Genomic DNA, 72089 nt, shown 5'->3' on the forward strand with positions numbered 1-72089 from the left:
TAATTACTTAGAACTCGGGATCGGCCGCTTAGCGAACTTCACGGCCTTTTCTCAAAATAACCCTACGCTAGTCGCTTTAGGCGCGTATTTAATAATGTTATCTCCTTAAACTCGGGTGCACATTTATGTGACCCAAATCCAAATCTCAACGAAATCGAAATGTGTCTCTAATCACGGGTACATTGATTGTGACGTGGTCTGAGATGTATTTCCATGACATTGCAAATTCTTTTTAATAATGAATGAGACGAGCCTCGACAAACAAAAAATGCACAAGCTGCGGGGCCCTCTAAATGTATATATTAAAATACTTAGAATTCGAGGACAGGCCGTTTAGCGAATTTTACGGCCTTCCCCAAAATAACAAGACGCTAGTTGCTTTAGGCGCGCCTTTAATAATTTATTTTCCTTAACTCGGGTGCACATTTATGTGACCCAAATCCAAATCTCAACCGAGTCGAGATATGCCAAACAACTACGGGTGCATTGATGTAACGTGGTTCGAGATATGTTTCCACGACGTTGCAATTCTCGTAAAATAATAACAATAAGTAAGAAAGCGGTAAAAAGATAAAATTTTGCACATAAGTTCATATTTGTATAAAATCAGATAATCAAGCCGAATATAACAGTTGAGCGACCGTGCTAGAACCACGGAACTCGGGAATGCCTAACACCTTCTCCCGGGTTAACAGAATTCCTTATCCGGATTTCTAGTGCGCAGACTGTAATATGGAGTCATTCTTTTCCTCGATTCGGGATTAAAATTGGTGACTTGGGACACCCTGAATCTCCCAAGTGGCGACTCTGAAATAAATAAACGAATCCCGTTTCGATTGTCCTTTAATTGGAAAAAACTCCCTTGTACCCTCGCGGGTATGTAAAAAGGAGGTGTGACAATAATAATTTAAGTATTTTTTATAATTTAATTTTAGAAAAAATAAAAGAAGAAAAGAGAGCGAAAATATAAAGAAAATCGGAATTGGGCCTCTTCTTCAATTTCAAACCAACACACATAATAATTAAGGATAACTTGGTGCTATCGAGCCTCAAAGTTCGAGCCTGAAACCCATAGATAATTACTCAGTCCAATTTTAAAAATAATTATTTAATTTATTAAACTAACAAAATTCTAAAAATGTTGAAATTGACATACATAATAATTAAGGATAACTTGGTGCTACCGGGTTGTTAGCTCAGCTGCCCGATTATTGCTCAGTCGACCGACTGCTTTGGAGCACCTCCGTCCTGATGATCTTCTTCGATATGGTTGAGTATCATGCCACAAAGCGTGTGCTTCGCCAGTTTCACCGTCCCTATCCTATACCAGGGGAGCCTGCATGGGTGCATACACACTATCAGCGGGATGACCGTACCAGGGTGGACGATAGATTTATGGGATGGCTAGAGCAGCAAGTCCATATTTGGGAGCAGCGAGGTGACCGTATTCCGCCACCACCTTCATTTACCCAGGAGGCCACTATTCAGCTCTATACGTCATGGTACCGCCGTCACACCCGACTGATGATCGGGAACCCCATTCATGTACTTGGCGAGCGCTACAGACCATACGCCGGGAGGCACGAGGCACTGGTATATTTTTGTGGCTTATTAATATCTTATATTTGTGATATAGCGTTATTTAATTAATATCTTAAGTGTTTCACAGGCTATTGGGCATCACCTGGTCTACCAGTTGGGACAGGAGATGCAGCAGCATGCCGACAGTGCTGCACTCATTGAGTATGGCCAGCGGGTGGCAGATCTAGCTCGTCGGACCCTGTTTCAAGCGAGAGATGGTGCGAGGTTGGATCACGAGGCTCAGTATGCGGCGCCAGAGGACTACCATCGGGGTAGGGCTGTCCCACGAGGCAGGGGTAGGGCACAAGGAAGGGGTGCCTTACGAGGCAGGGGTGCCCCACGGGGTCGCGGGGGACGGAGAGGAGGTGGTCCCCAGCAAGGGGGCGTTGAGGCACCTGTCGACCCACCTGTTGAGGGACATGATGAGGATTTTGGAGATGAGGATCTTGGAGATGATCAGCCGGGTTATATACCTCAGGTAGATGAGCCTTCTAGCAGCATGCCGTCGCACAGCCTTCAGCTATCTCTGCCAGCATCGCAGGTCACCCCATCAAGAGCATTGTTGATCATGGGTACATTCGACGGGGATGTAGACCAGTACTTTGTAGTCCCATCTACTGCAGCTGAGGCTAGGCCGACCCGGGATATGGATAGCGGGCGCAGGTTGAGTTATGCCTCATCCCCGGCGGTTGATGCGGATCTACCACAGGTGCAGGTATGTTTGTATTACTGTAAAATTTCAATTTGTTTTCTTTTCCTTACTGAGCTGCCATTAATTAATTTTTAACTTTCTTATGAAGGCTTCGTCCCAGCCCATCTTTGGGGCCACTACATGCTTTGAGGAGGACACCACGGATGCATATACTCAGGAGGCTGACGAGAACACGGTGAGAAAATGTTTTTTGACTTAACACGTACAATACTATTATACTTTTTCACATGCTAAGCTTAGTACTTATTTTGTAGGTTGCTGATGGCCCGGCGACCTCTTCTACCGATCCTGCCAGTTGTGGTGTCGATGCTACTGCACATCCTCACATAAAGAGGCGGCTTGATGATGATGATGATCCAGGTAGTGTACCCGGGCGACATGGGATGCGACTCAGGCCAGCAGCAGCACTGAAGCACACATGCTGCGGGACACATTGATTTACTTATGTTTTTACTTTGTGTAAATAGTACATTATGTAAATAATGGTAACAATTATGTTTTAGAAACAATTTTATTTTAACTGCGTTTGAACAACAATTTCACTTTAACAGTACAACACAAACACAAACCTTGCAAACCTAACACAAAAACAAACAGTAGAACTAATGAAAACACTTGACAAAGGAAACATAAAGATACACTACACCGCTCAACACGTACATGCCATTGTTTAGTCACTACCGCATAATATTCTCTACTCCAACCACTTGAGCTGGTCTTCCAGCTTTTTTTTCTATTCTTTCACCTCCTTGAGTTTCGCCTTCAACTTCGCAATTTCTTGCTTGGATTGACGCTCTCTGTCCCACTGCCCCGTACACACATTATGAAGATGATACAACTTGTCTTTGTAGTATTCCTGCTCACATGGTTCATCAATCCACACCTTAAAATTGCATGTAGGTACGTCGGGTTGCCTATAAAACTTGTTGATACACGCCCAGTAGCGGCGTCCAGCTTCTTCCCAACAATCGTACATCATGCTTTTGGTTCCGCAGTCGCACCTTGGGCAATAAAGGGGTTGTTGAGACATTTCTTAAAGAGAAACTTTGGTTTTATGGAAATATTTGCTATAGGTTGTTGTTAAGCACAGAAAATAACTAGAATGCGCTCGTTATTTATAGGCAAGATTTCACATAAAATGTAGTGTTATACCACGCTTTACATACACATAAAATGTAGTATTATACCACGCTTTATATATTAAATTTTTCTGCAAGAATAGAGTTTTTTCACATGATTTTCAGCTTTTTCAGAATGATAAGACAACTCAAAAAAATGTAGTATTATACCGCGCTTTACATATAATATTTTTTAATTTTTAGATTGGTCTTCCTTAGTAACACCATTAAGTTGAATATTTGAACAATTCAATGAAGAAAATACTATATTATGTAAATAATGGCAACAATTCTATTTTAACAATATTTTTATTGTAACAGAACTTGAACAACAATTTTATTTTAACATGACAACACAAACACAACAAACCTAAAGATACACATAACAAAAAACAAACAGTACAACTAATGAAAATACTTGACAAGGGAAACATAAAGATATACTACTACGCTCAACACGTACAAGCCACTGTTTAGTCACGAACGGCTACTACCTCTACTCCAACCAGTTGAGTTGGTCTTCTAGCTTTTTTTTTCTTTTTCCACCTCCTAGAGTTTCGCCTTCAACTCCTCAATTTCTTGGTTGGTTCTGCACTCTCTTTCCCATTGCCTCGTACACAAATTATGAAAATCATAAATTCTCTCTTTGTAGTATTTCTGCTCACATGGTTCATCCATCCATACCTCAAAATCACATGTAGGCTCGTCGGGTTGCCTATTAAACTTTTTCATACACGCCCAGTAGCGGCGTCCACCTTCTTTCCACCAATTGTACAAACTGTATTTTTCTCCACAATAGCACCTTGGGACATAAAGGGGTTGTTGAGACATTTCTTAAAGAGAAACTTTAGTTTTATAGAAATATTTGCTATTGGTTATTGTTAAGCACAAAAAATAATTAGAATGCGCCTGTTATTTATAGGCAAGATTTCACATAAAACGTAGTATTATACCACGCTTTACATATTAAATTTCTCTGAAACGAAACTACTTTTTCACATGGTTTTCAGCTTTTTCAGAACGACAAGACAACTCAATAAAACGTAGTATTATACCGCGCTTTACATATTAAATTTTTCTGCAACAACACTATATTGCCTATCAATATAGTTGGTTGCCCCAAAACCAACTTGTTGAAAGCACTTCAATGCATGTGCGCACGACATGTGGTAGATGGTCCATTTCCCACATGAACATAACCTTTTGGCTTCATTCACCGTCTGTAGATTATTCCCACGGTGTCCGCGGATAGCGGTCTTAACTTCAAAAATACCCCGGTCATGATCGTATTGTAGAAATGAATGCCAATGTGCTAGCCTCCTGTACCTTTCAAATCTTCTCATGGGTATTGCCATAAATTGAACACCCCTATCCATCAATGCCGATGCAGCTCCATGCCTTTCAACTAACCTCTCCACACTCTGTTCGAATGTCATGCAGACCATGGCAGTGACAGGCAATCCACGGGAAGACTTCAACAAGCTGTTGAATGACTCCGACACATTTGTAGTTAGGGCTCCCCATCTTCTGCCGCCATCAGCATTGAATGTCCACATGTGAAGCTCATGTCCCATCAGTCAAGTATAGGCTCATGGATCTAGCTGCCGGATCGCTTCCATGCGCCTCATAAATTTGCACTGCTGGTGCTCAGTTGCAGCCATCTATATTAAGTCATGCAAGGCTTTGTCAGGATATTTCTTCTGAAAATTGGCCTTCAGGTGCCTCACACAGTAACGGTGGTACGCATAGGGTTCCTACCATTTAGGCAAGTGTCGTACAGAACTTAAAATACCACCATGTCGATCAGATATTAGACAAATACCTGAACGCTGTTTGACAACGTGCTGCTTCAAGTGGTTCAAGAAAAGCGTCCACGTCTCTTCGCTTTCATTGGCACAAATGGCAAAAGCTAGTGGAAATATTTGTCCGTTGGCATCTACTGCAACTGCAATCAAAAGCTTAATATCATACTTTCCATAGACATGAGTATCGTCTATGGAAATTACAGAACGACAATTCACAAAACCATCAATTGCTGGTTTAAATGACCAGAACACATAGTTGAAAATATATTCCGGTAAATCCGGACTCCGCTTAAGCCACCATTCAACAACAGTCCCGGGGTTAAAGTGTTGCAGTGCGGCCATGTACCTGGGCAGCGATGAAAAAAGACTTATCCCAGTCGCCATAAATAAGTTCAAAGGCACGTTTGCGACCGATATATGCCTTTCTTTTGGTTATAGTACAATCATACTCCTGGTGGACGACTGTAATACACTCTTTAATCTTGAACTTAATGGACACTTCCAAATATGGAATAAAGACAAGAGAAATCAAGTCTACATCCAGGTTGAAATGATTCTCATTGAATGTGTCCATTTCACATCTGTGGGTGCTAATAAATTTACCCACTTTCCACAAACCTGATTTCTTCTTACTGGCACGCAACATCCAGTGACAACCCATAAAGTCTCTACGACATACAGCCTTGTATACCTCCGTAGTTGACTCCCTTACCGTCATCTCACAGCATTCTCTTACACTGTAGATTTTTACAGCCTTAATTAGGCGAGCTTTATCGGGGAAATACATGCCCTTTGTCAGAACCGCTGGTCTAGACTCATCCCATATTGCTGACCGAATTTCATCATCATCCCTTGTGAGGGCATCCACGTTCAGCATACTTGGAAAATTATCAAGGTAGGGAATATTCCGCTCATGAAATGGCACGTGGGACTTGTACACTCTTTGTCTAGCGGGAGGTGGAAGAACATGCTCTCTCGTTAGCTCAGGTTCAAAATTCACTTCCTCCTCCTCATCACCCTCATCAGGGAAGGGTGTGTCATCTCCAGACTCATCTGCATTGTTGTCATAATCACTATCATCTTCCTGACTCTGCGCATCTTCCAAATCACGAGTCAATACGTCGTCTATGGGCAACTGTGTGAGGTCAGGAACATCAAGAAGCTCGTTTTCACTGCACAAAAAGAACAAAATGATAAGTTACCCAACTAGATAAATACTTTACATATAGCTATATCACTTTATTTACAAGTCGTACTGTCTTGACGTTTCATGATGGATATTTTCTTGTTGGTGAAGACTCCCGGATGGACCACCGTGGTCCAATAAGCCAGAACTACGCATATTCCAACTAGGGGCGGGGTCATAACTTGTAAAATTCATATCCGAACGGTACCCCCTATGAAAAATATGAGTGTTAATACAAATCCAACTAAAACATAAAATAAGCAATGCTAAAGCGTAGAAAAATTGAAGTTTATCAGTCGTCTTGTGGATTATATAAAGTCGAAAAATTATTTGTGGCTGCTCATTCGCCGGTGGTGAAAAGTTTAAATCAAGGCAAGCTCTTTCATCAACAATCTGTCCGACAAAAACTACTCCAGATTAACCACCTGATGACTGGGGGTTATCCCTACTATGCACGCCCTCATTATTGGGAATGTCTTCAATCTTGACATATATTTCTAACAATTTTATTACAATAAATTCCTTGTATTCATCCAGAATCCGCAAAAAATCTCTAAGAGTTTCATCATCTTCGATGTTAAACTCAGAATAATAAGCAAACCCCTGCGGAGTCACTGAACACGAAAATCTACCGGTTACTTTAAGGTTAACTGAACGCTTCCTCACACTCATTTTTTTACGTAACAATGATACCGATTTATCGTACTCCATTGTAAGCGGCAATTTAACATGACACTCTGGAGGTGAGCTATACCTCATAGAGTTATTCTCCAGCACAACCTCACCCTCCCAATATAATGAAATCCTTATTTTTGGCTCTTCAGACATTATAAAAAAATGATTGATAAAAAGAAGAGAGAAGTATGAACGGAAGTTTGAAGAAAGTATTGAATGGATTTTCATAAAATTGAAACGCCTTTTAAAAAAGGCAAGTCCGAGCCTGGGGTGCAGATTTTTTTTATGTAAATCGTAGTACAATACCACGTTTTATGTATTTGAGTTATTGTTATATCAGTTATCCGTAGAACACTTATTGGTGAGCCCAAAAATCAGAGTAAAATGCAGTATAATACTGCATTTTACACTAAAAATTAATTCTTTGCAGTCCTGTAGAAGTGGGCCCAAATATTATAGGAAAATGCAGTACAATATTGCGTTTAAGTTAAACGCAGTATTGTACAGCGTTTTCCTAAAAAAATAATTTTTTAATAAAATGCAGTATAGTACTGCGTTTAACTTTAACGGCTAACTTTCTGTTAAAGTAAAACGCAGTATTATACTGCATTTTATGTATTTATGTAACTTTTTTTTAACAGTAGAAACGTATTTTGTGCCAATTTTGGCACTATTTAAGTTTCGGACCCGAGATCTTTGTCCATTAGCCATGATGCCCTATGAAGTGGTTCTCCCATTTCACAAGGTACTAGCTAGTAGCTACCTTTCTTCTTACGCGTTTGTATTTTGGATGGCTAGCAATGATGGCCACCATCCTCCACCCATCGGATGCCCCTCCTTGCTCTTGGACTGAATCTTCCCATGACTCAACCAAGTCTAGCCGCTTCTCAAGCATCAAGTCTATGCTTCCACTCCCTATTTTGCTGCCCTCCGTGGTCCAACCTTACTGGCAAACTTGAACCCTCTGCTTGGTCCATCGTCTGAGTCCGATAGCATGCCATCACTTTGTAACTTACTATCCTCTTCAACTATGTCCGTCCAACTTTTCTTGCTGCCACCATGCTCCATTTGCATGGTGCTAAGATAGGCTTTGGAATCCCCTACTTTCGGCTTAGATTCCAAGCGCATCCCTCCAATACAGGCAGTCCTCCTGTGTTATCCTTATGTGCTTGAGCAAAGTTCCCTGTCATTGTTGCAAGCTTCCCCAGCTCTGAGCATTCACTTGCCCGATATGATCCTTCACAGAAGTAGCACCCTCCCTTAGGCACGTACTCCCTACAATTTTCCGACCCCTTATCATTTCTCTTGGATCTCTGTCCGCTATGGGATGGCCCCTTGCCATTACCCTTGTATACCTCGGCTATGCATTTCCCGTTGTCCACATCATGATCTCCGTTATCCCTCTCGGCGTTGCCTTTTTTGGACTTGGCAGGCTCTATCTTGAAGTCAACAAATGACTAGGCTACTCCGATGGCCCCGTTCACGTTGGCTATTTGATGTCTTCTTAACTTATGCTTTGCCCAATTTTGCAACCCATCCATGAAGTAGAAGAGAAAATCTTCCTCGGACAATGACGAGATTAGCAGCATTAAGGTAGTGAACTCGCGTACATACTCCCGAATTGTGGCCTCTGTCGGAGCTCCCTTAGCTTCCGCCAGTCTACCACCTCGCGTGCAGCCCATGCACCACCATACTGCTTTCCTTTAGGGACGTTCGCGTTGATACCTTCTGCAAGTACCAAGCCCTTGGTAATTCCGGCCATGGTTCCTACAAAATTTTCTTCTAGCAATCTCTTGTATTCTTTCTAATATTCCTTAGTCATAACCTGGCTTTGATACCACATTGTCACGTCCTTAGTTGTTAACTAAGTACATGTGCAGCACTTGACAACTCGCTTACGATCTTGCACAACTTTATCACGATCTTGCTATGTCAAGTCAGTCTTACTACACTCAAGATCGCTAAGAGAATGGAAGAAAGAACACAAGATAATTGTTAAAGGAAGTTTTGTATTAGAGAGAACTTGAATTGTTTGCTTGGTTAATGAATTACAAATTAATGTCCCCTATTTATACTAATCACCTAGGGGCTAGTATGTAAATAATAATTTTTCTACAAGTCCTTCCATATTTACAACTAAGTCCCTTCTCTAGAATATTCTACACATCTAGATTATTCTAAGAACTTTCCTAACAATTCTATAGAGTTCTAGGGTCTTCCAAAGGAAACCTCTATATTTCTCTAGAACCTTCCTACAAATGCATAAATATCTAGAACATTTCCAAGGAAATTCTCCATAGTTCTAGAATATTCCACCAAGTTCTAGTCCCTAACTTATGTAACCATTCCATATAGCAAAAATATATGCCAACACTACTGGAAAATAGGCCTATGGCAACAGCAGGTAAACCGTTGCAATTGATAGGTCAACCCTTGCCATAGATATATTGGAACGATTCAACGACCGTGACATCCGCTCGCGTGCCAATACAACAACGGTTTTGGCAACAGTTGACCATACCATTGCTATAGATCCAGCTATCACAACGGTTTTCCTTCTGTCTGAAGCAACGAGTGTTCATTTCAACTGCAATAGTTGAAAACCATTACCATATAGTTTATGCAACGGTTGAAAACCGTTACCATATAGTTTATGCAATGGTTGGAAACTGTTACAATATAGTTTATTGCAATGGTTATGTATGTTATTGCAACGCTTATTTACAACTATTGTAACGGTTTCATTACGCTATCGTAACGGTTTTGTTTCTATTGCATCGGTTTCAATTGCCAATTGCATCAGTTTGTCACATTTTTTGGAACGGTTTGCAAGACATATCGGAACGATTTAGAATGTCTATGGCAACGACATTTGTGCTTATTGCAACGGTTCTATTAGGCTATTTTAAACGTTTTATTGACATTACTACCTGGAAATATTTATAATTATAACCTAGAAATTATATAATAAAAAGATAAAACACTTCATAATCTTTCATGTCCAATAATTTAAGAATAACGATAATAACAAAATGTTTTAACCCAATTACATAAGTTTTACAGTTCAACACTTCAAAAGTTAAAGTTTCAAATGTTATAACAAAAGACTCCAAGAATATCGACAACAACTCAAAGTTCTTCTTAAGTAAGGTCTAGATCTTCACCTTCTCCATCTTCCCTTTCTTCAGTTGCTCACCTTCTCCATCTTTCCTTTCTTCAGTTGCTCCACCTACAAAAGAGAATAAATAAAGTCATTAAATAAGAATGGGTATAGTAGAATTTTCTCTAATTGTAACTTTGTAAGTAGAGAATGGATTGGTTGCATCTCCCCTTTCATTCTTCTAATTGTAACTTTGTAAGTTGAGAAAATTCTAACATTTCAGCACTTAAAACAGGCAGTTTTGAAGTATACTAGACACAACATGTCATATCTCTTAAAGAATATAATTTGTTGTAATATAAAATAGCCAAGAGGTTATGTTTCCAACTCTTTTTAGGATCACCTCTGCTTCGATATTCTCACACTGTACCGTAAAAAAAGCCCATGCACACGCCTATATTTCTCCCACAAAACAGTCCTAATAAGCCTTTCAGGTAAAGCAACAGAGTTTGGCATGCATGTAAAAAGAGAGATCAATTGCAAAATCAATTAAACTGAGCACTGATCATCTTTCTACTACATATATAGAAGTTGAGCATTCAAATACTATGTTGAGTTTTTGAAATATTAGCATCTTGTTGGGATGACAAGAACAATGGTAGACGTGGAATCGGAAGCTTTTTAACATATCCATGTGAACATGACATAACTCTATTTTAAATAACATAATTCCAAATTTGATGCTAGTGATGCCAACCAAGTACGACGAGGACAGATAAGCACTGCAAGGCAAGTGTTCAAATTGCAGCTCACAGTCAATGACCAAGGACAATTAATTTGACTCTCAAACATGAAGCCTAAATTGCAACTAATGAATTCTATATCAAACAAATACTGAGATAGCACATACCAAAAACACAATTAATATAATAATAACTTATAAATGAAGACAAGGAGGGGAACTTTAAGCAGGAGACTTTTATTTTATTTTTGATTGGAGCACCAATCAGAAGCATATAAAATTGCGCTCTACTTTCACGTGAGCACACCAATTTGCGCTCTACTACTTATCAAAAATATTTCCAGCTCTACTACCAAAATATTTCCCATCAAACAGTCACTATGCCTTATCAGAGAGAGCAGTGGCAGCAAAAAAGAAACAGAAGGAGAAGAAGAAGAAGAAGAAGAAGGAGGAGGAGGAGGAGGAGGCGAAGAGTACGTACTAACCTCGATTATTACTCCCAGTAGATAGACAATTGATTAGTTGCACAACAGCTTATTGTGCAGGAAAAACATCACCAGGTGAACGAGCATTGAAAACTAGTATGTTGGGATCAACCTGTAAATCTGGATTCAGACGCTTAAGCTGTGAAATGATGTTAACTGCAACTTGTAGTTCCATGGCATCTTTTTGTGCATTAAACTTTTCCCACATTCTTTGTTGCATCCTTTCTTCCATTTCCACCATTTTTTGTTGCAGCATCTCATCAATAGAACTTAAAGAGGTTCCAATATCTCCCACTTTTGTTTTTAAGGAAGTCTTGGTAACCCCACGTCCGTACAATATTAGGCGTCCTGGATGCTCAGGTCCCATGATGGACGCAAACGCATCAACTGATTGACTGTCATCTTCAGTTTCTTGTGTTGATTGTATTCTATCCATTTCAGCCTACAAGATCAAATTGAGTCAATTTTAGATTAGTAAGTATATAAAATTGAGCCAATAACTAATAACAGACAAATGATATCAACAAACTTTAAATTAGTAACTCGTACAATTTTATTAAGAGTATCCGCATATGAGGCCTTGTATACTTGATCGGGCTTTCTTTTTCTTGTAGCCACAAATATGTCCTTACTTGATAGAGATTCAGAAGTTTCTTTCTTTTTTTCCTGCTTACATAAAAAAGTGGTATAAAATAGTTTAGATTATGGCTAGCAAGTTCATATTTAAAAGAATAATAAGAAAAAAAAATACAAGCCTTGCATATTCTAGCAAAACCTTTTTTGCCAGCAGTGTGTGGATATCTCAACTTTTTGCGATTCTCAGTGTTGGTTTCTTTTATTTTCTGTAAAGTCAAGTGTAAACGAACATTTCTTTCTCTCGTCATAAATGAATAAGCACAACCTAATGGAATGAATAGTTTGCAATATTTTATCCTCTTAATGGAATTTTTACCAGATCAACCAAGGATTTAGCACTTTGGTTGTACTTTTTTTGTTGGTAAATAAACAGTATAGAGACCTGCAGAGGGGAAGCCAAAGTACACTTGGGCTAAAAGATCAAATTGAGCCTCTTTGCTTCTTAGTGCTTACTCTCCCCCTAGTTCCATTAATTTATCTTCCTCAAAAAGATCATTTGCTTGTCATTCCCATTAAAGCAGCAGTTGATAACATGTTCTATATTTGAACAACCACCATACTGACTCTTTGTATGTCAGTCTTAGAGAATTAAAAAATGGTACATCTGGTTCTTAATTAAAGCGCAAATTACAATCTAGAGATAAATAAACTGTATTACTAGTCAAGTGCTACTTATATGCAAGTTACTTTAGACAACTGTCTATAGAAATAACATTTTAAAATGATAACAAGTAGAGAAAGCGAAAGTTGAAATTCTGAACACCAAGTTATAACTTCCCTTTCTGAACACAGAAACATCTACAACATGTAAATGTATAATGAATTGCAAACTATTCATTCCATTTCTTTCTCGCCTAAGAACATGATTTCTAAATAAACAAAAATTAGACATTTTAAGCAAATCATAGGACAATATTCAGTTTTACCTTGTAGGTATCAGAGTTCCAATATCTAAGAAGTTCCCTAAATTGAGAATCCGGAACATCAATCGGCCTATTCTCCATTCGAAGCTCGTCATTCTCATAGTGTTCAAAATGGTCTTTATATAACTGTTTTTTGTACTTTCTCCAAGCATTTGAAATTGATTAAAAAACCGACTTTTTTGCACCTTCATGAATGTCATATTTTCCCTACAAATTTAGAGCAGTTAGGTTGGTGTAAATAATATGAAATATCCACACACACCTATTGAATATTGCGAATTTCAAACCATGACATAACATATCTTCTTTTGTCTCAAGTTTCCTCTAATCAAATACATTAAGAGGACAAAAGGTCGCATTCCTTGCCAATGTACCAAGGAAGCTACCCAACTCATTTACATCATCATCAGTAGGATCTATGGGTTGATTGTTCTCATTTAGCACAATTTTCTTGCGCTCTTTCCTACCATGAACACTTTGCATCTGAGTTTTTCCTCTTTTTCATTTTTCGGCAGAAGGACCTACATAAATATGAAGTAAGAATAATCATCGAAAGTCATTACGTTATTGAATTTGACGATTGAAATCTATATGTTCTTGCCTTGTTCCTCAGATTGCTCGTTTGTTTCATGATTGGAAGAATCCTCAACTTGTTCTTGTACCGTTTGTGAAGTACCAGGGGTGGAATCCAGTGGTAGTTGTTGCAATTGTTTACGTACTGCTTGTGATGCAAGAGAGGTAGAGTTCAACGGAATTTGTTGCACTTGCTCATGTACTGTTTGTGCTGGTGCAAAAGTAGAATGCTGCAATTGTTCATGCACTGCTTGTGATGCTGAAGGTGTAGAGTTCAGTGGCATTTGTTGCACTTGCTCATGTACTGTTTATGCTGGTGTAGAAGTAGAATGCAGAGACAGTGACCTTGGAGCTTTAATAACTCTGTTTGTTTTCAATGACGAAACTTTTAGGTTTCGCAAAGATGCAAGTGATCCAGCTACTATGCATTTTGTTAATTTTTTATTTTTACTTGAGCGCCCTTCCTGATTCATGATCTGCTTTCCTCTGTTCAAAATTAGATACACATGAGAGCCAAGAAGTACTTGAACACAAACAATAGAATCAATTGAGTAACTTCATACTGCTAAGATACAAACGAAAGTATATGAAATTAAAGCAGAAGTATAAAAGAAGGCTGTTTGTTCACTTTGTGTTTCAAAGTAGTGACCCTACCATGTGTAGATCTACAGTTTCAGCAATAAGGACTCCGGCTTAGTGTGGCTAAAGTGAAAAGAGTCAGTTGTATGAAAGTGATAGGTTGATGGCAGTAAAACCAGAGAGCATTAATGAGAAGCACTGACCATCTATAAAACTGAGCTTTTGGAATGATGCTTGAATATGATTTTCCAGACTAAGTGATACAAATTGATGAAAAGGGTTAATCAAAAAAGAAGAACAATGCAAGAAAAAGCCGCGGGCAGGGTTGAGACAGGGGACTCTTAGGCGGGTGAATTCGGGACTAGTGATTATACAACTCCATTTTTTGGAGATGCATTTGCATCGGATGAGTGATTTAACTGCTCATATCTGGCATCCAAGGTTCCAGATTGAGGCTTGTCCGTGGCTGAAATATGATCATTAGTAGTAATAATTTCTCGTTTTGTATGGACCAGCTAGGAACACAACTAGAAGTGTGAAGAAGGGCATAACAAACAGCAATCAAAAAGTGTTGGTAAGATTTGTACTAATGATGGTGATATTTGGATGCAAATGGAATCTGCTATGATTCTCAACTCATCGGCATATGATCTGACTAGAAGGTGTAAAGAGAAAAACTACACATAAAAAGACAGTAATGCTATGAACATCACCCATATTACAACTAGGGAAACCACTGAAATTACAAGAGCTTGTTTTCCCTGGAGTGAAGGGAATGGTGCATGCAACAACACTATGGGAGTGAAGCGCAATACTAACATGAACTAGTGCTGTTTAATTAAGTCTTAGATAAATCTTTGTAATGGAATAAACTGTATGATTTCCTAGGAAACTAAAGTTTTAGCAGTTTGACACTGACATATCATAAGCAGACTGATCCTATACACAACAACACAATATTCTTTAAATCAAGAAAAAGCCAAAGCAGAACATCAAGAGAAAATGAAGCACCTACTTTAACACAGACAACACTATATATAGGAAGCAAAAACAGAAGCAGCAAATTCAAATCCATTTCTAAATACACAAATTTAATTACCAAAAATTTAAATTAAGAAAACTTACTAGCAGCGGGTGTTCCCTAAATTACTAGCAATGATTTCTCCTCAGCTACCAGAAATAAATTTTCTCTCAGCTAATAATATCTATACCACCAAAGAAGGTTCTATAGTTCAACAAGGAGGAGCATGCAAAACAAAAACAAAAAAATGACATCAGAGAGGGATTACTTAGAGAGCATTCGAGCAAAGAGAACAAGAAATAATTTTGCCTTAGATACAAAAACAAACTAATTATACTCAAAGGAGTTTATGCTGATAAAGATGTTGAAATAGTCATGTCAACAATTTATGGAACTTATGTACTATTGGAAGCTATCAGAATCCAAGTAATAGCAGAAGGCAATGTTATAAAAATCAAGATAATGCTTTTAATCTATAGATGAGTGTTCTACCAATGGCCAAAAGTTACTTTCCACTTTGTGTAAGAGAGGGTTCTATGTTAATCATATTTGCAAGGAGTTGACCATTATATTACCATTTCTTCATTAAACCAATCATTAAAGGAACATACAAGCTAGATTAAAACTATTGGTTAGCATTTCCTTGTGATGTTTGTAATCACCAAAGGAACATAACTGGAAGGGAAAAAAACAGTTTGAGCCTCCTTAAAAGCTCTTCTTTTTTCCAACCCAATATGCATAGTGCAAGAAAGAAATAAAGAAAGTCATTGTTTGTAGACCACTAGAAGAGATTACAGAGAATTCCACTATGAATAAAATAAGTACAGTACTCCTAGTAGTGAAAGATTTTATCTTGGTTATAAGATATTCTTGCTGTGTGGGAAATCTTATACACCTTTATGCCAATTATCTTTCTACACAAGGAAATCAAAAAATACTTGTACAGCTGACAAGGTATGTAATCTTAACTGAATTGGTGTAAAAAGAGGACAGAATCTGAGGAAAACTATAAATATTAAGCCCTTTTTTCTTATATTTACTTAGCAACAGGCCAAGGAAAAAAGTGAAGAAAAAAACAAGAGATTCTTTGTTAGTTATATAAAGAGGGGGTTCTTCAACTGTGGTGAGAGCTTCTTTTCTTGAATGACATATTGGTATGTGTAAATGCATGGACAAGAAAGTGGGGGTATTATGAGAAATTAGCCAATGAGTTGTCTGAATATAAAGGAAATTGGCAGCATAGTTTCTGTTTCCCAAATGGATTCTTGAAACCAACTATTTGACATTTCTCAAAGATTTTGTCATTTCCTTCCTCAGCAATTATTTTTTCTAGTACATAAGTCTCCAATCAAGAGGACCACCACTTTCATCTGATTTTTGATAATGGAGTTCAAGTTGGTACTTTTATATTCATCTTTATGAAAAAATTCAACTTTTTCAGCAGCAGTTTTGACCTGAAAGTTTCTTCATAGGTCCATATTATCAATACAAGTGTCAATTAATGTTCAAAAAAGTTGGATGATTTTCTTGGATGGCAAGTTCATTTGCAGCTATAGGAGAAGGAATTGGAGGGGCAGTAGTCCTCTTGGGAGTAATTTTATTTTTATGCTTTTGCGCATTTCGCAACAGGAATAATGCAAATAAGAATTCAGACAGTGCTTCTTCAGATCCATCTACAGTAGGTAATGTAGAAAAAAATATCATCACTAGTTTACAATAGCAATGGAAATGAACTAAAAATTTGCCCTGCTAACTCTACTTTCTGCTAAATGTACTGACCAAAATAGTTACAATGGAGCTGAAAAGGGAGGACCAAGCCCATCTTTTAAGCAGTTCAGTATGGAAGAGTTGGAGAAAGCCACAAGGAATTTTGATGAGAGCAATAATGCAGTATTACAGACACATTATGTTAACAGTTACCTGATAACATAAACTTAATATTTCTACTCAAGCAAGCAAGAACAATGGAGTGGGAATCAAATTTAAAATTAAACATCGACAAAATAACAGCAGACAATAAATTCAGGAAATCACAATAATCAGTACTTAATCCTAAATTCTGATATTCAAAATCAATTTAACCATTCCTACTCAACCACATTATTACCAATTGAAAAGACTCACAGTCCTAAAACTTTTAAAATTAAAGAAGTTCTTGACAATTCTTGAATCCTAAATGGTCAGCAATAACGAGCTTCAATGTCTGTAAGTTGAGTTGATTTAACAAAAAAAAAAAGCAAGAAAAAATTCAGATTCACAGCCCTAGAGCAATCCTACAGCAATCAATATAAATATAAATACACCAGCCCTAGAGCAACTCGACAACCTCCATGGATAGATTGAAGAGTTAAAAAAAGGCATCAAAATAACTTACATGGCTAAAATCACTGGTGTTGGATTTAGGGATTTGGGAGAGCACCTATTTTACAATAAAAGCGTTCCAGTAGATAATTTTATTGGGACGGTTTATATAACCGTTGCGCAAGATTAATCTATGGCACGGTTGTTTTACAATTGCAACGGTTGTATAGCTTAAGTGTGCTGATATCACCTAAATGCTATTGTAACGGTTGTAACCGTTACCATAGATGTTCTATGGCAACGGTTGTTTAACCGCTGCTAAAATAACTATTGCCATAGGCCCTTTTTCTGATAGTGCAAGTGGCACCTATGTGGCATGATGGTGTGGCGCGTCATGATAATAGTTCCTAATTTTTAAGTATACCTTGGACGAATTCATAATATTAAAAAAAATTATTTTCTAATAATTGTACCCGGGTATGTCATCTAAGAAACTTAAATAAAAAGTCTCCTATAAATTTTCCCTTTTTTCACACATACGTGTGGAGAACGTGCTGGATTGGAAATGGATTTTATTAGTAGAATCAAATTAATTAACAAATAAGACGGCTTTGAGGTTCAATCATTCATTTATCTCATTGGAAACGTGACTAAACTTATAATAAGTGAGGAAGAATGAAAAGTCAGCAATTTGGCCCAGTCAACTACTGTTGGCTTAGAAGACACATTCTTTCTTATGGCCTTTGACCTTTCTAATAATAGTGGTTAATTAGTAGTACTAATTTACTATATTATCCTTCTAATTTGACCCAACTGGAAAAGTTGACTTTTGCTCTGGTGGACTCCTGGTCAATTCTGCACATTCAGTATTTTCTTGCTTTATTTGATGAGATTGTTTTCCATTTAATATTTGTTTATCCGCTAATATTCATGAGTTATTTGAATATAAGTCCAAACAAGTAAGATGTTTGAATGAGCTTCGAATCGAAATGTCATGTTTCTTCAACTTTTTCCTTTTTCAAAAGTTTGCTTAATTTACGCCTAGTGTTTGTTAGTATAACTTTTTTAGTTTTACCACAAACATATATGTCAGTGTAAGGATAAATGTAAATTAGATAAGTGTACTAATTGTCAGCCTAACTTATAATCACAAGAATAAATATTCAAGGGAAAATCAGGGGCAACCTGGACTTAATGCTTAGTTATGACTCTTTATCTCCTGCCCTCCCAACCTCATCTTCTTGCTAATGGTGACAAAATTTTATATTAGCTCCTACTCATGTAAGTGTGTCAAAATCTAAATTTTCAATGCAGTGGATAATCAACATATATGATACTAATATTATTAATGATAAAAACACTCCCTTTGACATAGATCTGACAGAAAATAGGCACAGAACTGGTAATACAATGGCACTAAATTAAAGCAAAGTTGCAAGATCCACAAAGTTTGCTCATTGATCTTTTTATTCAGCAACAAGCATAACTATTTATGGGTTATATGAGAAATAGAGTCTAAATTGCCATCTTCCAGACTCATCTTGCTTACTCGGTTCAGAAAAGGGTAGCTTCCGTCGGCTTGAACAAGCTCACTATTATCTGGTGCAGCCATTTCTTCTCTCAACTGAGTTAGTACACGTTCAATCGTATACTTTCTCTCCCAATTTGCCAGCATCTCAAATTTTTCTGCTTCAACCTATCATCAATATCTTTCAGGTGAATTTTCATTCCCTTGTTCCCTTGTACAAAGTGTTGGGATATACTGTTAACCATGCAGTTTAGATATAGTATTATATTTATTAATTCTTTATGGAACAATTATTTATTTATTTATTCAATTCAATAAAATACTATTTTAAATAATCATTTGTTACATGTGTGTCCTTTTAATTATGTAATAGACAATTAGTGTATGGAGTCTTAGCTCATACACATAAGATTAAATTGTTGGTTCTCATAATTAATAAACTACAATCAAAGATATTGTTGGACAAAATATCTTGATGATTGTAGCACAAGATTATCGTATAATTTGTCTTGATTATGAGAGTAGTTTTGCCCCAACTTCTTGTGCTAGTATACTCAGTGTATATTGAACAAACCAAGTAGAGAAAAGATGTTTTGTACTGAATATATAAAGCATTTTCTCTAATTTTTTAAATAAGCATATACTCCTAATCTTGATATAATTATTATGATCAATGTAATTTGTTTATTGTTTTGATTTATCAAAAGGTACGACTCGATTTAGAGTTAGTGTATGTCTAATGGATTGGACAATAACGAATAATATTTGTGAATAATAATTAGTTGATAGAATTCATGACTCGGTTTTGAGTTTGATGATACCCCTTTATGTAAGCTTATAAGTTTTCATGTGAAAACTTGGCCGGTGGATTTTGTATCCGTCACATGAAATAGTTTAAGCGAAATTGTAAAGGATTTAATTATTGATTAAATTAGATTTTCAGTGATTTAATTTAATAACTGGTATTTGTGATCTTAATATGGGGAGTTAAAATAAGTGTTATTGAATTTTTGAAATTCATATTGAGGAGTTCAATTGTAGTTTTTTTAGTGGAATAAATTACAATTAATTATAGTAAGAATTAATTCATGATAATTTCGAATTAATGTTATAATTGGTAGCCTCTTATTATTTGTGTGGTCCCTGCTATACCTAGTAAAAACCTAGACAAGACTTGGATAAAAAGTGACCTTGGAGAAAAGTCATCTAATAGAGTTGAAGTAAGATTCTACTTGTAGAAGGAGAATCCTACACGTTTTTGGAGCACAATTTCGGCCAAAAATAATCTATTAAAACAAGGCTAATTTCACCCAATAACTGACTTTTTAGAGTTGCATTGTTCTTGCCCACCCAAAAGCAAAAATCATCCAAGGTTTTACTAGGCAAATAACAGAAGACTGCAACCCTAGATTCTTGCTGTTTGGAAGATCTATGCAACTATTTCAAGAGGTTAGTGCTTCTAATCTCGTTATTATTGCGTTGTCTAGTTTACATGTATTTGATGCCTGGATTGTATGCTTGCTTCCGCTGTGCATGTTCTAATAATTGGTATCAGACGCCGTCTTACATCTAACTAGATAATGTAATACAACATGAATAGAGTAATAATAAAAGGTGTTGTTTATTGATACATGTTTGGTATGATTATTCTATGTCAAAAACCTGATTGTATTTGTTAGTATCTTAATTCTGTAACTCTAAAATTATGAATTAATATACACATATATAAACAGTGGTGTTATATGACAATCTGTTTAATTACATTTTTTTATCAAGAACAATATGTTTTTTTAATAAAAATGTGACTGTTTTTGATTGCTATTAATTTTGTAATTATGGGTTATTATACATATGCACAAGCAGTAAATTAATTTTCATTAATTTGTTTTAGTTGCGTTTTGTACATAATCATAGTATTATATTAATAAAAACTTGACTGTTTTATATGACATTAGTTATGTAATTTTGGATTAATATACAAAATTATGAAAGTGGCAGCTTTGACTAGTGAAAAACATATTGTTTTTATAATTCTTTCTAAACATGTTTTTATTAAATAAAAATAAAAATATTATTTTGAGTTTTGAAATCATGTGTTAACATACATCAGTATATTATGTGATTTGAACAAGTCAAAATTGTAACGACCCGGCCGGTCGTTTCATGAGTTACCGCTCCAGTTCCCCTATTTCTACTGCTTATTGCTTTGTTAATCGGTTCTATGTGAGATCGGAATGGTTGGTTCGAGTTCGGAGAGGTTTTGGTAAGGTTTAAGACACTTAGTCTCTTTTGAGGAAGCTTAAGTTGGAAAAGTCAACCGGATGTTGACTTATGTGTTAAAGGGCTCAGATGTGAGTTCTGATGGTTCGGATAGCTTCGGGAGGTGATTTGGGACTTAGGAGCGTGATCGGAATGTATTTTGGAGGTCCAGAGTAGATTTAGGCTTGAATTGACGAAATTGAAATTTTGGCGTTTTCCGGCTGATAGGTGAGATTTTGATATAGGGGTCAGAATGAAATTCCGGAAGTTGTAGTAGGTCCGTTGTGTCATTTGGGATATGTTTGCAAAATTTCAGGTCATTCGAACGTGGTTTGATAGACCTTTTGATCGAAAGCGGAATTTGGAAGATTTTGGAATTCTTAGGCTTGAATCTGATGCAAATTTGGTGTTTTGATGTTGTTTTGAGCGTTCCGAATGTTGGAACAAGTTTGAATGATGTTATGGGATATGATGGCATGTTTGGTTGAGGTCCCGGGGGCCTTGGGTGAGTTTCGAGTGGTTAAACGGACCATTTCATATTGTGAAAATTGCAGAAAAACTGTTGTGTATGCTTGCAGACAATTGGCCTTCGCGTTCGCGAGTAGGCCCCCGCGTTCGCGAAGGGTTAGCAGGTGAGTCTGAAGAGTTGGCCTTCGTGTTTGCGAGGGAGGTCCCACGTTCGCGAAGGGCTGGACCATTGATCTATGCATTCGCGAGAAGGGAAGCCATGTTCGTGAAGGTTGGAGTCAGGAAGCATCGCGTTCGCGAGAGGTCAGACGCATTCGCGAAGGAGGAAAATGTGGACAACGTCAGTTTGTGCTTCGCTAACGCGAGGCTTTGACCGCGTTCGCGAAGAAGGATTTGAATGCCTGGGCAGAATGTTTAAATAGCCATTGTCCGCGATTTTAAGGCTAACTTTCACCATTTTTGAGCGATTTTGGAGCTCTTTAAAGAGGATTGAAGAGGGAACCAAGGGGGAACAATTGGAGGTAAGATTTATGGACTTAATACTTGATCCTAATGTGAATTCTACCTAATTAATCATGGAATTTAAGCCTAATAATGAAGAACTAGGGCTTGTAATTGGAGACCTAGAATTTGGGATTTGAGGGGTCGTTTGTGGTTGGATTTTGATGCATTTGATATGAATGAACTCTGGGAGTGATAAGGAGTCTATTGATGTAATTTTTATCGGAATCCAAGACGTGGGCCCGGGGGTCGAGTTTGGCCAATTTCGGGATTTGTATTGTAATTTGATTTTTTTCGAGTGGGCTTTGTTCCCTTAGCATAATTTGATGGGTTTGCACTGATTTTGGTTAGATTTGGAGCATCCAGAGGCTGATTTGAGAGGCAAAGGCATCGCAGGTTAGATATTGGACTGGATAGAGGTGAGTAATAATTTTAAATGTTGTCCTGAAGGTATGAAACCCCAGATTACAAATCATTGTTGTCACGACCCGGAATTTCCACCCTCGGAAGTCGTTATGGTGCCTACTGATGAGAGCTAGGCAAGCCAACCCTTAACTACCTTTTTCATTAAGCAATTTACTTCTTTTAACCCTTATCAGTAATAACATGAAAATAATGGAATTAATTAAATAAGCGAAAGACTTAAATCAAAGAAACTGAACAATAATGCGGAATTCAACATAAGCCTCTACCCAAGAACTGGTGTCACATCACTCACGAACTTCTAAGAGTACTAAATACAACCGTTTGAAAGAAAAATATAAATTGTTTGTCTCGAATACATGAGATAACAGACTGAAATAAAAGATAGAGGAGACGCCGGGCCTGCGGATGCCTGGATCTGTGCAAAAGAGCACAGAGTGTAATATCAACACAACTGACCCCATGTGCTGGTAAGTGCCTAGCCTAACCTCGGCGAAGTAGTGACGAGGCTAGGACCAGACTCTAGATAAACCTATGCAGTTCATGTATGTATATATATACAGCGGAAAAGAGATACAAAAATAACAAGTCAATGTGGGAGAGGAAAACATGTTGTGGGGGAGATAATATGTCCGAATAAAAAAAACTTCAAGTAAGGAAAGAAACAACATAACTAGAATATCAACAAGGAAGCAGAAATCAACAATTTGCACGGCATCACCCTTCGTGCTTTACGCTCTTCCTTATCCAAACAACAATCACAAAGCAAATAGGGTAAGGGAATCTATAAACTCGAAGTAAATCAAATACAACAAGTAATGAAAGAAACAATATGACTCGGATTTCAATAAGGAATCAGAAACCAACAAATGCATGGTATCACCCTTCGTGCTTTTACTCTCGTCCTCACCAAAGCAATCATATAATAAAGATGTGCACGGCATCACCCCTCATGCTTTTACTCTCTTTCCTCACCATATAAGCAATAAAATTGGCACGGAATGGTACATCGTGTGACACGACATCACCCTTCGTACTTTTACACTCTTTCCTCACAATAGCAAACAATGCACGGCATCACCCTTTGTGCTTTATCACTCTTCCTCGCCCAAACAACAATCGCAAACAAGGGGTAAGGGAGTAAACAAATAATACTAGAAGTCCCGACAAGGGAATATAATTAGACAGCTAAATCCCGGCAAGGGAACAATATCAATAAATCTCAATATCCCGGCAAGAGAGATAATCAGCAAAGCAACAAACATCCCGGCAAGGGAACAAATCGATAACTCTTTCTCTTTATTTCACTTCTTACTTCATAACTCACTTTACCACTTGAGCCGATGCTCCAAAGGGTTCAATTATCTCATATACTTTCACAATTTGTATTACCACTCGAGGCAATGCTCCTCGAAGTTCAAAGATCACGATTTCTTTCACATGCTCTTTACAACATATAGAAATCATCATTTAGGCATGAAAGATACAACAAAATCAGAATATCGTCAATATAAGGACTCATGGTCATGCTAGACACCAACGTATAGATACTCGTCACCATGTCTATACGTCGTACTCGACAATTAGCAAGTAGCAATTAAGACTCAACTCTTAATCCCTCAAGCTAAGGTTAGACCAAACACTTACCTCAAACTTCCACAGCCAAATCAATCCTCAATTACCGTTTTCCCTCTCAAATTCGGCTCCAAATCGATTGCATCTATACAATAATGACGTCAATATATCAATAAATGCTAAATAATGTGAACCCAATGCCTAATTATAGCTTTCCAAGCATTCTTCCCAAAATCTCAAAAATCGACCCCGGGCCCGCTTGGTCAAAACACGAGGCTCGAACCAAAATCAAATCACCCATTCACCCATGAGCCCGAATATATAATTTGTTTTTCAAATCGACCCAAAAACGAGGTCTAAATCAAGAAAAATTAAAAAGCCCTAACTCTACCCAATTCTCTAATTTCTACACTTAATTACATGTTTTAGGCCTAGAATTTCAATAGATGTTAATGGAAAATGAAGAAAACGTGTTAAACAATGCTTACCCAAGAAACTTTGGTGAAGAAATGCTTCAAAAATCGCCTAGGAGCTTTGGAGAAGAAGGGGTTTATGAAAACGTTATGAAATCCCGTTTTTTGGTTCTGTTTTGGAACTTTAAAATAACTGGACAAAATGACTCTAAGCGTCCGCGATAAACCTCTCGCGTTCGCGATGGGTCAGGCTTTTCGGCCTTCGCGTTCGCGGATACGGGCTCGCATTCGCAAAGTTATAGCTCCTCGATCCCTCGCGTTCTCGTCCAAGGGGTTGCGTTCGCGTAAGGTAATTGCCCCACCCCCTGCCCAGGTCACTTGGCCTTCGCGTTTGCGTGGCCAGGTCCGGGTTCGCGAACGTATAAACCCCCATTGCATCACGTTCGCGTCCTGGGCTACGCGTTCGCGAAGGTATAAACCCCCATTGCCTCGCGTTTGCGTCCTGGGCTACGCGTTCGCGTAGAAGGAATTTTCCTTCAGCAAATTTACTCATCGCGTTCGCGAGGGTTTTCCTACGAACGCGAAGAAGACCATACCAGAACTAGAAACCTGCAACTTTCATAAGTCTAAAACCACTCTGAAACACTCCCGAGCCCTCGGGGCTCCTAACCAACCACATGCACTAACTCAACAACATCATACGAACTTATCCGTACAATCAAATCGCCAAAATAACATCAATAACAACGAATCAAACCTCAAAATCAAGAGTTTTTCCAAAAACTTCATCAAGTTGCAAATTTAGAACTTCAAGTCCGAAACGCGTCAAACGACGTCCAATTTTAACCAAACTTTACAGAAACATCTTAAACCACATATAAGACCTGTACCGGGCGCCGAAATCAAAATACAGGCCCGATATCAACACGTTCTAATCAAATTTTATTTCAAAATTCCTTAACAATTTCAGAAAAACAATTTTACTCAAAAATTCATTTCTCGGCTTGGGACCTCGGAATTCTATTCCGGGCATACGCCCAAGTCCCATATTTTCCTACGGACCCTCCGGGACCGTCAAAATCACGGGTCCGGGTCCGTTTACCTAAAATGTTGACTGAAGTCAAATTTATTCATTTTAAACTCAAAACTTAGCATTTCTCACAAAATTTCATATTTAAGCTTTTCGGCTATGCGCCCGGATAGCGCATGCAAATTGAGGCGACTCTAAATGAGGTTTTCAAGGCCTCGGAAGCACAAAATGGATAAGGAAACAAGTGATGACCCCTTTGGGTCGTCACATTCTCCACCTCTAAAACAACCGTTCGTCCTCGAACAGACAGAAGAAGGAAGTACCTGAGTCGGGGAATAGGTGAGGATAACGGCTCCGCATGTCGGACTCGGACTCCCAGGTCGATGCCTCAAGAGGCTGACCTCTCCACCGAACACGAACAGAAGGGAAACTCTTGGATCCTCAACTGACGAACCTGCCGGTCTAGAATAGCTACCGGCTCTTCCTTATAAGACAAGTCCTTATCCAATTGGACAGTTCTGAAATCTAACATGTATATCGGACTTGGACTCCCAGGTCGGGGAAGTACTTGAGTCGGGGAATAGATGAGGATAACGGCTCCGCATATCGAACTTGGGCTCCCAGGTCGATACTTCAGGAGGCTGGCCTCTCTACTGAACACGAACATAAGGGAAAATTTTGGACCTCAACTGACGAACCTGCCGGTCTAGAATAGCTACCGGCTCCTCCTCATAAGACAAGTCCTTATCCAATTGGACAGTGCTGAAATCTAACACGTGGGCTGGATCACCGTGATACCTCCGAAGCGTGGACACATGAAAAATTGGATGCACGGCTGATAATCTCGGCGACAATGCAAGTCTATAAGCCACCTCCCCCACTCGGTCAAGAATCTCAAACGGACCAATGAACCTAGGGCTAAGCTTTCCCTTCTTCCCAAATCTCATCACGCCCTTCATAGGCGACACTCGGAGCAATACCTGCTCACCAACCATAAAAGCAACATCTCAAATCTTACAATCTGCATAGCTCTTTTGCCTGGACTGAGTTGTACGAAGCCTATCCTGAACGATCCTGACCTTGTCCAAGGCCTCCTAAACCAGATCCGTACCCAACAACCGAGCCTCTACCAGCTCAAACCATCCAACCGGAGATCGACACCGCCTACCGTATAAAGCCTCATAAGGATCCATCTAGATACTCGACTGGTAGCTGTTGTTGTAGGCGAACTCTGCTAAAGGCAAGAACTGATCCCATGAACCTCCAAAGTCAATAACACAAGCTCGGAGCATATCCTCCAATATCTGAATAGTCCGCTCGGATTGCCCGTCCGTCTAAGGATGAAATGTTGTACTCAACTCAACCTGGGTGCCTAAATCTCGCTGAACTGCCCTCCAGAAACTCGAGGTAAACTGCGTCCCTCGGTCCGAAATAATGGATACCGGCACACCATGAATGCGAACAATCTCCCGGATATAGATCTCAGTTAACCTCTTGGATGAATAGGAGATTGCCACAGGAATGAAATGCGCTGACTTGGTCAGCCTATCAACAATGACCCTAACTACGTCGAACTTCTTCCGAGTCAGTGGAAGTCCAGTAACGAAATCCATAGTGATCCGCTCCCACTTCCACTCGGGAAGCTCAATCCTCAGAAATAAACCACCAGGCCTCTGATGCTCGTACTTAACCTGATGACAATTCAAACACCGAGCCACATGTGCAACAATATCCTTCTTCATTCTACGCCACCAATAATGTTGTCGCAAATCTTGAAACATCTTCGCGGCGCCCGGATGAATAGAGTACCGAGAACTATGGGCCTCCTCTAAAATCAACTCTCGAAGTCCATTCACATTAGGCACACAAACTCGACCCTGCAATCTCAAAACTCCATCATCATCTTAGGTAACCTGCTTGGCACCTCCACGCTGCACCGTGTCTCTAAGGACACACAAATGGGGATCATCAAATTGCCAATCACGGATACACTCCAATAATGAAGAACGAGCGACCGTGCAAGCTAATACTTTGCTAGGCTCAGAAATATCCAACCTCACGAATCGATTGGCTAAGGCCTGAACATCCCAAAGCAAGCGGCCTCTAACTGACCGGAATATAAGCAAGACTGCCCATACTGGCTGACTTTCTACTCAAAGCATCGACCACCACATTGGCTTTTCCCGAGTCATATAAGATAGTGATGTCATAATCCTTCAACAACTCCAACCACCTTCTCTACCTCAAATTCAACTCCTTTTGCTTGAACAAGTATTGAAGACTCTTGTGGTCAGTGAACACCTCACATGCCACGCCATTCAAATAGTGCCTCCAAATCTTCAATGCATGAATAATGGCTGCCAACTCCAAATCATGCACGGGATAGTTCTTTTCATGAATCTTCAACTGCCTTGAAGCATAGGCAATGACCTTGCCATCTTGCATCAACACTGCACCAAGCCCAATACGGGAAGCATCACAATAGACTGTGTAAGGCCCTGAACCTGTGGGCAATACTAACACCGGTGCCGTAGTCAGAGCTGTTTTGAGCTTCTGAAAGCTCGCCCCACACTCATCCGACCATCTGAACTGGGCACCTTTCTGGGTCAACCTCGTTATAGGGGCTGCGATAGATGAGAACCCCTCCACGAACCAACGATAGTAGCTTGCCAATCCCAAGAAAGTTCGGATCTCTGTAGCTGATGCTGGTCTAGGTCAGTTCTTGACTGCCTCAATCTTCTGCAGATCAACCTGAATACCCTCTGCTGATACGACATGACCCAGGAATGCAACTGAACTCAACCAGAACTCACATTTTGAGAACGTAGCATATAACTAACTATCCTTCAAAGTCTGAAGAATCACTCTGAGATGCTGCTCATGCTCCTCCCGGCTACGGGAATATATAAGAATATCATCAATGAAGATTATCACGAACGAGTCCAAATAAGTCCTGAACACCCGATTCATCAAATCCATGAAAGCTGCTGGGGCATTTGTCAACCCGAATGACATAACCAAGAACTCATAATGCCCATACCAAGTGCGGAATGCTGTCTTAGGGACATCGGATGCCCTAATCCTCAACTGATGGTAGCCAGATCTCAAGTCAATCTTTGAAAATACCTTGGCACCCTGAAGCTGATCGAACAAATCATCAATCCTCGGCAGTGGATACTTATTCTTGATCATAACCTTTTTCAATTGCTGGTAGTCAATGTACATTCTCATCGAACCATCCTTTTTCTTAACAAACAACACCGGCGCACCCCAAGGTGAAACATTGGGTCTAATGAAACCATTCTCAAGCAAGTCCTACAACTGCTCCTTCAATTCTTTCAACTCAGGTGAGGCCATGCGATACGTCAGAATAGAAATAGGCTGAGTGCCCGGAGCCAAATCAATGCAAAAGTCGATATCCCTATCGAGTGGCATACCCGACAAATCTGAAGGGAAAACTGCAGGAAACTCGCAAACAACAGGCACAGAATCAATAGAGGAAACCTCAATACTAGAATCGCGAACATACGCCAAATAGGCCAAACACCCCTCCTCGACCATACGCCGAGCCTTCACGTACGAGATAACGCTACGGGTAGAATGACCAGGAGTCCCTCTCCACTCTAAACGGGGCAAATCCAGTAAGGCTAAGGTCACAGTCTTGGCATAACAATCCAAGATAGCGTGGTAAGGTGATAACCAGTCCATCCCTAATATAACATCGAAGTCGATCATGTCTAAAAGCAACAAATCAACACGAGTCTCAAGACCCCCAATCACCACAATACAAGAACAATGAACTCGATCAACCACGATAGAATCACCCACCGGTGTAGACACATAAACAGGAATACTCAATGAATCACTAGGCATGACTAGGTACGGTGCAAAATAAGATGACACATACAAAGACGTAGACCCTGGATCAAATAGCACTGAAGCATCTTTATCACAAACCAAAATGGTACCTGTAATGACTGCATCTGAAGCTTCAACCTCGGGCCTAGCTGGAAGGGTGTAACATTAGGGCTGGGCCCCACCACCCTAAACTACCACTCTGGGACGGCCTGCTGCTGGCTGGCCTCCACCTCTGGAGGTTTGAGCTCCACCTCTAGGACCTCCACTTCCACCTCTAGCACCTCTATCCCCACCTCTAACCGGATGAGCGGGCTATGGAACACATGGTGCTTGTACCATAGCATGAAAACCCTGATGCTGAGAGCTATCTGGCGCTCGAGGGCAAAACCTGGCAATATGACCCAGATCACCACAAGTGTAACAAACCCTCGGCTGCTGAGACTACTGGCCCTGCCGACTTGAATGACCACCTGGGAAACTCTGAAGCGGCAGTGCACTGATGGGAGCTGGTGGTGCACTATAAGGTTGCTGATCAGAATAATGTGTCTGAGAACCACGACCACTTGAAGTAGCATGTGAGACCTGGAGAGCTGACTAAAAGGGCCTAGGAGGATGGCCTCTACCATATGAATCTCTGCCTCCAGACGAGGTACCACTGAATCTGCCTGAATAACGGGGCCTATTATCTGACTCATGACCACCTCCCTGTGACAAAACCATCTCAACTCTGCGGGCCACATTGGCCGCCTCCTGAAAGGTGATCTCACTCCCGGCCTCATTGGACATCTGAAGACGAATCGGCTGAATAAGACCATCAATAAACCTCTTCAACCTCTCTCTCTCTCGGTGGGAAGTATGACAAGAGCATGGTGAGATAGATCGATGAACCTGGTCTCATACTGGGTGATCGTCATAGAACCCTGCTGGAGGCACTCAAACTGCCTCTGATAGGCCTCTCTCTGAGTAACAGGGAGAAACTTCTCCAGGAATAACACTGTAAACTGCTCCTAAGTCAAAGATGGCAAATCGGCTGGCCTGGCTAAGCAATAATCTCTCCACCAAGTCTTGGAGGATCCAAACAAGCAAAATGCAGCAAAATCGACCCCATTGGTCTCAACAATACCCTTGTTCTGAAGAACCTCATGGCAGCTGTTTAGATAATCTTGGGGATACTTAGTAGATGCACCGCTGAAAGTAGAAGTGAAGAGCTTGGTGAACCTATCCAGCCTCCACAGAGCATCGGCGGACATAGCCGCCCCATCGCCGGTCTGAGCTACTACACCCTGCTAAACTGCCATAGCTGGTTGAACCGATGGAACCTGAACCTGGGGAGCTACCTGCACCAGAGTGCGCGTACCAGGAGTCTAAGCCCCTCCTCCAACTTGAGAAGTGGTTGGTGCTACTTGAAGCAAACCCGCTCGGGTGACACTCTCCATGAGGCCCCCCAATCGGACTAGTGTGTCATGAAGAACTGGGGTGGCAATGAACCCCTCTGGGACCTGATCTGGGCCTACCGGAACTCCTAGGGCCGGAACCTCCTCATCAAAATCAACCTGAGGCTCCGCCACTGGTCCTGCTGCTCGGGGCTGAGCTCTGCCCCTACCTCAGCCTCTAGCACGGCCTCGACCTCGCCCTCTGCCCCTAGTGGGAGCTGCTTCCGGGGGCTCGGGCTGTTGAGCGGTAGATGAGGAAGTGCGTGTTCTCGCCATCTGCGAAAGAACATAGTAGAAATCTAATTAGCATTTGAGGAACAAATCTGCACGACAAGAAAGAACAAATGTGAAATTTTCCTAACTCTGTAGCCTCTGGGGATAAATACAGACGTCTCCGTACCGATCCCTCAGACTCTACTGAGCTTGTCCGTGAGTTGTGAGACCTATGTAACCTAGAGCTCTGATACCAACTTGTCTCGACCCGGAATTTCCACCCTCGGGAGTCCTGATGGTGCCTACTGATGAGAGCTAGGCAAGCCAACCCTTAACTACCTTTTTCATTAAGCAATTTACTTCTTTTAACCCTTATCAGTAATAGCATGAAAACAGCGGAATTAATTAAATAAGCAGAAGACTTAAATCAAAGAAACTGAACAATAATGCGGAAATCAACATAAGCCTCTACCCAAGAACTGGTGTCACATCACTCACAAACTTCTAAGAGTACTAAGTACAACCGTTTGAAAGAAAAATATAAACTGTTTGTCTCGAATACATGATATAACAGACTGAAATAAAAGATAGAGGAGACGTCGGGCCTGCGGACGCCTGCAAGGCTACCTCGGTATCTCACTAGACTGAAGGCTGGATCCCGTGCTACTACTGCTGTCCAAGACCTAGATCTGTGCAAAAGTACATAGAGTGTAGTATCAGCACAACCGACCCCATGTGCTGGTAAGTGCCTAGCATAACCTTGGCAAAGTAGTGACGAGGCTAGGACCAGACTCTAGATAAACCTGTGCAGTTCATGTATATATATATACAGTGGAAAAGAGATACAAAAATAACCAGTCAATGTGGGAGGGGGAAACATGCTGTGGGGGAGATAATATGTCCGAATAAAAAAAACATCAAGTAAGGAAAGAAACAACATAACTAGAATATCAACAAGGAAGCAGAAATCAACAATTTGCACGGCATCACCCTTCGTGCTTTTACTCTCGTCCTCACCAAAAAACAATACACGACATCACCCTTCGTGCTTTACGCTCTTCCTCACCCAAACAACAATCACAAGGCAAATAGGGTAAGGGAATGTATAAACTCAAAGTAAATCAAATACAACAAGCAATGAAAGAAACAATATGACTCAGATTTCAATAAGGAATCAGAAACCAACAAATGCACGACATCACCCTTCGTGCTTTTACTCTCGTCCTCACCAAAGCAATCATATAATAAAGATGTTCACGGCATCACCGTTCGTGTTTTTACTCTCTTTCCTTACCATATAATCAATAAAATCGGCACGAAATGGTATATCGTGCGGCACGACATCACCCTTTGTGCTTTTACACTCTTTCCTCACACTAGCAAACAATGCACGGCATCACCCTTCATGCTTTATCGCTCTTCCTCGCCAAACAACAATCACAAACAAGGGGCAAGGGAGTAAACAAATAATACTAGAAGTCCCGGCAAGGGAATACAATTAGACAGCTAAATCACTGCTCCCGGCAAGGGAATACAATTAGACAGCTAAATCACAGCGAGGGAACAATATCAATAAATCTCAATATCCCAACAAGAGAGATAATCAGCAAAGAACCAAACATCCCGGCAAGGGAACAAATCGATAACTCTTTCTCTTTCTTTCGCTTCTTATTCATAACTCACTTTACCACTTGAGCCAATGCTCCAAGGGTTCAATTATCTCATATACTTTCACAATTCGTATTACCACTCGAGCCAATGCTCCTCGAAGTTCAAAGATAATAATTTCTTTCACATGCTCTTTACAACATATAGAAATCATCATTTAGGCATGAAAGATATAACAAAATCAGAATATCGGCAATATAAGGACTCACGGTCATGCTAGACACCAACGTATAGATACTCGTCACCATGCTTATACGCCGTACTCGACAATTAGCAAGTAGCAATTAAGACTCAACTCATAATCCCTCAAGCTAAGGTTAGACCAAACACTTACCTCAAACTTCCATGGCCAAATCAATCGTCAATTACCGCTTTCCCTCTCAAATTCGGCTCCAAATCGATTGCATCTATACAATAATGACGTCAATACATCAATAAATTCTAAATAATGCGAACCCAATGCCTAATTATAGCTTTCCAAGCATTCTTCCCAAAATCTCAAAAATCGACCCCGGGCCCGCTAGGTCAAAACACGAGGCTCGAACCAAAATCAAATCACTCATTCACCCACGAGCCCGAATATATAATTTGTTTTCAAATTCGACCCCAAAACGAGGTCTAAATCAAGAAAAATCAAAAAGCCCTAACTCTACCCAATTCTCTAATTTCCACCCTTAATTACATGTTTTAGGCCTAGAATTTCAATATATGTTGATGGAAGAAGAAAAAAATGAGTTAAAAAATGCTTACCCAAGAAACTTTGGTGAAGAAATGCTTCAAAAATCGCCTAGGAGCTTTGGAGAAGAAGGGGTTTATGAAAATGTTATGAAATCCCGTTTCTTGGTTCTGTTTTGGAACTTTAAAATAACTGGACAAAATGACTCTACGCGTTGGCGATAGACCTCTTGCGTTCGCGATAGGTTAGGCTTTTCGTCCTTCACGTTCGCGGATAGGGGCTCGCATTCGCGAAGCTATAGCGCCTCGAGCCCTCGCGTTCACATCCAAGGGGTTGCGTTCGTGTAAGGTAATTACCCCACCCCCTGCCCAGGCCACTTGGCCTTCGCGTTCGTGTGGCCAGGTCCGCGTTCACGAAGGTATAAACCCTCATTGCCTCGCGTTCGAGTCCTGGGCTACGCATTCGCGTAGAAGGATTTTTCCTTCAGCAAATTTGCTAATCACGTTCGCGAGGGTTCTCCCGCGAACGCGAAGAAGACCATACCAGAACTGGAAACCTGCAACTTTCATAAGTCTAAAACCACTCCGAAATACTCCCGAGCCCTCGAGGCTCCTAACCAAACACATGCACTAACTCAACAACATCATACAAACTTATCCGTGCGATCAAATCGCCAAAATAACATCAATAACAACGAATCAAACCTCAAAATCAAGAGTTTTTCCAAAAACTTCATCAAGATTCAAATTTAGAACTTCAAGTCCGAAACACGTCAAACGACGTCTGATTTTAACCAAACTTTACAGAAACATCTTAAATCACATATAAGACCTGTACCGGGCACCGGAACCAAAATACGGGCCCGATATCAACACGTTCTAATCAAATTTAATTTCAAAATTCCTTAACAATTTCAGAAAAACAATTTTACTCAAAAATTCATTTCTCGGCTTGGGACCTCGGAATTCGATTCCGAGCATACGCCTAAGTCCCATATTTTCCTATGGACCCTCCGGGACCGTCAAATTATGGGTCCGGTTCCGTTTACCCAAAATGTTGACCGAATTCAAATTTATTCATTTTAAACTCAAAACTTAGCATTTCTCATAGAATTTCATATTTAAGCTTTCCAGCTACCCGCCCGGACTGTGCACGCAAATCGAGGCGATTCTAAATTAGGTTTTCAAGGCCTCGAAAGCACAGAATGAATAAGAAACAGGTGATGACCCCTTTGGGTCGTTATAATTGTGATATATTGAGGTGACGCACACGCTAGATGATGAGCGTGGGGTTGTGCACCGTTGGAGATTGTGATTTAGTCTATCCCGAATGATTGTTTTACTGCGTATTTAATTGAAAACTATTTTCTATCATCATGTTTTGGGTTGAATACCATATTTGGGCCTCGTGCCAACTATTTGTATCCTTAGGGTATTTTTACTGATATATCCTCTCTGTTTTGACTTTATACTTGTACTCAATCATTTTATATTCTACTATTTTCAAAACTCAGGCATGTTTACTCTGTTTTAACACATTAAATAATATTCTAAATGATAATTTGAGCTGAGCATCATGTTTTACTGTTGCCCGAGTGGCTTACAAGATTCTGACCAAGTAAGACCGAGGGCTTGTGTTGTAAGGATATACCGATTTATGATTATAAGGTCGAGGGCCTGAGATTGTATGCCATTAGGTAGCTTGTTGATATGAGGCTGAGAGCCTATTGATTATGCCACGAGATGACTTGATATTGCGCTTGGGTCGTAAGAGGCCCTTCAAGGAGTCTGTACACCCCCAATGAGCGCGGGTACCCATTATGATATGAGATATAGCCCGAGGGGCGGATTCTGTTGACATTGTGCCCGAGGGGAGATTTTTTTATGTGTTTATCTATTCTAGCCGCTTTTCATTTAATTGTTTAACTGTTAAGAAGGTGTTTTAAAGAAGCTTAATCTGGACTAAGGTGTCTTTATATGTTTTTACTGTCTCGTTACTTTTACTAGTTTTATACTGCTTCTTTATAGCATGTTGATGTGCTTTTACGTGATTTCTTATCGCTTAGTCTTCATTTATTATTATTACTCACTGGCTTGGAGTACTTACTTTACTCCCTGCACCCCGTGTGCAGATTCAGGCGCTTCAAGCCCCACTAGCGAGTGTTGATTTCTTCCAGCTTAGGTGGATTCGGAGATTCACTAGGTAGCTGTTTGGCGTTCGCAGCCCAGTGCTTCTCCCCCTATCTTATTTACTTTGTTTTGCATCTGTAATAGACTATGTAGACTTTTCCTGTCCTTAATCGGATAGTAGATGCTCATGACTGGTGACACCCCGATGTCGGGCTATGTCTATTCCGCAATTGTACTGTTTCACCTTATTTTGGGATTATTATTATGTTAAAGACTTAATTTGTTTTATTTTAATTGCTTAAAATGAATTGGGAGTGTGTCGGCTGGCCTTGTCTTCACGAGAGGCGCCATCACGATCGAGTCCAGGTTTAGGGTCGTGACAAGTTAGTATCAGAGCCTAGGTTACATAGGTCTCACAAGTCATAAATAGGTTTAGTAGAGTCTCGCGAATTGGTATGGAGACGTCTGTATTTATCCTCGAGAGGTTGCAGAACCTTTAGGAAAAACTTCATATTCTTGAAATTCTTGTCGTGCGAATCTGTTGATCCGAGTACTAAACTTCTGTTATTCTATTCTCTCACAGATGGTGAGGACACGCGCTACCGGTCAGGATGGACGACCACCAGTACCACCAGTTGTGGCTATTAGAGGCCAAGGATACGGTCGTAGTCGCGGGAGGGGCTGGGGTGTGGCCCGCACAACAGCTAGGGCAGCACCTGCAAATCCACCAGCCGCCCCAGTTCAGGATCAGGTCCTAGTTGTGGACGCTCTAGCAGCACCAGTTGTGCCCATTGTGATTCCGGGTTTTCAGAAGGGCTTGGCTCAGATTCTATCAGTATGCGCTGGTCTATCTCAGGCGGGTTCAGTTACTACAGCTGCAGCTACTTCTCAGGCTAGGGGAGGCACCTAGACTCCCGCCGCTTGCACACCTGAGCAGGTCGTGCAAGGTCTTCAGACACCGGGGGAACATCCAGCCTAGCCGGTTGCAGTTGCTCAGGACTATGTAGCTCCTGCCATGCCAGAGGATGAGAAGCGTTGGTTGGAGAGGTTTGGTAGACTTCATCCTCTAACTTTCAGTGATGTAGAGGGCGAGGATGCCCAGGGTTTCTTGGACAAGTGTCAGAGGATTTTCGCACAACGGGTATTCTGGACACCAGCGGGGTTGCTTTTACTATTTTTTAGTTTTCTGGAGTTGCCTTCACTTGGTGGGAGGCTTATGAGAAGCGTAGGCCTGTTGGTGCAACACCCCTTACTTGGCAGCAGTTCTCCGTTCTCTTTCTGGAGATGTATGTGCCTTAGTCTCGTAGAGAGGATCTACACAGGCAGTTTGAGTGGTTGCGTTAGGGAGAGATAACTGTGATGTAGAATGAGATGAGGTTCTCCGAGTTAGCTCGTCATGCTATTTGGTTGGTTCCGACCGATAAAGAGAGGATTAGGAGGTTTGCGGATGGCCTTACTTACCAACTTCGTATTCTCATGACCAGGGAGAGGGTGACTGATGCTACTTTTGAGGAGGTTGTTGACATTGCTCATGAGATTGAGTCAGTTCATCGCCAGGAGCGAGATGAGAGGGAGGCCAAGAGGCCTCGAGGATCTGGTAGTTATGGTGGTGCTCCTTCGAGAGGTCAGTTTCAGCACGGCAGAGGCCGTCCATTCAGGCATGCTCAGCTAGCCCACCTAGGTTATCATGGGGCATTATCGGGTCATGGTTCTCACAGTTCTCATCAGGGTCAATCATCACTTAGTGCCCTTCCAGCTCAGAGTTCGTCCCGTGCTCTATTAGTTCAAGGCTCTTCTATACCAGGTGCATCTGCTAGTCATTCCGGTGATAGGGGTTCCCTTCAATCCTCGTCTCCAATGCCCAGAAGTTGCTATGAGTGTGAAGAGATGGGTCATATGTGGAGGCAACATCCTCGTCATCTTGCGGGTTCATCTCAACAAAGGAATCAACCATCGGCTTCAGTACCAGTTACTTCACCACCACCTGCCCAGCCAGCTAGGGGTGGAGGTCAGTGTCACCCTAGAGGGGGAGGTCGATCAGGTGGAAGTCAAGCCCATTTCTATGCACTTCCAGCTAGACCCGATGCTATTGCTTCCAATGTTGTTATTACATGTATTGTCTCAGTCTGCCATAGAGATGCTTCTGTATTATTTGATCCCAGTTCCACCTTTTCTTATGTTTCATCATACTTTGCTCGTTATTTGGATATGCCGCATGAGTCTCTTATTTCACCTGTTCATGTATCTACTCCGGTGGGTGATACTGTTGTTGTAGACCGTGTGTACCGATCGTATATGGTGACTATTAGGGGTCTGAAGACCTAAGTGGATCTGTTGTTATTGTGTATGGTAGACTTCGATATTATTTTGGACATGGATTGGCTATCTCCGTGTGGTGCTATTCTGGACTGTCATGCTAAGACATTGACATTGGCTATACCGGGTGTGCCACGAATTGAGTGGCGAGGTTTGACTGATTATGTTCCCAGTAGGGTAATCTCATTCCTGAAGGCCCAGCGTATGGTTGGGAAGGGTTGTCTTTCGTATCTAGCCTTTGTAAGGGATGTCGGTGCAGAAACTCCTAGTATTGATTCTATTCGAGTTGTGAGGGAGTTTTCCGATGTGTTTCTTGCAAACCTGCCAGACATGCTACCAGACATGGATATTGATGTTGGTATTGACCTAGTGCGGGGTACTCAGCCCATTTCTATTCCTCCGTATCATATGGCACTATCGGAGTTGAAGGAGTTAAAGGAGTAGCTTCAGGAACTCCTTGATAAGGGGTTCATGCGGCCTAGTGTGTCACCTTGGGGTGCGCCATTTCTATTTTTGAAGAAGAAGGATGGTACTATAAGGATGTGCATTGATTATAGGTAGTTGAACAAAGTAACAATTAATAACAAGTATCCTTTGCCTCGCATTTATGATTTATTCGACCAGCTTCAGGGAGCGAGAGTGTTCTCCAAGAATGATCTCCATTCAGGTTATCACCAGTTGAAGATCAGGGACTCGGATATTCTTAAGACGGCTTTCAGGACCTGATATGGTCATTATGAGTTCTTAGTGATGTCTTTGGGCTGACCAATGTCCCAGAAGCGTTCATGCATTTGATGAACAACGTGTTCCGGCCTTATCTCGACTCGTTTGTCATAGTCTTCATTAATGATATTCTGGTGTATTTGCATAGTCAGGAGGAGCATGTGGAGCATTTAAGAGTTGTGTTGCAGAGATTGAGGGAGGAGAAGCTTTATAAAAAGTTCTCCAAGTGTGAGTTTTGGCTTAGTTTAGTGGCTTTCTTGGGGCACCTGGTGTCCAGCAAGTGTATTCAGGTTGATCCGAAGAAGATAGAGGCAATTCAGAGTTGGCCTAGACCGTCCTCAACCACAGAGATTTGTAGTTTTCTTGGTTTGGCGGGTTATTGCCGCCGGTTGTTCAGGGATTCTCATCTATCGCATCGCCCTTAACCAAGTTGACTTAGAGGGGTGCTTTATTTGTATAGTCGGATGAGTGTGAGGAAAGCTTTCAGAAGCTCAAGACAGCCTTGACCATAGCTCCAGTATTAGTTTTGCCATCAGCTTTAAATTCATATACCGTGTATTGTGATGCTTTGAGAGTTGGTATCGCATGTGTATTGATGCAGGAGGGTAGAGTTATTGCTTATGCTTCTCGTTAGTCGAAGCCTTAAGAGAAGAACTACCTCATTCATAATTTGGAGTTGGCTGCCATTGTTCACGCATTGAAGATTTGGAGGCATTACTTGTATGGTGTGTCTTGTGAGGTGTTTACGGATCATCGTAGCCTCTAACACTTGTTCAAGCAGAAGGATCTCAATTTGAGGCAACGGAGATGGTTGGAATTGCTAAATGATTATAATATCACTATATGGTACCATCTGGGGAAGGCCAATGTGGTGGCCGATGGTTTGAGCTGAAAGACAGTGAGTATCGAGAGGTTGGCATATATTCTAGTTGGGGAGATACCTCTTGTAGTCCTTGGCCAATCGGTTCGTGAGGTTAGATATTTCGGAGCCTAATCGGGTATTGGCTTGTATGATTTTTCGGTTTTTCTTATATGATCGCATTAGAGAGCGCTAGTATGATGATCCTTATTTGATTGTCCTTAAGGACAGAGTTCAGCACGATGATGCCAGAGATGTGACTGTTGGTGATGATGGGGTGTTGAGGATGCAGGGTCGGATATGTGTGCCCAATGTAGATGGGCTTTGGGAGTTGATTTTGGAGGAGGCCCATAGGTCGCGGTATTCTATTCATCCAGGTATCGCGAAGATGTATCAGGATCTGAGGCAACATCATTGGTGGAGGAGAATGAAGAAAGACATTGTGGAATTTGTGGCTCGGTGTCTCAATTGTTAGTAGGTGAAATATGAGCATCAGAGACTAGGTGGCTTGCTTCAGCAGATGGATATTCCGGAGTGGAGGTGGGAGTGGATCACCATGGACTTTGTAGTTGGGCTCCCACAGACTTTGAAGAAGTTCGATGCTATTTGGGTGATTGTGGATTGGCTGACCAAGTCCGCGCACTTCATTCCTATGTGCACTACCTATTCTTCAGAGTGGTTGGCAGAGATCTATATCGGGAGATTGTTCGTTTGCATGGTGTCCCAGTTTCCATCATTTCAGATAGGGGTACTCGGTTTACTTCACAGTTTTGGAGGTCTGTGCAGTGAGAGTTGGGTACTTAGGTTGAGTTGTGTACAGCTTTTCACCCTTAGACGGAAGGGCAGTCCTAGCGCACTACTCAGATATTGGAGCATATGTTGCGTGCTTGTGTCATCGATTTCGGAGGGTCATGGGATCAGTTTCTACCGCTTGCAGAGTTTGCTTATAACAACAACTACCAGTCGAGTATTCGGATGGCTCCATATAAGGTTTTGTATGGGAGGTGGTGTAGATCTCCAGTTGGTTGGTTTGAGCCGGGCAAGGCTAGGCTATTGGGGACAGAATTAGTGCAGGATGCTTTAGAAAAAGTGAAGGTAATTCAGGAGAGGCTTCGTACAGCGCAGTCGAGACAAAAGAGTTATGCTGATAGGAAGGTTGGGGATGTGTCCTACATGGTTGGTGAGAAGGTTCTATTGATGGTTTTGCCCATGAAGGGTGTTATGAGATTTGGGAAGAAGGGTAAATTGATTCCTCGGTTCATTGGGCCTTTTGAGGTGCTTCGGAGGATTGGGGAGGTGGCATATGAGCTTGCTTTGCCACCCAGCTTGTCGAGTGTGCATCCGGTATTTTATGTTTCTATGCTTCGGAAGTATATTGGGGATCCGTCTCATGTTTTGGTTTTCAGCACGGTTCAGTTAGATGATGATTTGACTTATGATGTGGAGCCAGCAACTATTTTGGAGTGTTAGGTTCAAAAGTTGAGATCAAAGGATATAGCTTTAGTGAAAGTGCAGTGGAGAGGTCGGCCCGTGGAGGAGGCTACTTGGTAGACCGAGCGGAAAATGCAGAGCAAATATCCTCACCTGTTTGAGGCTTCGGGTATGTTTCTTGACTCGTTTAAGGACAAACGTTTGTTTAAGAGGGGGATGATGTAACGACCCGGCCGATCGTTTCATGAGTTACCACTCTGTTTCTCTCATTTCTGCTTCTTATTGCTTTGTTTATCGGTTCTATGTGTGATCGGGATGGTTGGTTCGGGTTCGGAGAGGTTTTGGTAAGGTTTTAGACACTTAGTCTCTTTTGAGGAAGCTTAAGTTGGAAAAGTCAACCGGATGTTGACTTATGTGTAAAAGAGCTCGGATGTGAGTTCCCATGGTTTGGATAGCTTCGAGAGGTGATTTGGGACTTAGGAGCGTGATCGGAATGTGTTTTGGAGGTCCGGAGTAGATTTAGGCTTGAATTGGCGAAATTAAAATTTTGGCATTTTTCGGTTGATAGGTGAGATTTTGATATAGGTGTCGGAATGGAATTCCGGAAGTTGTAGTAGGTCCATTGTGTCATTTGGGATATGTGTACAAAATTTCAAGTCATTCGGACGTGGTTGGATAGACTTTTTGATCGAAAGCGGAATTTGGAAGATTTTGGAATTCTTAGGCTTGAATCCAATGCAAATTTGTTGTTTTGATATTGTTTTGATCATTCCAAAGGTTGGAATAAGTTTGAATCATTTTATGGGATATGTTGTCATGTTTGGTTGAGGTCCCGGGGGCCTCGGGTGGATTTCGGGTGGTTAAACAGACCAGTTCATGTTGTGAAAGATTGCAAAAAAACTGCTGTGTATGCTTGCAGACAATTGGCCTTCACGTTCACGAGTAGGCCCTTGTGTTCGTGAAGGGTTAGCAGGTGAGGCTGAAGATTTGGACTTCGCGTTCTCGAGGGAGGTTCCGCGTTCGCGAAGGGCTGGGCCATTGAGCTACACGTTCGCGAGAAGGGGAGCAGCATTCGCGAAGGTTGGAGTCAGGAAGCATCGCGTTCGCGAGAGGTCAGACGCGTTCGCGAAGGAGGAAAATGTGGTCACCGTCAGTTTGTGCTTCGCGAACGCGAGGCTTTGACCGCGTTCGCGAAGACAGATTTGAATGCCTTGGCAGAATGTTTAAATAGCCATCGTCCGCGATTTTGGGGCTAACTTTCACCATTTTTGAGCCATTTTTGAGCTTTTTGAAGAGGATTGAAGAGGTAATCAAGGGGGAACACTTGGAGGTAAGATTTATGCACTTAATACTCGATCCTAATGTGAATTATACCTAATTAATCATGGAATTTAAGCCTAATATTGAAGAACTAGGGCTTGTAATTGGAGACCTAGAATTTGGGATTTGAGGGGTCGTTTGTGGTTGGATTTTGATGCTTTTGATATGAATAAACTCGGGGAGTGATAAGGAGTCTATTGATGTAATTTTTATTGGAATCCGAGACGTGGGCCTGGGGGTCGGGTTTGGCCAATTTCGGGATTTGTGTTCTAATTTGATTTCTTTCGAGTGGGCTTTGTTCCCTTAGCATAATTTGATGGTTTTGCACTGATTTTGGTTAGATTTGGAGCATCTGGAGGCCGATTCGAGAGGCAAAGGCATCGCGGGCTAGAGATTGGACCGGATAGAGGTGAGTAATGGTTATAAATGTTGTCCTGAGGGTATGAAACCCCAGATTACACACCGTTGTGCTATATTGAGGTGACACACACGCTAAATGACGAGTGTGGTGTCGTGCACCGTTGGGGATTGCGACTTAGTCCATCCCGAAGGACTGTTTTACCGCGTATTTAATTGAAAACTATTTGCTATCATCATGTTTGGGCTGATTCCATATTTGGGCCTCGTGCCAACTATTTGGACCCTTAGGGGATTTTTACTGATATTTCCTCTTTAGTTTGACTTTATAATTGTACTCAGTCATATTATATTCTACTATTTTCATAACTCAATCATGGTTATTCTATTTTAACACATTACATGATATTCTAAATGATAATGTGAGCTAAGCATCATGTTTTACTATTACCCGAGTGGCTTACGAGATTCTGACTAAGTAAGGCTGAGGGCATGTGTTGTGAGGATACACCGATTTATGATTATAAGGCCGAGGGCCTGAGATTGTATGCCACGAGGTGGCTTGTTGATATGAGGCTGAGAGCCTATTGATTATGCCACGAGATTGCTTGATATTGCGCTTGGGCCATAAGTGGCCCCTCCAGAAGTCTGTACACCCCCAGTGAGCATAGGTACCCATTGTGATATGAGATATAGCCCGAGGGGCTGGTGTTGTTCCATGATATTGCCCGATGGGCGAATTCTGTTGGCATTGTGCCCGAGGGGCGGATTTTTTTATGTGTTTATCTGTTCTAGTTGATTTTCATTTAATTGTTTAACTGTTAAGAAGATGTTTTAAAGAAGCTTAATCTGAACTAAGGTGTCTTTATATGTTTTCACTGTCTCGTTGCTTTTACTGGTTTTATACTTCTTCTTTATAGCATGTTGATGTGCTTTTACGTGATTTCTTATCGCTCAATCTTCATTTATTATTATTACTCACTGAGTTGGAGTACTAACTTTACTCCCTGCACCCCGTGTGCAGATTCAAGCACTTCAGGCCCCACTAGTGAGTGTTGATTTCTTCCAACTCAGGCGGATTCAGAGATTCACTAGGTAGCTGCTTGGCGTTCGCAGCCCAGTGCTTCTCCCCCTATCTTATTTACTCTATTTTTGTTTTGTAATAGACTATGTAGACTTTTCCTATCTTTAATCGGATAGTAGATGCTCATGACTGGTGCCCGATGTCGGGTTATGTCTATTCTGCAATTGTACTATTTCACCTTATTTTGGGATTATTATTATGTTAAAGACATAATTTATTTTATTTTAATTGCTTAAAATGAATTGTGAGTGTGTCGGTTGGCCTTTTCTTCATGAGAGGCGCCATCACGACCGGGTCCGGTTTTAGGATCGTGACAAAAATAATAAAGACCCTTAAAACTCCAAAAACAAAATTCTTCTTGATTTTAGAATTCTGAAATTCTGTCGAACTCCGATTGACCTCAAATTTAGTAGGTTCATCAGAAACGGCCCAGTGAGCAATAGTCATGAGCAAAAACTCATGATGTATGTCCTTTTTTGGGCATTCAGGGTCGTTTAGATGGGTTTTGGCCATTTTTCTATTTTTTGGAAATTCTTTAATAAATATTTTTTCAAAAGAAATCTGTGATGGTAGGGTTCAATTCCCATTGTTTCCAATCATGTTTTACATCAATATAATGAATTTATTTGTTGACATAGGTCTTCTTCCATATCGGATAAATTCATTATAGATGATTTCTGTAGTTTTGCCTCTAGTTATTTGATTACTTGTATTAACTCTCCAACTGAATTACATGTTGATTGAATGAAACTAGAGTTTATAAAAGTGATATTTACCTATCTTAAATTAATAGTTTACTCTCCATCTGAGTTGGTCCTATTTAAATTTATGGGGTTAATATCTTACGTCACTCATATATTTTGCATGAATAGTAAGTTTCCCTAACGAATCTAACTGTTCAATGAGCATGGTTATATGTGTAATGTGTTGTTTTGAATTTAATTATTCTAAATACATGATTAATGATTTATTTAATGTGAATATCTCTCAGATTAACCATGTCTTCATTCAACCCACTTACCTCAATTTTGAACCAAAACAAGTTAGAAGGACCGAATTATGTTGACTGGAAAAGGAACCTTGATATTGTCCTAACAGCTGAAGGTTACAAATTTGTAGTCATTGAGGAGTGCCCAGAAAAACCTGAAAATGCTACTGATGATTAGTAAGGCCTATGACAAATGAGTTAAGGCTGATGGGATGGCGCGATGTTACATTCTTGCCTTTATGGCGAATGTTTTTCAACATCAGCATCAGTCTATGGGGTCTGCTTATGATATGCTTGAAAGTTTCAAAGAGATGTTCGGTGAGCAAAATTGTGCAGCTAACCAGACAGCTTGAAAGCCCTTTTGAACACCAAGATGGCTGAAGGATCATCGATCAGGGACCATGTTCTAAAGATAATGAGTCTTCTGAATGAACTGGAGGTCCTTGGAGCTGTGATTGATAAGGAGTCTCAAGTTGAGATGGTCCTGCAAACTCTGCCTGACAATTTTCAATAGCTTCGCTTGAACTATAATATGAACAAAATGAATTTGTCACTAGCGAAATTGTTGAATGAGCTGCAAGGGGCAGAATCTATTATCAAACAACAAGCTCAAGTTGTGGCACTCAATATTGAGAAAACTTCGGTTTCTAAGTCGGAATGCAATAAGAAAAAGAAGAAGGCTCAAAAGGTTTTGGCACCTGGTGGTGCGGTGTCATGACCCGGCCCACACTGTGCATATATTGTCTGCTTTGGGCTTCGCCCTCACGGTTTTGTTCTCCCCCAATCGAACATGGAGAAAAGGCCTATGCACATGTAGGTCCAAGTCCTACTAATATAGCCTAGGACTCCCCTTCTCTTTTCTGATGTGGTATGTATTGGAATTTTAGTTTATAAATTGAAATTTTAGGATATGACGTGAAATTTTTAGGTTATGACTTGAACTTTTGTGGATATGAGTTGAACTATCACGACCCGGCCCACACTGTGCATATATTGTCCGCTTTGGGCTTCACCCTCACGGTTTTGTTCTCCCCCAATCGAACATGGGGAAAAGGCCTATGCACATGTAGGTCCAAGTCCTACTAATATAGCCCAGGACTCCCCCTCTCTTTTCCGATGTGGGATTCCTGCGAGCTACAGGAGTGCTACAGCACCTGTACTGTACTCACCCCACCAACAGGAACACAACGTCCTCGTTGTGGGTACCCACCATCGTACTTCCTGAGAGTCGGCTCTGATACCAACTGTCATGACCCGGCCCACAATGTGCATATATTGTCCGCTTTGGGCTTTGCCCTCATGGTTTTTTTCTCCCCCAATCGAACATGGGGAAAATGCCTATGCACATGTAGGTCCAAGTCCTACTAATATAGCCCAGGAATCTCCCTCTCTTTTCCGATGTGGGATTCCTGCGAGCTACAGGAGTGCTACAACACCTGTACTGTACTCACCCCACCAACAGGAACACTACGTCCTCGTTGTGGGTACCCACCCATCGTACTTCCTGAGAGTCGGCTTTGATACCAACTATCATGACCCGACCCACACTGTGCATATATTGTCCGCTTTGGGCTTCGCCCTCACGGTTTTGTTCTCCCCCAATCGAACATGGGGAAAAGGCCTATGCACATGTAGGTCCAAGTCCTACTAATATAGCCCAGGACTCCCCCTCTCTTTTCCGATGTGGGATTCCTGCGAGCTACAGGAGTGCTACAACACCTGCGCTGTACTCACCCCACCAACAGGAACACAACGTCCTCGTTGTGGGTACCCACCCATCGTACTTCCTGAGAGTCGGCTCTGATACCAACTATCATGACACGCCCCACACTGTGCATATATTGTCCGCTTTGGGCTTCGCCCTCACGGTTTTGTTCTCCCCCAACCAACATGTGCATAGGCCTTTTCCCCATGTTCGATTGGGGAGAACAAAACCGTGAGGGCGAAGCCCAAAGCGGACAATATATGCACAGTGTAGTCTGGGTCATGACAGTTGGTATCAGAGCCGACTCTCAGGAAGTACGATGGGCAGGTACCCACAACGAGGATAGTGTGTTCTTGTTGGTGGGGTGAGTACAGTACAGGTGCTGTAGCACTCTTGTAGCTCGCAGGAATCCCACATCGGAAAAGAGAGGGGGAGTCATGGGCTATATTAGTAGGACTTGGACCTACATGTGCATAGGCCTTTTCCCCATGTTTGATTGGGGGAGAACAAAACCGTGAGGGCGAAGCCCAAAGCGGACAATATATGCACAGTGTGGGCCGGGTCATGACAACTTAGTGTATATTGAACGGACCAAGTAGAAAAAAGATATTTTTGTACTGAATATATAAAGCATTTTCTCTAATTCGTTAAATGAGCTTATACTCCTAATCTTGATATAATTATTATGATCAATGTAATTTATTTATTGTTTTGATTTATCAAAAGGTACAACTCTATTTAGAGTTAGTGTATGCCTAATAGATTGGACAATAACGAATAACATTTGTGAATAATAATTAGTTGATAGAATCCATGACTCGGTTTTGAGTTTGGTGATACCCTTTTATGTAAGCTTATAAGTTTTCATGTGAAAACCCGACCGGTGAATTTTGTATCCGTCACATGAAATAGTTTAAGCGGAATTGTAAAGGATTTAATTAGTTGATTAAATTAAATTTTCAGTGATTTAATTTAATTAACTGGTATTTGAGATCATAACACAGGGAGTTAAAATAAGCGTTATTGAATTTTTGAAATTCATATTGAGGAGTTCAATTGCAGTTTTTAGTGGAATAAATTACAATTAATTATAGTAAGAATTAATTCATGCTAATTTTGAATTAATGCTATAATTGGTAGCCTCTTATTATTTGTGTGGTCCCTGCTATACCTAGTAAAAACCTGGACAAGACTTGGGTAAAAAGTGACTTGAGAGAAAAGTCATCAAACAGAGTTGGAGTAGGATTCTACTTGTAGAAGTAGAATCCTACACGTTTTTGGAGCAAAATTTCGGCCAAAAATAACTCTATTAAAACAAGACTAATTTCACCAAATAACTGACTTTTTAGAGTTGTATTGTTCTTGCCCACCCAAAAGCAAAAATCGTTCAAGGTTTTACTAGGCAAATAACATAAGACTGCAGCCCTGGATTCTTGCTGTTTGGAAGATCTGTGCAACTATTTCAAGAGGTTAGTGTCTCTAATCTCGTTATTATTGCGTTGTCTAGTTTACATGTATTTGATGCCTGGATTGTATGATTGCTTCCGCTGCGCATGTTCTAAAACAACGTCGGGACAGTACAACAACAACAACAATAACAACTAAAAGGCAGCCCGGTGTACTAAACTCCCACTATGTGTGAGATTCGGAGAAGGGCCGGACCACACGGGTCTATTGTATGCAGTCTTACCTTGCATTGCTGCAAGAGGCTGTTTCCACAACTTGAACTCGTGACCTCTTGGTCACATGGCAACAACTTTACCAGTTACGTCAAGGCTCCCCTTCTACAACATACCCAGTATAATCCCGCAAGTGGGGTCTGGAAGATTAGTGCGTACGCAGATCTTATCCCTACCTTGTGGAGGTAGAGAAGTTGTTTCCGACGACCCTCTGCTCAAGAACAAAATGAAAAGGAGCAGTGGCAATAAACAGTAACAACAACGATATAGAAAAATAACTGAAGCAAAAGAAAAAACAAGTAGAAATATAACTACGAAAAAAGAACAAGCAAAAGAAATCAGCTGAAAACCTCCAGTATCTATTCCTAGATATTTACTATTTGGTTTAGATTATCAAATAAACAATCACACCGAGGTACTTACATCACCTGTGGATTGGATGAAACCACTTAACTTTAGGAAGAAATCATTCCAAGCTTTATCGGCCATCAGGCCGCATACTTCGGTTCATTAATTTTTTTCAAAACAGTTTTGGATTATCTAACTAAATGCTTATTTGATCATAATTAAATAACCCTTTCTTTTGAACTAAAGTTTCACTATTAGCACTAAAACTAATTTTCTTTTAAATTAGCCATAACATTAATAGTGACAACGAATCCAGTTTGATAAAAACTAATAAGCCAACTAAAATAATCCAATGCAAATAGGCATTTCTACACTCATGTACTCAAATATGTAGATCTAAGTCAAGTGTTACCTCCAAGAAAATCCTTTTGTTCGCCGATTAATCCATTTTCTATTTATTAAATATGGGACAGATCGAATAATTTATCCGTTTTTACATTAACTATTTTACCTGCTCATATCCGATCTGAACCGCCCGTTTGCCACCCCTAATATTACCCAAGATTATCATCTGAAATCACTGGCACAGATTCAAATAGCAGACCAAGGAATTAGCACCAACATTGGAACCTCAAGGATGTCAACACATTGATCTCCTTGTACAAAGCGAAAAGGACATGCTACTGTATTGGGAAAAATTGAGTTTACACATTAAAGTGATTGGAAGATTACATGTCATGATACATAGACTGGTCAAAGATTTATGATTGACAAAGAGGCACGAGTTGCAACAGATACGAGCAAAGGCATAAGAGGAGGCACGAGCAGATACTCAAAAGATTCAACGCATGTACCTATTTAAGTCCAAGAATCAAGGAGAATGAATCTGACAGTAGAAGAGTGTACAAATACAGTATTTAATGAGCATTAAATACTAAAAACGTTAGAGAATCTGTATTAAAATACAATAATTATGTAACATAGCATTTAATGTCTTTAATTGCCTATAATGACCTTATTATGACAAAGGCAAAACGTATATTTCCAAGTTAGCTATAAAAGGGAAAGAATGGGTCAATTGTAAACACACGAAAGACTATCTGAATACATTGGTTTACTTTATCTACTTCTAATTATCTTATTGCTAGCCAAATTACGTTCTCTTATACATTTATTTATTATCAGTAACCCGAGATCTTCTAAATTAAAGCTTTTACCAGAATTTCACTTTTTTGTTAAACAAATTGGTTCCGTTGCGGGACTTTGACAATCTATTCTTTTTTAGTTTAACTTTCCTTGTTGCATCAACCATGTCGAACAATAATTACAACATTCAAAGAAACCAAGGAAACCAACAACTTCAGGGAAATCTACAGGATAATCACACCCCGACCCCTTCTCCACAAAGCTCACCTCGGTGGTCTCGAGAAGGCACTCCTGATGGATCTCATGCAAATGGAAACACTCAATTTGAAAATGTTGAAGCTATCGATAAAGCTTTGCAAAAACTAATTGTTGAACAGGTCAATAATGTTCTTGAGGCTTTTGCTAGCCAGTTACCAGCTGTACAACCCACACCCACTCCAAATAACAACACTTTGGAGAACCATCGCTATGGGCTTGTTAATTCAGGTAGTGGTGGAACCCCCAGCGAATCACAAGAGGGAGTACCAGGTAACTTAGTCAATTCTGATCTACAAAATTTAGTACTAATATTGCAGAAATAGCTCAAGGAGCAAAGTGACCGCACAGAGCAAATACCCGGGGTGCCGCCCGTAATCAAAGGGATAGATATGGATAAATATTCGCAACAACCCTAGAATCCAAGTGTTGCTCACCTCCCAATTCCAAAGAAATTTAAAATGCCCGATATTCCAAAATACGATGGAACAACTGATCCACGAGACCACGTGACTGCATTCACAATAGGCGTAAAAGGAAACGACTTGACCAAACAATAGATCGAATCAGTATTGGCCAAGAAATTCGATGAAACACTCACTAAGGGTGCATTAACATGGCATTCTCTTTTACCCGAAAATTCTATAAATTCTTTTGTTGAGCTTGTAGATTCTTTCATCAAAGCATACTCGGGAGCTCAAAAAGTCGAAAAAAGAATGGAAGATATTTTCAAAATGAAGCAAGGGGACTCAGAATTGCTTAGAGAGTTCGTGGACAGATTCCAACGAGAAAGAGTGACATTACCGCGTGTAACTGACAATTGGGCAGCTATAGCCTTCACAAGTAATTTGAATTTAAAAAGCTCAGAAGCTACGAGGCGACTCAAGGAAAGTCTTCGTGAATTCCCAACTACAACATGAGATGATGTTTACAACAAGTATAACACGAAGCTGAGGATAAAGGAAGATATTATCTCACGGTCTCAAAAAGAAGAAAAGGTAAGTTTGAGACGGGCGGAAATTGAAAAAAGGTCTGGTAAAAATAGGTACGAACCATACATGGGACCAGCGGGAAATGACTCACGGTCAAAATAGGACAATCAAAGGTACGATCACAGGTTGAGGAATAGAGAGTCGGGCTCGTCTTCAAGATTTGGGGATGATCGAAACACGCGTGAGTCACGAGATGATGATAGAAACTTGAAGGCGAGGTTTGGCGGTTATAATTTCAATGTGAAAACTTTTGAACTCGTAGTTGTTTTAAGAAGCATGGGTGACAAGGTACGATGGCCAAAAAAGATGAGATCGAATCCAAACAGGCGCAATCCTGATCATTGGTGCAAATTTCACAACGATCACGGGCATAAAACGACAGACTGTAGGTTTTTACAAAGTAAAGTTGATCATTTATTAAAACAGGGTTATCTTAACGAGTTATTTAGTGAGAAAGTTAAGCAAGCATACATGAAGAATAGGCAGGAGCCCCTAAACCACCTTCTCCCAAAAGGACCGTCAACGTTATAAGTGGAGGTGAAGACATCAATGGTGTGACGTATACAGCAGCCAATAAAATTTCCAAAGTCACAATTACCCAAGGGAAACAGGTGCGACATGTCTTATAGGAAGAAAGCATTACGTTTGATGTTGCAGATACGGATGGCGTATTATCTCCTCATAATGATGCACTGGTAATATCTCTACTTGTACATAATACTAATGTAAAACGAGTTTTGATTGATCCAAGAAGAATGGTAAGTGGCGAGTTTGTGTAGATTACACAGACCTTAACAAAGGCTATCCTAAAGATTCTTTTCCATTACCACATATAGATCAACTAATTGATGCTACTGCAGGACATGAATTATTAAGTTTTTTAGATGCGTATTCATGATACAATCAAATCAAAATGGATTTGATAGATAAAGAAAAAACTTCCTTCATAACTGACAGGGGGACTTACTATTATAAAGTAATATCTTTTGGTCTCAAAAATGTTGGTGCAACATATCAAAGACTAGTGACTCAAATGTTTCAAGAACATTTGGGGAAAACTATGGAAGTCTATATAGATGACATGTTCATCAAAACTCAACATCAGGGGATCATATATCACACTTGTCTGATGCATTTCAGATTTTGCGAAAATTTAATATGAAATTAAATCCTCAGAAGTGTGCATTCGGTGTTGCATCAGGTACATTTTTAAGTTTTCTTGTCTCTAACCGTGGCTTTGAAGTGAAGCCCACACAGATTAAGTCCATTGAAGAAATCCCTGACATACTTACAAGTAAAAAAGAAGTGTAGAGGTTGACATGAAGAATTGCAGCCTTGGGAAGATTCATTTTTAAATCATCAGAAAAGTGCTTTAAATTCTTTTCAGTTCTTAAAAAGCAAGATCATTTCGAATGGAATGAAGAATGTCAACAGGCACTCAAAAATTTGAAGACATACTTATCAAATCCACCACTGCTCGCAAAACCAAAAGGTTGGGGAAAGACTGCTCATCTACCTTGCCGTCTCAGAAGTAGCGGTAAGTGCTGTTTTAGTCCGAGAGAACCAAGGTAAACAATCTCCGATCTATTATGTCAGCAAATATTTATTAGATGCGGAGACGCGATATCCTCAATTAGAAAAGCTTGCACTTGCATTAATCATGACATCTAGAAAATTAAGGCCTTATTTTCAATGTCATCCTATTGCTATAGTAACTGTTTATCCATTACGCAATATATTACACAAGCATGAGTTGTCAGGTAGGTTAGCCAAGTGGGCTATAGAATTAAGTGAATATGATATCACATACCGACCTAGAACTGCTATATGGGTGGAAGCAGGAGCATTCAAATAGGTGCTCACTGACTATTTTACTAAATGGGTGGAAGCAGGAGCATTCAAACAGGTACGTGAAAAAGAAGTTAAAGATTTCATTTGGCAAAATATCATATGCCGATTTGGTGTACCAAAGGAAATCGTATGCGACAATGGCCCTCAATTTATAGGCACGCAAATCAAAGAGTTCTTTCAAAGTTGGCAGATCAAAAGAATTACACCCACACCTTATCATCCAATGGGTAATGGGAAAGCTGAGTCAACAAACAAAATCATTATCAACAATTTAAAGAAATGTTTAGATGAGTCCAAAGGTAATTCGCCAGAAGTGTTACCTGGTGTTTTATGGGCATACCGCACAATAACAAAAACAAGTACAAGAGAAACACCATTTTCATTGGTTTACGGAGCTGAAGCTTTAATTCCCGTTGAGATAGGAGAGCCAAGTACAAGATTTACACAAGTGTCAGAAGAATCTAATAACGAAGAAATGCGCATAAATCTTGATCTACTTGAAGGGAAAAAAAGCTGCACTGATAAGAATGGCAGCACAAAAGCAGGTCATAGAATGATACTACAACCGAAAAGCACGCCTAGGATTCTTCAAAATTGGGGACTTCGTGCTCAAAAAGGTTTTTCAAATCTATGAAGGCAGCTAATGCAGGGAAATTAAGTCCCACATGGGAAGGACCTTATAGGATTCATGATATTGCAGGTAAAGGAGCATACGAGCTGGAAACAATGGATGACAAGATAATACCTTCACATTGGAATGATGTTCACCTGAAGAGATACTATTTCTAAGAAATACCCATTGTTAGGTATCCGTATTTTAAAATTTAATTTTTAAATTGTTAAATTTTACTAACAATTTTAGATGATAGGCAAAAAGCTAGCACGTACTAAATGATGAGTCATGACCTACAAGGCACGTGGAATAAATTAAACTTTCCGGTCTAGGGTTACAATTATTCTAATAGAAATTCAAACGGGCTAAGCAATCTTCATTTATAATCGCACCTACGAGTCGCGTATGTTTTTCCTTCTCAGGGAACGAACTAAATGAGAGGAACAATCAAGTGCTCGAGGCTTCATACTTTAATGCTCAAACACTTGGGGGACTATATAATATACACAGGCATGTGTATAAAGAAGGCAAAAAAGATTGGTAAATAATCAAAGATCAAGCCGGAAAAGTTCAATTAATGAATGAGTCAAGTACAGAGCAAAGTCACGAGCTAGGCCTAAAGAAAGACCTTACCATAGCTAGGGTAAAGGCAATGTACTGAAATGGGTTATAAATAAAAACCTTGTGTTTATTTTTCTTTTTTAATTCTGTTATAAGAACAAATTTTACGAGAAAGTTATAGATGTAATTCAAATACATGTAAAGTGTTATTCAAAACTAGACAGAGGCCAAATAAAAACTTGTCAAAGTTATTTCAAGAAACATGTGTATTCCTATTTCTTTTATCGTATATTAAGTGCCGAATATAAAAGGGTCATCTTTTATAAAATTCATGATTAATTTAAGTATTCATGAAGTTAACAGAAGCATTTTTTGAAGAGTAAAAATGCAAGTTATTCAGTAAGTACTTAGAAATAAAGGCAAGAATAAACAAAACAGAAGTTCAAATAGCAACGAAAAACTTCTTAATATTATGAATTTAGTCATAAACTGAAAATTGTTTATACATATTGCCCCATAAAAGGTCCGGGGACATAAGTTTCCAAAATAAACCCTCAAATGAGACCAAAGGTTTTAACCACAATTTTCCAAAAAGAAAAAAAAATAGACACAAAGGAATTCAAACAACTTAAACTTGTCACTGAGAAGATGAAGGAACTGAAGTACATCAACAGTAGCGGGTTCAACTTGGCTTGAAGGAGTGGGGATACCCGTATCATCTTCAACATTTGCGGAATCTTCGACCATGGGAGAAGGAAAATCTTGGTTCTTCTGAGTCTTCTCAATAGTTTCATTGATCTTAGCTAACTCAGATTCCAAGTTAAAATTCTCTTGGCTAGCTTCAACAAGGGTATCACGACGAGAATTCAAAAACGCCCAACTCACTTCAATGACAGACTTATCTTCAAGGATCTTATAATCTCTTTCCCAGTCAGCGATTTCGTTCTTTAACTTTTCATTTTCAGCCAAGGCAGATTCATAAGAAGCTTCAAGAGAGGCGTGGGAATTTTCTAAGGAACAAACCCTATCAGAAAAAACCCGAAGATCTTCTTGGGCTTGAGTCAAATTCTGCACGAGTTCACCAGCATAGGCTTCTTTTGCATCCAAGAGACCCATCAACTCTCTAATATCTTCACTCGCCTTGGAAAGCTGCTCGGAAAAGAAGTTTCAAGACGAGCATTTTCCTTGTCTGCTTGACGGAGGAGGCCTTTTCAACTGCCAATTCCGAAGTCAAAGCCCACACCTGCTGCTCCAAGATATTTTTACTTTCTTCTAAGTACTCCACATCGATCTAAAGACTTTCATACTGTTCCTTCCAATTATATGCCTCCAATCGATAATCACGCACTAACTGCTCTGAGAGGGTAATCCTTTTCATCATCTCCGTGCCAATGAGATTGGCCTAAAAAGGGGGAAAGGGAAGGAAATGAGAATCCCAAAGATAGAAAAATGACAAAATAAAAGTTAGAAAAAATGAATACCTTTAAAGAAGCATGCACAATGTCATTCATCAAAGTCAAAGAACTATGGCTCTGTAGCTTGGCTCTCTCAACAGGACCAATTAAAGGCTTTAGCCACACATCTGGTTGGCCCGATTTCCTTAAAAGGTTTCCCTCAGCGGGGATTTCAATAATCAATTGCCTCATAGCACCACTCCTACTTGAGCAGCCAACCTCAGCATGGTGAGCAGCTGGAGGAGGAATTGTCGAAGGAGGAATAGTAGAAGTAGTAAAAATTGCCTGGGGCCGAATGAAAGCAACCATAATCGGCAAAGTAGGAGTCACAGGCACGGGAGGAGAAAAAGAAGACAAGGGAGCTTCATCATAAACGGGACCTAAACTTTCACTACCAAACCCACGGTCAAAAAGCTGCTCAACAGAATCATGAGCAGTAGCGGGGGCATCATCAACATCATCAGGGATCACTACCAGGGCTTCAACAGATTCGGTAAGAGGAATAGAATGGCGGGGGGATGCTTCTGCTTCATCATCAAAAATAATACGTCTACGAGCCCGTGGCCTTGTTACCAAGAACCCTCGTCATCCTCTTTTTCGGAATCTTGGTCATCAACGGCTTTTCTTTTCGATGAAGAGCCCAGAATTATTTCTTGAGCCCTTTCCAAAGAGATACGAGAAGCCGCAACCGCCTCAGCAGTAACTCCTCGAATAGCAAATCCTGATAGAAAGAAGGATTGAGATAAGTTCAGGAAAAAACAATATGTAAAATAAAATAAAAGCTCTTACCATGAGTTTTTACTTTCCAACCAAAACGTTGAGAAAGGGTCTTCCAAGATCTACCATCCATTGGTGCGATACTCAACAACTTTCCTACCCAATCACGGAAATCGAGAACATCTTCCACAACTCCCATGGTTGCTAGAAAAGAAAAGTAAAATTAGAAAAATCAACAAAATTGAAGAAAAAGGTACGAGAAAGTTAGAAGACTAAATTGCAAAATTCCACTTCTCAGGGAAGGGAACGTTCTCATCACCCACTAAACCAACAGTGAGGGCAGTAACAAACCTGGCATACCAGCCACGGTCTTTATCATCTTCAGGGCTGACTAGAACTTTTTTGCTCCTGGCTACTAGTGTAAAAATACCATTGCGAAAGAGTCTAGGGGAGTAAAGATGAATTAGATGTGGAAAAGTAAAAGGCACACTGGCTATGTTGGTCAAATGCCTCAAACAGGCAACAACCCTCCATATTATTGGGCCAATTTGACCTAAGCAAACATCAAAGAAACGACAGAACTCGAGAATAACAGGATCAATAGCAGGTTTGAATCCTAATGTGAAAGGGTACGTATAGACAAAGGAAAAACCGGTTAAGTAAGAGGTAATTTTTTGATTCGGATTGGGAATAATGATAGGAAAGTCATGACTCCAATGGCAGTCTCCACGAACTAAAGAAATCAAACCTTCAGTAATTTGAGTGGGATAAATATCCAAAAAATACTTGATTTCTAAGAGACTCTCTGTCATTATAGAAAGATAGTTCCACAGGAACTATCTTCTCTACTAGAGGTTCACGAAGAGGTTTAGAATATTCCTTACCTCTGGAAGAAGATTTGTGTGAAAGAGAACCTCTAGTTCTAGAAGGGCCAGAACTAGGCGAAGGAAGAGAAGAATCACGCAAGGATGAAGATCCTAAATTACGAAGCTTACCTCCTCTTCTGCTCCTACTGGGGGCATTAGGAAACTATGGGGACCCTTCTAGGGTTAAGGTTTGATGAAGACATGATAGTATGAGGAAGAAACAAACAAAGATTCAAGAACTGAATATTTTGAGAACTTTATGTGATAAAGACAAAGAAGAAAACTATATTTATACTACGAAGCAACCGTCAAAGGAAAAGGTGCAATGATGGAATAGTCATAATGAGAACTGACGCTTCGTGATTAGTGAAGCCGTGAAAAAGCCCTAAAAAGCGCTGCAAAGTTGCAGAACCAGTAAAAGGGGTGCCACGCTTGAAGAGCATTAAATGGAAGTGACAAATGAAGCGTTGATTCTGCTATAGCATTAATAGTGACAAAAATTCTCGTTTTAATGAATTGCACTTCCCAGATATTCAATTGATGAATAAATGGCAAGTGGGGGAACTATCTGTATTGGGAAAAATTGAGTTTACATATTAAAGTGATTGGAAGATGATGTGTCATGACAAATAGACTGGTCAAAGAGTTATGATTGGCAAAGAGACACGAGTTGCAACAGATACGAGCAAAGGCATAAGAGGAGGCACGAGCAGATACTCAAAAGATTCAACGCCCGTACCTATTTAAGTCCAAGAATCAAGGAGAATGAATCTGACAGCACAAGAGAGTACAGATACAGTATTTAATGAGCATTAAATACTAAAAACGTTAGAGAATCTGTATTAAAATACAATGATATGTAACGTAGCATTTAATGTCTTTAATTGCCTATAATGGCCTTATTATGACAAAGGCAAAACGCATATTTCCAAGATAGCTATAAAAGGGAAAGAATGGGTCAATTGTAAACACACGAAAGACTATCTAAATACATTGGTTTACTTTATCTTCTTTTAATTATCTTATTGCTAGCCAAATTACTTTCTCTTATACATTTTTTGATTATCAGTAACCCGAGTTCTTCTAAATTAAAGTTTTGACCGGAATTCCACTTTTTGGTTAAACAACTACATTGGTCTTTAATTTGAGTGAGTTTATATCATATTTTTTCTTACAAATAAAATGTTTTACAACGTTAGATAGATAAGTACACATATATCCGTAATCTTTTTACAACGTGCATTTTCCGATATCTTTTTTCTGCGTTTGAAAAGTACACATACATTCAAATAGCTTTGATTTATCCGTAATCTCTTGGCTTGAATATTAAGATGTAAGGATAAAATTCGTATTAATATCTTGATTTGTTTTATCATTAGGATAGCAAATTATTATTCAACAAATTATTGCTGCCGTCCTAAACAACAAATTCGTATTAATATCTTTGATTTGCCGTCATAAACAACAAATTATTGCTGCTGCTGCTGCTATTATTATTATTATTATTATTATTATTATTATTATTATTATTATTATTATTATTATTCAAACAATATTTAAGTAATTACACACCAGAGATTTTCTTGTGGTACAGATAGAGAGATGGGAACTTAATGAACCGACAGCGATGCCAATGCCTTTGGGATGAGAGAGACCTGAGAGGGAAGATATCGAACTGTGCTAAAGGCGCGCTCCACGTTAAAAAATTATTAAAACTTCAACAAATTATGAATTCATAATTTCAGAAATGCACTAAATTCAGTTATAACAACCTTAAGATTCAACCAATCAACATTAACTTTTGGATCCCTCAGCTCTGACTATACTCTTTTGTCAATAACAATTTGTTTATCACTCTATTTTCTCTTTGTAGTATCTTTAACTCCGTTTTTATCTAAAAACACATAAATCCCAAAGTCTTTTCAAGAATTTTTATTTTTATAACAGTTTCTCTAAACTTTAGTAGCAGAAACAAAAATACCCCTAACTAAAATGATTTTGACGAATTTCATATGAGGTGTGGATTTTCTTGAAGGTTTGAGAAATCATATGCTATTTCTGAGTATGTATATGATGGAAATTAAGAGCTGACTAATAGATAGATAGATAGGTAAAATATGTTGCTATCACCTACACTATCTCTACTTAAAAGGAAAGGGTTTTAATTTATATATACTAATAATGTAAAAAACTGTTTACCTTAAAAATTGAGTAATAATTATATTTGTAATGTGATTTTAAGGATATGTGATTTCACTTAATACCAATTGATTAATTTAGAGATAAATGATGAAATTGACAAGAATATAAAACAAACTGATATTTGGACAGTGTCCTCGAGCTGATGAACCCTCGAGAGTTGTAAAGTAAGAAACAGTACAATAAATTGATGAACAATAGAGAAATATTATATTACTTTGATCTGTATGAATGTAAGTGTTTAAAAATTATGGGTACCCCTCTTTATGTACTAGAGGAATCCTAATTGCGGTACAATTTTAATTACGGAAGTAAATCCCCTGATTGATACAAATAACCCCCCTTGATTTGATCCGTTCCGAGATTTCTGTCATGATCCTTGACCGGTTACGGATATTTGGCCTTTCCATTATTGCGTTCTGCTCGAAGATGATCATATCTGGTCTCGATCGTTGGGGGACTTGATCTCGATAGGTACCTCGATATCCGAACTCGGTACCTCGTCTTTGTACTCAGGCCTTATCCATTACGAGGTTGACCCTTGATGCAGCTTACCCGTATTAGATAGTCTCCTCGTTTCTTGGAGTGTAATGAGAAGACATGAACTGAGTCTTCGATTTTGTATATCGACCAATTACGACGTCACCCTCGTGACGTAAGCAACGGAGGCGACTGAAGTGCTGCGTTTGCACAGTTCCCAAGACCATTAATTAGTGCTAGTTAATGGTCGGCCACTAGTGTTTTCAAACCGTCATAGCAATATTATAAATAGATCCTTTCCATAATTTTCTCAAACTTTATTTTCAAAACTTTTCTTAATCTTCAAAGCTCTCCTTCCTTCAAGTTCCTCAATTCTGCAAATTATTTACATCTCGTTTGCCAATCCTCTCGTAAAACAACAAACTTTATCTTCTTATTTTTCCTGAACTCATATAGAAATGGCGAAAACATCTAAAACTGCTCCCCAAAAGTACAAAGCCTCTTCATCTCGTCCGGCCGGTGACAAAACGCTGGTGGAGCCACGCATCGAAGAGTGCGTTCCCGAGTCATGTGACCTCACCTTTGATTTCAAAGTTGAAAAAACCTCTTCGGTCCCTGGCCAATGTGAGCCCATATCGAGATATATATGCTCGATAACCGAAGGCGATCTCGAGTAGGTGAAAAGGGACTGCTATTGGGAAAATATGGAGGTGGTGATTCCTACCCCCAATGAGGATATTACTACTTACCTGAAAGGGTTTTTAAGTGTTTACACTTACCCTTTCACATTAGGTCCCGTCGATCCCGTTATTATCAAATTCTACTGCCAATACCACATAACCCTAGGCCAAATCGACCCCTCTATTTGGTGCATCGTTATTTTGCTCCGATTCTTAGTGAGAAAGGTCGAAGGGATGTCTTTCACCCTCGATCATCTTATTAGAGTGTATAGCCCCCGTCTCTTTTGAGGCGGATTAGTAAGGCTTCAGCGCCGGGCCACAAAGGTGCTGTTCTCGAGCATAGACGGGGACAAAGATCGAGGATGGATAGGCCGGTCCGTCCGAGTGAGGACTTCTGACATAATCCCGGCCAAGAAAATGCCATTCACTGAAGAATGGAACATAAAGCGTAAGTACAAACCCACTAATACCTTCGGTTGATTGTTTTGCTTCCTTTACCTTTTCTCATCAAAATTTTTTTCTTATGATGCAGCAGTCTCTTAGGTTCCTGGTGCAATCCCGAACCTTGAAAGTTGGGTTCGAAAACTGGTTTTGACCTCTCCGTACGCTGAGTGCTCATGCCGCGATTTGGCCGATGGCCGATGGGCGGCTAAAAACCACGGTAAGCTTCTCTATCCGTGTTTGATGCCTTACTGTGAAATGTTTTTTTTATTTTTACTTGATTTCCTCCCATAAAAGTCTCGGAGACAAAGTTTCCATGAGGGCGCCCCCTCCTGGGGAAGAAGAGGCCCCAAAACTGGCCAAGGATAAGAAGAGGAAAAGGGTCTCGCCTTCCGATACCCCAAAACCTAAGAAGAACAAAGACCGCAAGTCAAAGCAAAATGTCGCCGCCCTGTCTAAAAACGTAGTCCAAAAACTACAAGATGAAGAAGAAGAGGAAGAAGATGCTGACTGTGAGCTGGTGGCTCGAAAAAGGGGAAACGCCGAGGCTTCAAAAGCAGCTGAGCTGGTGATGGTCAAAAAGGCTTATCTTCGGACCGAGGAGATCTTGAAAGATGGTCCGAGCAAAGTCCCTGAATCATCTGTCACGACCCTAAAACCGACCCGGTCATGATGACGGCTAATTTTAATTATTTTCGTTCCACAATTGTTTTCTTTTCTGTATTTATTAGGCTTACCTAGTCGTAGAGACTAGGTGCCATCACGATAGTTCACGGAGGGCAAACTGGGGTCGTGACAAGAACCTCTAGGCTTTGATCCAAGAGGAAGATCAACTAAAACCCAAGTGTTGTTAGATATAATTGAGTCTATTTCATCATTAATGGCCTCTTAACAAAATGCAGCGTCTCTAGAAGACATTGCTTCTTGAAACGTCTTTGGGTCTTCTTCAACATTCAATACAATAGGAATTTGATTACAAACGTTTGTCCTATCTCCTTCAACAAGAAATACTATAGATTATGAAGAAATAAAATCAGAACCAATATTTTTTTGTTTTCTTATTTTTTGGCTTTTCCTTGGTTCTATTTGCATATCTTCACTTCTTTCTTTATTTGTAATAATTTCAGAAAGTGATAATTTATTAGCATCAATACGTTTTCCATTTACTTCAGTCATTTCATCAACATTGTCATTTATAAATCTATTTTTAATAAATTCAACATGTATAGATTCTATAATGGCATTAGATTCTAGATCTAGCAGTCTATATGCTTTGGAATGTTGTGCATATCCTAAAAAAATACTTTTAATTCCTCTAGGACTCAATTTTGTTCTTTGATTATCAAGTACTCTATAATAAGATATACACCCCCACACTTTAAAATAATTTAAATTTGGTTTTCTACCATTCCAAAGCTCATAAGGCGAAATATGCATACTTTTTGAAGTCACTCTATTTAAAATATAACATACAATTAGTAATGCTTCACCCCATAAATTATGTGGCAAATGTGCATTAAGTAACATAGCATTAACCATGTCTACCAAAGTTCTATTTTTTCTTTCCGCCAACCCATTTTGTTGAGGAGTATAAGGGGCACACATTTGATGTATTAGGCCATGCCCTTCACAGAACTTATTAAATTTGTTATGAAAATATTCTCTGCCTCTATCACTTCGAATAATTTTAATTTTCCTACTTCTTTGATTTTCCACAACAGACTTGTATTCTTTAAAATTTTGAAAAGTTTCATCTTTAGTTCTAAGTAGGTAAACATATGTAAATCTAGAGAAGTCATCTATAAAAGTAATAAAATATCTTTTGCCTCCTCTAGTTAATTCTCCATTTAATTCACACAAGTCTGAATGTATTAAATCTAATAATTCTGTGGATCTCTCAACTTTACGAAATGATTTCTTTGTCATTTTTGCTCGTATGCAAATTTCACATTTTATATATTGAGTTTTACATGAGATATAACCAATTTTGGACATATAATTCAAGGAGACAAAATTTAAATATCCTAGTCTAGCATGCCATAAACAAGAATCAGACTCAACGATATAAGCAGAAACATAATTTATTTCATTAAATACTCAATTTGAACATGCTGTTATAGTTATAGTCTTTTCCAACAAAAACTCCATTCTTAGACACTATTACATGATCAGAATCAATAACTATCTTTAAGCCTTTCTTTGACAGCAAAGCAGCGGATATTAAGTTTTTCTTCATATCAGGAATATGATACACATTCAGTAATGTCAACTTTTGGCTAGATGTGAAGTTAATCTCAATGCTTCCTTTTCCAGCAACATTTGTCGTAACATGGTTTTCCATCAAGACTTGTTCAGAATTCTGCACTTCCGCATATGTCTTGAACATCTTCTTGTCATAACAGACATGAATAGTAGCACCCGAATCTAGCCACCAGTATTGAGTATTTGTAGCAGCAGTAGCCATATTCAATTCGGTGACCATACCAATTTGCATTGTGGAAACCATGACAACCAGTCCTTGGGCAGAATTTTCCACTACGTTTGCCTTTTCAGATTTTTCAATCTTTCCAGACTTTTCGGTATTGCCTGCATTGAAATTTATTCCTGCCTTTCTATATCTACAATCCGGAATCATATGGCCTTTCTTTCCACAATGATGACAACTAAAGTTCTTTCTCTTTTTAAAAGAAGACTTTTTGAAAACTTTTGGATTTTTGTTCCCACTTCCTAAACCATTCTGACTGACAAAATTGACTGTGGAACTCGAGGGCCGACTAATAGCATCACGAGCACAAGTCTCACTTTCAATTGAATGTGAGTACGAAATTGTTCCACAATCATTTTATCTATTGAATGTAGGATTTTCTTTTTATAGTCATTCCAGGAGGAAAGCAATTTCGAAAGAATAACACCTATTTGAAATGCATCAGGAATTTTAACTTCAAGATGACTTAGTTTTGATACTAAGATTTGCAGTTCATGAATCTGATCCATTATAGGCCTAGTATCAGATATTTTAGATTCAAAGTACTGCAGAGCCAGGAATTTGTCGATACCTCATTTTTCATTCTGGTATGCAGTTTGTAGAGCAGTCCAAATCTCCCTGGCAACTTCAGATTGTAGTAGAGATCATAGAGTCGATCTGTCAAGGTATTCAGAATATGACCGCAACACAACAGTTCATCATGTTCTCGTTTCTTTCTTTCTTCCTTGATTGCGTCAGAATCTTCTGTTGTGGGCTCAGGCATCGCAGGCAAGGCAGAATCAAGAAGATAGTAGATATTAAGTGCAAACAACAAGAATATCATCTTGTCTCTCCAGCGAGTAAAGTACGTTCCATCAAAGCGATCAAGTTTGATGAACTCCTTCGGATTCTCAACAACAGACATCAATTTCTCAATAGCAGAATAACTCTTTAAGATTGTTAGAAAATAATAATCAAAAATGGCTTTGAGGCGTGAAAATTGACTGTCCTTAAAGAGTTATCGCCTGTATACTAATTTAGGAAAATACAAAACAATTTTCTTCAGGATACAACAAAGCCTGCAATAATACTTGTAATTTTCTATGTTACTCGTTGGAAATTCTTGTATATTTATAGGCAACACACAAACCCTTTCAGAAAAGATGTCTTGTTTCACAAACAGATATATTTGGTTGGACCCTTTCATAACAGACATAACTGTTTATTCGAATTTTTAATTTAAAATTCAAATAAATTTGATTTTTTCTGTCACAAAATAAAATAATTAACTTTAAGATCCGACCCTGCCCAAGTCCAAGTCTTTGATTATATAATATATAAATATATAGTGTACTTAACTGCACACACTTAAAAGTATGTGTCCTAAATTAAAGACATAAAAGTGACAAGTGCTTAAAAGGCTCCAAAGAAACCTTCTCTCTTCCGATGTGGGAAAATCCCACTTTCTAACTTGTTAATAACAAACTAACTTACCATCCCCCACTAGTTAACTTATCTAGAACTACTTACAGATGGTAGGGGTCGAATTATTGATTTGAGGTGGATTAAGAACGTCCAAACAAATCAGAGTGTACTTTTGAGGGGAAAAAAATCTTGCTATTCGAGCCTGAAAAATTACTATGACATCTAAGGCTTCGGTTTAATGGTCAATAAATTGGATTGAACCGCAGCGTCTCAAGTCTAAATCTCGGCGAAGGCAAAAACATTAGGTAATTTCTTCCCATACATTCAAGTTTTATAGCATGTTTGACCAAAATACTTTTTGGCCAAAAGTGTTTTTTTTCCTAAAGTTAACGTGTTTGGCCAAACTTTTAGAAAAAGAAGAAGTGATTTTAAATAGAAGCAGAAGTAGTTTGGTCAAACATTCATTACTGCTCAAAAGTGTTTTTCAAATTAATTAGCCAAACAAATTGCTTCTCACCAAAGTACTTTTTTTTAAAAACACTTTTGAAAAAAAAAAGTTCTTTTCAAAATTAGCTGGTTTTATAAGTTTACCCAAATAAGCTATTAGTGGATATATAGAATCACTCAGTATCTATGCCGGTGGGAGTTGATCAACACCCTATGTAATTGGTCAAGATACACGCAAATTTATCCTAACACTAGGATTATCAGGAAAAAAATTCTTTGGCTTTTAAACATGCCACATGCACGTGAATTTTTCACGACATTAACTTTGTGGACAAGCTTAAAGGTTGTAAAGAACTCAATGGTGTGTTTGCACCTATTAGCTGCTCATGAAAAGATCATAAATAAACCAACTAATTAGCTCACCTACATTTGTTATTAACCTGCATTGATAAAGATGTAAAACAGCTTATTCAATGGCCACTCTTTTGACAATCTGGTAATCCATGCTGGACTTTGAAATTTGCCCTTTGACCGTGAATATAAAGGAGACTCTTTGATAATGTTTATGTTCCCTTTGCTTCTCCTACTTGTTCACTTTAACAGATCAAAACAGGATTAATTTTTTTCCAATTTCATCCTTATCATTAAGTTATCATTTTTTCAAGAAAAATTTTCGTTCCTATACCATATAGGAAACTATATTAAAAAATATGTTCATAGTTTGCATATTACCCTTCATGCTAATAGTATTTCTACAAAATATAGACAATTCATTAAATAAGGAATCATTGTAGCTGTAAGCTTTCTTATTTAGGCGTGCTAAAATTACGGGATTAAATATTCTTCCAGATCTTCCACAACGCAAATCACGCACATTAATCTTCTTCGTCAGTTTCGTTTCAAATTTAGCGTCTCTGCTTTTCCGATACACTGTATTTCAAACTTTTTTTTGATTTCACAAATCAAAAACGACTAAATCTTCTACAATTCTTCTACATCAGACGCAATTGTGTCCAAATTTCAGTAATACAAAGCAAAGGAAAAGAGAACAGCAATTCCACCATTGACAACCATTAAAAAATTTTGAATTCAAATTGGGTTTTCAAAAATCATTATTTGTTCGGATTGGGTGTTGTTGCAAATAATTGGGAATATGGTTTGGAGTTTATATCTCAATTTTGAGGGGTTTCTGGTGAAGATTAGACTTGGTTTTGGCTGAATTTCGGATTGAAACTCTAAGAAGAAGAAGAAGAAGAAGAAGAAGAAGAAGATATGACATACATTATATTGCAGAAATTGTAGAAAATTTATATTATGTTGTTTATTTATTTTTCTTTTATTCATTTAATTATTGTATGAAAGTTGAACAACATTGTATAAATATTATATTTAAGTGAAATTATATTGTAGTTGTATATAACTTAGTAAAAATAATGTACGAAAATTATAGATAATTTGTAGATAAGTTGTATAATATATAAATAGTTGTATGCAAATTATTTTTACTATGTATAAATCAGATACAAAAGATATATTGTATAAATTTTGTATACAAGTTTTATGTAATTGTAGTTGTATTTCACTGGATGAAAATAATGTGTGAAAGTTGTAGAAAAGTTGTATTCCTCTATAACGGGAGATGTTGGCATATAACTTTAGTGTTCCAGACGAACTTTAGTGTTCCAGACAAACATGCATGAAAATAAAGATAAATTCTGTTATGAACAGTTTGTAGAAAATTTGTAGATAATTTGTAGAAACATTGAAATTCTGTATTTTCATATTAAATTTTCAAATGATATGTAGTTTTGTTGTAGATTAAATGTAGAAAACAAGCCATTTTGAGTCTTATTTGACTCATTCCTCACATTCAACCTATTCTACAAATTCACGCCTCTTTAAATACAATACAACCATACTTTCTTGAATTTAAAGGTATAACAATATATATAACTTAAAAAACAATCTTCTCCTCTGCACAAGCTAGCTCCAAAACAGACGAAGTGGAATAACAAGCTCCCATAAAATTTTTTAACACAAAAGCTCAAAAATAAATAAACAACAGTCTACAATTTTTCTACAATTTATCTATAATTGCTGCAATATGATGTATGTCATGTCTTCTTCTTCTTCTTCTTCAAGTTTCAATCTGAAATTCAGCCAAAACCAAGTCTAATCTTTAACAAAACCCCTCAAAATTGAGATATAACTCCAAACCATATTCCCAATTATTTACAACAACACCCAATCCAAACAAATAATGATTTTTAAAAACCCAAATTTGAATTCAAAGCTTCAAAGCTTTTTAATGGCTGTCAATGGTGGAATTGCTGCTCTCTTTTCCTTTCCTCTTATATTACTGAAGGAACCCGAAATCGTAACCATCAAATCAATCAAACTTGTGCTCATCTTCCCCAGCACAAAAACATTGGGACAAGATTGCAGAGGTGCCGACAGTGCCTTGGCTATGGAAGAAATAATGGGATTTTGATATAGAAATCATGGATGTGTGAGGGAAACGTGGGTGAAGGTGTGAGAATTGGAGAGAGAAACAAGGGGGAGTGGTATTAGAAGGAATATACGGTACCATTAAATTAGGAGTGTAATTAATACCCTTAAAAACCACTAATGGTATATAATTGGTAATTAGGTATACTAAATGTAATTATATCAAACCTTAAACATTGAGGGTAATACAGTTTCCTATATGGCATAGGAATGTAAAATTTCCTTTTTTCAAACTAATTAATTGGAGTACTACCAGTCAAATTTACATTTTCAAAGTATCATTAATAAGAATAATTTAATAAATAAATAAATACTTAATTAATACTCCCTCCGTTTCAATTTATATGAACCCATTTGACTGGGCACAGAGTTTAAGAAAAGAGAGAAGACTTTTAAACTTGTGGTGTAAAATGAGGCACATATATTTTGTGTGGCTATAAATCATTGCACAAAGGTAAATTATTTCCAAATAAGGAAAGGGGTCATTCTTTTTTGCACGGACCAAAAAGGAAATAGGTTCACATAAATTGAAACGGAAGGAGTATTTTTTTAAGAGGAGTAAAAAATACGATGAAGTATTACTATAGAAATACGATTTCATTAAGTAATAGATAATGGCATTGTCAGCGTAAAAATTATTGTACAAAAAAATCATCAGAAAAATTATTCTACTAAAAAATCAATGGTGTGACGTACACAGCAGCCAATAAAACTTCCAAAGTCACAATTACCCAAGGGAAACAGGTGCAACATGTCTTAGAGGAAGAAAGCATTACGTTTGATGATGCAGATGCGGATGTCGTATTATCTCCTCATAACGATGCACTGGTAATATCTCTACTTGTACATAATACTAATGTAAAACGAGTTTTGATTGATCCAGGTAGATCCGTGAACATTATTCTATTAAGTGTATTACGTGAGATGCAAGCTGAAGATAAATTAATACCAAAGGCATATACTCTATCTGGATTCGACAATTCCAGTGTCATGACGAAAGAAGAAGTAATACTTACTACATTCGTAGAAGGAGTTGTCAAAGATACAAAGTTTCAGGTAGTAAATATGGAGATGGCCTACAATATGATCCTTGGGAGACCATGGATCCACAAGATGGATGTCGTTCCGTCAACCTTGCATCAAGTTTTTAAATTTCCATCACCATGAGGAATATGTCAAATCCGTGGGGACCAACATACATCCAGGAACACCAACTCTGTAGCAGATTCAAGTATGAGAAACGAAGAAAAATAGCAATCACAAAATCCTGTTGAGGGTACCACAACACAAACCTCAACTGAATAAGGGCGAACAAATGTGGACTCAAGGCCAAATACCATTCAAGAACCAGAGGAAAATGAAAATATCAAGACAACAATTGAAGAACTAGAGCCTGTGGTGTTATTTGCACAATGGCCTGATAGGAAAGTCTACGTAGGGGCCAATCTAAGCCAGGGCATGAAAGGTAAGTTGATTAAATTTTTGAAAACTAACGTGGATTATAAAGTAATGCCTTTTGCTCTCAAAAATGCTGGTGTAACATATCAAAGACTAGTGACTAAAATATTTTAAGAACACTTGGGGAAAACTATGAAAGTCTATATAGATGACATGCTAGTCAAAACTCAACACTCAGGGGATCGTATATCACAGTTGTCTGATGCATTTCAGATTTTGCGAAAATTTAATATGAAACTAAATCCTAAGAAGTGTGCATTCGGTGTTGCATCGGGTAAGTTTTTAGGTTTTCTTCTCTCTAACCGTGGTATTGAAGTGAATCCCACACAGATTAAGGCCATTGAAGAAATTCCTGGCATACTTACAAGTAAAAAAGAAGTGCAGAGGTTGATAGGAAGAATTGTAGCCTTCGAAAGATTCATTTCTAAATCATCAGAAAAGTGCTTTAAATTCTTTTCAGCTATTAAAAAGCAAGATCATTTCAAATGGAATGAGGAATGTCAACTTGCACTCAAATATTTGAAGACATACTTATCAAATCCGCCACTACTTGCAAAACCAAAGGTTGGGGAAAGACTGCTCATCTACCTTGCCATCTCAGAAGTAGCAGTAAGTGTTGTTTTAGTCCGAGAGGACTAAGATAAACAATCTCCGATCTATTATGTCAGCAAATCTTTATTCGATGCAGAGACGCGGTATCCTCAATTAGAAAAGCTTGTATTTGCATTAATCATGGCATCTAGAAAATTAAGGCCTTATTTTCAATGTCATCTTATTGTTGTAGTAACTGCTTATCCATTACGCAATATATTACACAAGCACGAGTTGTCAGGTAGGTTATCCAAGTGGGCTATAGAATTAAGTGAATATGTTATCGCATACCAACCCAGAACTGCTATAAAATCTCAAATGTTAGCTGATTTAGTGGCTGATTTTAGCCAAGGGATGCAATTAGAAGCATAAAAAGAATTGCAGGTGCTCAACGGAGCTAACCCAGGAATTTGGACCTTATTTGCTTATGGTTCATCTAACATAAAGGGTGCAGGCTTAGGGATCGTTTTGGTACCACCTACGGGTGAAACCATTCGACAAGCCATTAAATGTCATTATATAACTAACAAATGAGGCAGAGTATGAGGGAGTGATTGTAGGTTTAGAACTGGCACGAAAACTTGGCATTAATCAGATTTTAATCAAGAGCGATTCACAGCTAGTGGTTAACCAAATGCTGGGGACTTATACCCCCAAGGAAACATGAATGCCATAATATTTAGAGAAGGTATGGGATCTAATCAGGCAATTCCAAACTTGGAAGGTTACGCAAATATCAAGAGATGAAAATGTTGAGGCGGATGTCTTAGCTAATCTCACATCTGTAGCAGACGTGGCAAGCAATGAAAATGCTTCTGTAATACATTAGTTTCATTCAGTGCTCGATCCAGATAAAAATGAGGTTAATTTTAATAACTTAACCTGGGATTGGAGGAATGATATTGTTGCCTTTTTGCAGAATGGTATCGTTCCTGAAGACAAGAGGAAAGCTCACGCGCTTCAAAAAAAAAGGCTGCTCGATATTGCTTAAAGCAAGACAATCTTTATCTGAAAATGTTCGGTGGTCCCTTAGCAAGATGCCTCGAACCTTCTCAGACAGAATACGTAATGAGAGAAATACACAAGGGGAATTATGGGAATCACGTAGGAGGAAGATCACTGGTAAGAACCCTAATCAGGGCAGGTTATTATTGGCCCAAAATGGAAGAAGAAACGGAAAGTTTCGTGGCTAAATGTGATAAATGCCAAAGGTACGGTAATAATATGCATAGACCTGCAGAGTTGCTACATCCGGTCATTGCACCGTGACCGTTTATGAAATGGGGGATGGATATAGTGGGTTCACAACCACAAGCAAAAAGACATGTCAATTTTTTGCTCGTACTCACTAACTATTTTACTAAATGGGTGAAAGCAGGAGCATTCAAATAGGTGCATGAAAAAGAAGTTAAAAATTTCATTTGGCGGAATATCATATGCCGATTTGGTGTACCAAAGGAAATAGTATGTGACAATGGCCCTCAATTTATAGGCACGCAAATCACAGAGTTCTTTCAAAATTGGCAGATCAAAAGAATTACATCCACACCTTATCATCTAATGGGTAATGGGCAAGCTGAGTCAACAAACAAAATCATTATCAAAAATTTAAAGAAACGTTTAGAGGAAACCAAAGGTAATTGGCCAGAAGTGTTACCTGTTGTTTTATGGGCATACCGCACAATAGCAAAAACAAGTACAGGAGAAACACTGTTTTCATTGGTTTACAGAGTTGAAGTTTTAATTCCAGTTGAGATAAGAGAGCCAAGTACAAGATTTATACAAGCGTCAGAAGAGTCTAATAACGAAGAAATGCGCATAAATCTTGATCTACTTGAAGGAAAAAGGAAGCTACACTGATAAGAATGATAGCACAAAAGCAGGTCATAGAACGATACTACAACCGAAAAGCACGCCTAAGATTCTTCAAAATTGGGGACTTCATGCTCAAAAAGGTTTTTCAATCTATGAAGGCAGCTAATACAAGGAAATTAAGTCCAACATGGGAAAGACCCTATAGGATTCATGATATTGCAGGTAAAGGAGCATACGAGCTGGAAACAATGGATGACAAGATAATACCTTCACATTGGAATGATGTTCACCTGAAGAGATACTATTTCTAAAGAATACCCATTGTTAGGTATCCGTATTTAAAGTTTAAATTTTGAATTGTTAAATTTTACTAACGATTTTAGATGATAGGCAAAAATCTAGCCCATACTAAATGATGAGTCACAACCTGCAAGGCATGTGGAATAAATTAAACTTCCCGGTCTAGGGTTACAATTATTCTGATAGAAATTCAAACGGGCTAAGCAGTCTTCATCTATAATCGCACCTCCGAGTCCCGTATGTTTTTCCTTTTCAGGGAAAAGACCCAATGAGAGGAACAATCAAGTGCTCGAGGCTTCATACTTCAACGCTCAAACACTTGGGGGACTATATAATAAACACATGCATGTGTATAAAGAAGGCAAAGAAGATTGGGAAATAATCAAATATCAAGCCTGAAAAGTT

General features: G+C 39.2%; 1 protein-coding gene across 2 annotated transcripts; it reads right to left on the reverse strand.

Moving 5' to 3' along the window:
* Positions 1-10064: 10064 nt before the first annotated feature.
* Positions 10065-13704, reverse strand: LOC107763825 (uncharacterized). Of its 2 annotated transcripts, XM_016582323.2 has the most exons (5): positions 13565-13704; positions 12967-13484; positions 11954-12070; positions 11405-11846; positions 10065-10306 (listed from the first exon to the last, which is right to left on the reverse strand). In XM_016582323.2, exons 2-4 carry the CDS (start codon positions 13042-13044, stop codon positions 11454-11456), a joined length of 588 nt encoding a protein of 195 aa, XP_016437809.1. In that variant the 5' UTR covers positions 13045-13484; positions 13565-13704; the 3' UTR covers positions 10065-10306; positions 11405-11453. The 2 variants fall into 2 exon arrangements, 1 of the variants encoding a protein (XP_016437809.1); XR_012702243.1 differs by having other exon boundaries at positions 10581-11846; positions 12967-13577.
* Between the last annotated feature and the right edge of the window lie 58385 nt (positions 13705-72089).

This window comes from Nicotiana tabacum, chromosome 18, assembly GCF_000715075.1.
Source record: "Nicotiana tabacum cultivar K326 chromosome 18, ASM71507v2, whole genome shotgun sequence".
In the NCBI taxonomy this organism is placed as follows: Eukaryota; Viridiplantae; Streptophyta; class Magnoliopsida; order Solanales; family Solanaceae; genus Nicotiana; species Nicotiana tabacum.

Coding starts and splice junctions, on each gene's coding strand:
- LOC107763825 (XM_016582323.2), bottom strand. CDS start 13,044: ATGGAGAATAGGCCGATTGATGTTCCGGATTCTCAATTTAGGGAACTT. Junction 12,071..12,966: donor GGAACTCTGATACCTACAAG/GTAAAACTGAAT, acceptor TTATGTAAGCAG/GAAAAAAAGAAAGAAACTTC. Junction 11,847..11,953: donor CGGATACTCTTAATAAAATT/GTACGAGTTACT, acceptor TTGATCTTGTAG/GCTGAAATGGATAGAATACA.